The 72089-nt window shown below is 36.8% G+C and overlaps 3 protein-coding genes across 21 annotated transcripts in view; 1 reads left to right on the top strand and 2 right to left on the bottom strand.

Moving 5' to 3' along the window:
- Nucleotides 1–2121, bottom strand: part of C3H1orf116 (chromosome 3 C1orf116 homolog) — a 24923-nt gene extending 22802 nt beyond the window's left edge. For 3 of the 6 annotated variants that reach the window (XM_087959605.1, XM_087959607.1, XM_026676768.2), the window contains exon 1: nucleotides 872–2121. The gene's annotated coding sequence lies outside the window, so the exon portion shown is untranslated. Of the gene's footprint in view, nucleotides 1–728; nucleotides 826–871 lie in introns of those variants that run through there. The other 3 variants (XM_087959608.1, XM_026676771.2, XM_087959606.1) reach the window with 3 other exon arrangements.
- Nucleotides 2122–20830: 18709 nt separating this feature from the next.
- On the bottom strand, nucleotides 20831–26528 carry YOD1 (YOD1 deubiquitinase). Its single transcript, XM_026676767.2, has 3 exons — nucleotides 26403–26528; nucleotides 25423–26288; nucleotides 20831–24211 (listed from the first exon to the last, which is right to left on the bottom strand). The coding sequence occupies exons 2-3, from the start codon at nucleotides 25628–25630 to the stop codon at nucleotides 23505–23507; spliced, it is 915 nt and encodes a 304-aa protein (XP_026532552.1). The 5' UTR covers nucleotides 25631–26288; nucleotides 26403–26528; the 3' UTR covers nucleotides 20831–23504.
- A 132-nt stretch (nucleotides 26529–26660) lies between these two features.
- PFKFB2 (6-phosphofructo-2-kinase/fructose-2,6-biphosphatase 2) lies at nucleotides 26661–70028 on the top strand. 14 transcript variants are annotated; one of them, XM_087959614.1, is made up of 18 exons: nucleotides 26661–26817; nucleotides 27271–27416; nucleotides 30306–30435; nucleotides 31057–31182; nucleotides 32682–32778; nucleotides 38500–38566; nucleotides 39228–39302; nucleotides 40317–40373; nucleotides 42758–42882; nucleotides 44125–44332; nucleotides 45433–45579; nucleotides 45969–46073; nucleotides 46665–46794; nucleotides 49068–49130; nucleotides 51378–51448; nucleotides 56527–56712; nucleotides 57775–57797; nucleotides 58665–58758. In XM_087959614.1, exons 3-18 carry the CDS (start codon nucleotides 30381–30383, stop codon nucleotides 58687–58689), a joined length of 1560 nt encoding a protein of 519 aa, XP_087815740.1. In that variant the 5' UTR covers nucleotides 26661–26817; nucleotides 27271–27416; nucleotides 30306–30380; the 3' UTR covers nucleotides 58690–58758. The 14 variants fall into 14 exon arrangements, with proteins under 14 accessions (XP_087815740.1, XP_087815742.1, XP_087815741.1 ...); XM_026676761.2 differs by lacking the exon at nucleotides 30306–30435 and having other exon boundaries at nucleotides 26666–26817; nucleotides 27219–27416; XM_087959611.1 differs by lacking the exons at nucleotides 30306–30435; nucleotides 58665–58758 and adding an exon at nucleotides 66286–70028 and having other exon boundaries at nucleotides 26683–26817.
- Nucleotides 70029–72089: the final 2061 nt, after the last annotated feature.

Raw genomic sequence — 72089 nt, 5'->3', positions numbered from 1 at the left:
ATATATATTTTTAAAGATGCTGAATAGTTAAAAATATAATTTACAAAATACTCAGATAAATGGTAAATTCTGTGTAACTCTGCCTACTTGTACCATTTTCTTCTCACTACAATACTTACTGAATAAACCTCTGCCTATCTGTGAAACAGAATGAGTGCTAAAGACAGACTCTTGAATGCATCTACTTAATTGCATTTCAATGTCATGTTTGTGGAAAAAGAAAAAGACAGAATTCCAACATGTATGGACAAGTCATTTGACCCTATATGCACAAAAGAGAAATCTCTAATAACCACCAATTACAGCTGCATATCTGCACGTTCCAACTATCTTAATACCTAATTAAAATCATTTACAGTTCCTTTTGTTTCACTACATTCAACTAATAAATTGTAAATTTCCATCCATGTTAAAATAAATTCAGTCAAATATATTATAATTACAGTTGAGGTAAAGTAGCCTTTGTTTTCTATTGCTGATAGAAGAAATAGCTATCTTATAGCAAAAACATTTCTACTCAGTTCCATCTTTCAATGGTTTTAAACTAATACCTGTTCTTAATATAGAAGCAGATTCTCATTGTTTTGTAATTTTGCATAGTAAACATAAGAAATTCTTTGTTATTCCAAAAATGTAGTTCTAGAAACTGGAATCTGCTTGATGCAGTAAGAACTTGATCCTATCAGCAATTTTTTTGTAAAGAAAAGTTTGTCCTGGATACGACTTACTTTCATAAGGAGAAATTAGCCTTTCCACCATCACTGAGTAGCAACTCAAAGGTATGTGAGAATAAAGCCAAGAAAGAACAAATAAATACAATAACACACCGTATCCTTTTAAGCAAACATAGTTTAGTTAGAGTTTAACTCACCTTCGCTAGGAAATGAAAACAATTCCACGTACTCTGCTCTGCACCAACACATCAAACAGGCTATACTACCTCCTCTGTTCTGTTCTTGACCTCCCACTGACTTACCTAGACAGGTAAATTCCTCCTATCTTTCTTCTCTCTCCACCCTGAAGGTGACTCCTCCCCTAAGCTCTTCATTCCAGCTGTTTCCTAAAGAAAAGGGGAGGAGGGATTACAGAGTTCTTGGCTAACCACATGCTTTTTTTCTTCTATTCTAAACAGTAGCACCCAGAAATGAAGCAAAACAGATGACTATCTTTTTAAAAACTGAATGTTATTAAAGTAAAATGCTTTTGTAGTTAAAATGCTGCTTAGGGCTGAGTTCCCTAGCAAGTGCAGGAAGTAGGTGATTTTTAAAAAAGTTTTGGGAGCAAAAGTAGAACAAAAAGGAAAACCATGCAAGGTTGAAAGTATACTGTCACGATTAAATCCACTAAAGTCAAAGTATGTTATATTCATAATTTAACTTCCTTTGATATTACAGGTAGTCCACATGAGTATAACTGAGCCCAAAATGTATGTTGTTAATTGAAAAATTTGTTAAGTGAGTTTGTCCCATTTTACAATTTTTCTTGCCACATTTGTTAAGTGAACCACTGCAGTTGTTAAATTAGTAACATAGTTGTTAAATGAATCTGAATTCTCCATTGACTTTGTCAGAAGGCCGCAAAATGACTCCTGAACACTGCAACTGTCATAAATATGAGTCAGTTGTCAAGCATCTGAATGTGAATCACATGACCATGAGGATGCTGCAATGGTCAGAAGTGTGAAAAATGGTCATAAGCAGGGGGACTTCCAGTTTGAAGGGCTTCGGTGACAGACAGAAATCCGCGATCATGAGCAGTTTCTGTCTGGGCTCGCCGCTGGAGCGCCCCGAGCCAGCTGGTTTCAGGGCTAAGCCACTCCGTAGAGGTGGTGAAGAGGGGGGAGACCGCCAGCAGGGTCGAGGAGAGCCGCATCTCTCCTCCTCAGCTGGCCATTACTCCCTTTCCCGAAGGTGGTTGCAGCGGTGGTCAGAAATGGCCACCACAAAGAAGAACTCGACCAGAAAAGAATGTGCAGGAGGAAGATAAGAAGTGAAAGTTTTGGCTGACTGGGTTAAATTGTAAAAGCAACAACCAAGGTACCCTGGAATTTAAACTTACAAAAAATAACATCGCTCCCAAAGAAGAGTCGGAAGCAGTGAAGGAAAGTGAAAAGGAAAAGGCTTGGCTTTTTTCCCCTTCTCTCTCCTTCCCTATACTGACAACTAAGAGACTTAAATAAGAAATCGGAAAAATCCGCTTTGACATCAATAAACAAAATGCCAAAGGGATAATAAAGATTTCTGGACATTAAAACTTTTCTTTTTCATAAGCAGGAAGGGAGAGAAAAAGAATAAGGGCAGGATCTGAAAGAGGGAGGAGACTGCCTGGAATTAAAAAGAATCTACAGTAAAACTTCAACAAGACTTCTAAAAGATACATTTTAACTGAAATTTTGTAACTAAATAGTAACCCCAGGAAGAGAAAGTGGAAAAAAAAAGAGCAAAAAAGAAACAACTTGCGTGTATTTGGATTATTTGGTGATCTTTGGACTCTTGGTTATTATATTTAAATGACTAAAATCAATTGGGTGGTTGTTTAAAATTTTATACAATGGCACCACTTCTGGATGAATTGAAAATGGAACTTAAAAAGTACAAAGAAGATGCACAAGAAGGGGAGGGTTCTTTTGGCTTTGTTTTTCAATTCTTAGAAATTGAGATTTGGAACTATGAGAAACAACAAGAAACGATTGCAAAACAAGAAGACTGGGACAAAGAAAAAGCCATCTTTAATGAACAAGTAATTTTATGTGGGGAAGAAAAAGGAAAGGGGGGAAAGAGAATGGAGAATTTAAGACTTAAAAAAAACAACCAAAGAAAAGAAAAGTAATTTGAAAAATAAGTATAATACTGGAAAGCAACAGAAAAGGGGAATACAGAAGAGAGAAATAGAGGTAGAGAGACAAGGGGGTAAAAAGGGGAGAGAGAAGAAGAGAGGGAAGAAGGGAAAGAAAAGAAGTTACAAAGGACCAGAGCAAGATATAGAGAAACAGGACCTATTTAGAGATAATGGGTGAAAATCTAACTGAAAAAAGGATTCTGTAAAGGTACATAAGATTATATTGTTATATCAGTAATAGAAATAACTTTAGAAAATTGGAAACAATGTATGATTAAAATGAGGGATAAAATAGTTAGTGTAACTTAGTGAAATGTTTGTGAATAAAATAAGTGAAATAAAATAAAAGAGAAAATTGAATTAGGAAGGAACGGGAACATTTTAATTAATGTTTTATAAAATATAAGTGAAGGTGGGGGGAATTAACTATGGAAAGCTTATAATTGTTCCCATAGAAGTATGATATTTAATTGAAAAGTAATGTTAAAGATGTTAAGACTTTAATGAATATTAATATTAATGATAGAATTGAATTGGAATGGAATGTTGTTTATATATATATGTGTATATATATATATATATATATATATATATATATATATATATATATATATATATATATATATATATATATATATATATATGGTGTTAACGCTTGGTTCGGGTATTTTCCCACGTCATTGTAGTTCTTTTAAAGTTGTAAAAAAAAAAAAAAAATTAACCAAGAAGAAAATTATAACCAGCCACATAAGCAAAGAGATCCAACACACGATTATACCCAGAGAGAAATCTTCCAGATGCCCCAAACTATACGGCCTCCCAAAAATACACAAAGAAGGCATACCTCTCAGACCCATAGTCAGCTCCAGAGGAGCACCACTACAAAACCTAGCCAAATACCTAGCAAAGCAGCTACAGCCCCATGCTGAAACAGCAGCTTCACATGTACAAAATTCATACCACTTCTTGGAAATGATCAAAGATCTACACGTGGAACAAGAAGATCTGCTTGTAAGTTTTGACGTGGTTTCCCTATTCACTCAAGTCGATAAAAGAGACCCTTGAAATCATCAAAAATAAATACCAACCAGCCAAACACCTCGTGGAACTAACAGAACACTGTTAACCAACACATATTTCATATACAAAGGACAAAGATACAAACAAATAGAAGGAGCCCCCATGGGATCACCACTGTCACCTGTCATTGCTAACCTGTTCATGGAAGAATTCGAATCCAGAGCCCTGGCCAATGCCATCCTCAAACCCAAACTATGGTTAAGATACATCGATGACACATTCATGATTTGGCCCCATGGACAAGAAAACCTAAACAATTTCCTAACACACCTAAACAGCGCACACCCCAAAATCAAGTTCACCATGGAAACAGAAACAAACAAACAACTACCATTCCTAGATGTACTAATCTACAAAAAAACAGATGGCACACTAGGACACACCATATACCAGAAGAAAACACACACCAACCGCTACCTCAACCCCCAATCCCACCACCACCCAGCACAGATAAACTCCGTGGCTAAAACACTAATTACCAGAACCAAACGCCTGGCAGACAAGACACACATTAAGGCTGAACTATGCACCCTGACTAAAGTACTGACAGCCAAGCGGCTTCCACAAAAGCAAAATCACCAGCTTGATCCACAAAAACACACTGAAACATAATAGAGACCCAGAAGATGAACAGACCTATGGAACAGCTGTCCTGCCCTACATAAGAGGTACTACAGACAAAATTAGTAAGGTACTACACAGGCATCACATCAAGACTGCCTTCAAAACAGACAGGAAAATAGCAGCCATCCTTAGAAACCCCAAAGATAAAATTGACCTGGAAAACCAAGGCATATACGAAATCCCTGTGCATCATGCCCGGCCACATACATTGGACAGACCAATAGAAGAATAAGTACCCGCCTGGATGAACACAAAAATGCAGTCAAAAAGCTGGAACACACTTCCTCACTAGTCCAACACATGGAAGCCACAGGTCATAGCATCAACTTCAATGGCACCAAAACCCTGGCCACTATGGAAAACCCTAGCCACAGAGTCATCAGAGAAGCCATAGAGATTGAAAAAAGACCAGAAAGCATGAACAGAAGAGATGATTCCACCAGGCTGTCAATCATTTGGAAGCCTGCACTCACAAACAAAAAAATCTCCACACCACAAGCCAGGCAAACACCTGGGCACAAACAGATCCCCCTGATACCTCCAGCTCAAACACACCCCAACCAGGCACCCAGATGAAACCCAGCTTCCTAACTAATGATAGCCGTCCATTTACCCGAAGCCAAGCTGCACTAAAGGCCTCCAATAAAGTAACACAATGCTGCCAGCCAATCAAGATACAAAAAGAGCCAAAAAACAGACAGAAGATATCAGAGACACCCATCAAGCAGAACACAGCAAACTCCGAGACCAATAAACACAGACCAAGACTCCCAACCAATCAGGATGAAGAAAAAACCATTCTGGCACAGCAATAGGCTGCCCCAAATTTAAATCTGAAACCACTGTAAAAGTCTGACCCACAGACGGACACAATACAGAAGCCTGATGATGGCAGATGAGATTCTGCTGAAACGTTGCTACAACTTTAAAAGAACAACTACAATGACATGGGAAAATACCCGAACCAAGCAGAATCCGAATGGAAATTATGTATTATATTGAATGTTACAACTTTAGGGAAAAGATATAAAGGCGTCATACTCCAATCGGTAACTACAGGAGAAATTTTGTTTAATGAGAAAAGATAATAGGTAATTGAAACAGGACAGACAAAAAATATAAATACAATGATTTGAATTGAGATGAGATAATTAAAATAAAATTGAGAAAATTAAAAGAGGGGAGAAGCTATGCAGAAAATGTAAAATAGTAATAAGATATGGAATAGAATATAAAAATGAGCATGAACCTGAATTTGTGTCTGTACGAAGAAATGTAACCCGGGATTACGCTACTTTAAAAAAAGATGTTTTATTTGTATTTTTTTCTCTTTGTGAAAACTCAAATAAAATTTACAAAAAAAAAATGGTCATAAGCAGGGGTGGGATCCAACCAGTGTAACTACCAGTTCAGTGATTTACATTTTGCCGGTTCTATATCTGCTGCTCTTCACAGCTACCAGTTCTACAGAGCCGGACAGAACTGGTAGAATCCCACCCCTGGTCATAAGCCACTATTTTCAGTGTCGTTGTAACTTTGAATGGTCACTAAATGAACTGTGGTAAATTGAGGACTACCTATCATTGATCTACTAGGAATAATTGTACATAGATCTAATCCTATTTACCTGGCATAAGAAGATGGAAACATTGCAAGTATTTGTATTCATATCTATGGCCTTTTTCATAAAAAATATTCAAATCCAATCAGTAAATAATAAACACAGAGATGTGGTGTTTTATTCTTTATTGTTTACAAGTTACTTATTTATTAAGGACTTCTCCACCTATTTCAGAAATAGATCACCTGTAATCTCCACATTTTGGACATATTGAATGAAGTGGACTCAAATTGAAAATCAAAAAGTGAGTGGCAACTGTGGCCAGGTGGGCTTTTGCATAGGTTCATCCTGTGTGCCAGTTGTACCCTATCTTTGACTGGGAGGCCCTTCAGATTGTTACTCACATCATGGTAACCACCCAATTAAATTACTGCAATATGCTCTACATGGGATTGCCCTGGAAGAATACTGAGAAGCTAGTTTGTTCAAAATACAGCAATATGAGCAGTAATAGGTGTCTTTGGGTAACAGATGCTTTTCGATGTGTCCATATATCACTACTGCCACATGGCGTGCATTGGTTGCAAATCAGCTTCTGAATGCAATTCAAAGTACAGGTTATTACCTACAAAGCCCTGCATGCCTTAGAGCCTGGATAACTGATAATATTTGTCCCCAGTTTTTTCTACTCACCCTGTACATTCCAGCAGAATGTGTAAGCACCAGGATGCTTTTATTAAATGTGGTTATCATGTGGGATTGAGGAAACATGCTTTCTCTGTCACAGTCCCACCTCTGGAACATCATTGACCCAAAAAGGACTGCACCTTCTCTCCTAGAGTTCTGGAAAGTTCTTTAAACTTGGCTTTGGTTCCAGTCCTGGGATTGTTGGGTCTCTGGGACCCCTATTAAGATAGCTTTCAGATTTATTGGTTTTTACTGTGTGGTGTGTATAAAGAAAATATTTTAAAAGTGTTGTTTTCATTTTTTCCCCCTGATAACACAGAAGTTTATGAAATTAGAGCTGGTTTAGAATGGACTTTTGTTGTATATGTTATTCCCTAGATGATGCCATATGGTGCCATATATAGTGCCATATAAATGTGATTGGTTAACAGTAATTTCTGAATTCTGTCTTTGGTCTATATAACAGACTTTAAGCCTAAAGCACTAGATAAGTCTTTTGTATATATCCAGCAGACCATGATCCAGACCAGGGGTGGGATTCAATTTTTTTAACAACCGGTTCTGTGGGTGTGGCTTTGGTGATGGGCATGGCTTGGGTCATGTGACTGGGTGGACATGGCTTGGTGGTCATGTTATTGGCTGGATGTGGCCAACTCAATATCACTCACATCGTGGCACGCATCTCCTCGCCTGGCCTCTCAAGACTGTGGGGATGCTGCAACAGTCGTAAGTGTGAGAAATGGTCATAAGTCACTTTTTTCAGTGCCATTGTAACTTTGTTTTTTTTTTTGGAAAAATACTTTATTAGTTTTACCTTAAAAAGAACAACATAACTACAAATTTTGTACAACAAAAAGACAAATAGGCCTTGGCATAGGCCAAGAGGGAGAGAGAAGAAAGCCTAAGAGAGGGGAAAGGGAAGAGTAAGGGAGGGGAAGGATAGAGTAGGGAAAACAGTTAAAATAAAACCATATTTTGTGACTGTCTGTAAGATCCTTTCTTCTTCAAAAGTATCATCGGCGGTGCTTTTCTTTATCTCTGCTTCGGAGGCCCTCGGCCATAATTTTCCTAGAGGTGATCTATCTTTTGTTTTAGCCAATTATACAAAGGATTCCAATTGTTGTAATAGGATGAGGATTCTTTATTTTTTAGTGCTTGGGTTAGTTTGTCCATTTCAGCGCATTGTAAAATTTTCTGAATAACCATATGTTCAGTGGGAATGGAAGATAAGTTCCAGCACTGGGCAAATGCCAGTCTGGCTGCGGTTAAGATATGAATTATAATATACTTCGATTTTTTGGGTATTTGTTTATCGAAAATTCCTAGAAGGAAGGACTCTGGTTTGTACTCTATTTGTTCTTTGGTTATTTCCTCTAGCCAGCGCCTAATTTTTTGCCAGTACTTCTGGGTTTCCTTGCACGACCACCACAAATGGAAGAAGGTACCTTCTATGCTTTGGCATTTCCAACAATTGGGGCTCATGTTGGGGTGCATCTTCGCCAATCTCGAAGGGGGCAGGTGCCATCTATAAAACATTTTATATGCGTTTTCTTTATAAGCTGCTGATTTCGTGATCTTACTGTTCCTGTTCCAGATCCTTTCCCATTCTGCTAGAGTAATGCTCCGTCCCACGTTTCTGCTCCACGCAATCATATTTCCTTTGACAATTTCTTGTTCAAATTCAGTTTCTAATAAATGTTTGTAAAATTTAGATATATTTTTTTTGCTCGGTCCTAATAGAATTTTGTCTAAAGTCTGTAATTTATTGTAGATTCCAAATTCCTTAATATCTTGTTTATATCTACTATGAATTTGAAGGTACACCCACTGATAAATTTTAATTCCTCGCTCTTGTAATTCTTGTCGGGTTTTCAGTTTTCCTTGTGGGTCTAATAAATTTTCATACTTAATCATTTTAGTTATATCCAAATTATTAGGGTGTACTATCGCTTCCATTGGAGATAGCCAAATCGGTATTTTTAGATAGTTTTTTACGTACTTTTTTCCAATTGGTTAATAGAGAGTCCCTGATAAGATGCCTATGGAAATATGATTGCCTGGGTTTCCCAGTTTCCCACAGAAAGGCATGCCATCCTTTCTGCATATCGTGGCCTTCTAATATTAGTGTTCTTTTGTTAGTTAAATTCACCCATTCCTTTATCCATAGTAGGGTGGCTGCCTTGTAATATACTTCCCAGTTTGGCAGGCCTAACCCTCCTCTGCTTTTCAAATCTTGTAGGGCTTTTACATTAATCCTAGCTTTTTTCCCCTGCCAAATAAATTTCAATGTTATCTTGTTTAATTCCATAAAAATTTTTTATTTAATTTGATTGGAATTGTCTGGAATAGATATAGAAATTTTGGCAGAATATTCATCTTAATCAGAGCAATCCTGCCCAATAAGGAAAGTTGTAATGTACTCCAGGAATCTAAATCTTTCTTGGATTGTTGGAGAAGTTTGTCATAGTTGTTTTCTTTTAATGATTTGCTTTGTGGAGTAAGCCAAATTCCTAAGTATTTAATTTTTTTTGTCACCTGTATTCCCATTATTGTCTCTAGTTCTTTATTCTGGTTTTAAATAGAATATTGAAAGTAATTTTTTTCATTCAGCAATAGTATTTTTTGCAGGAAAGTTACGCAGCTAGAAGGTAGGACTACTTTACAAAGTTGATTCCTTATCCATTTACGTTTTCTTCTTTCAATCTATCAACTGAAGATCAATGGATTAATAAGAAAGTTCCTTTCTCTCCACTTGTAATAAGATACTATCCTGCCCTTTTTACCAAATGTAAAAATTATATTTCTTTCTTAAAATGTGTTATGAGCATCAGCAGGCACCACCTACATTTGGCATGTTGTTCTTCTGCATAGTTTGCTAGTGATATCTTCAAAGGGAAACCTATAGCGTTGACTCCAGTATGTTCCTGTTCATTAAGCTGTTCTTTCTAGGATGTGGTTTGGATTCATATGTGAATTCATCAGATTCACTATTCTGGGTGACTAATGAACTATGCCTTAAAGATTAGGGGTTGGCAGTTGATATTTTTGCTGTATATTTCCTCTTCACTAAAAGATTCAGAATAGTCACAAATGCATTCAGTCCCAAAATAAATCATATGTAGAGATTCAACTTCAGACAACAGGAAATACAAACCATAGTGTCATGCTTCTAGCTGGTATCTAATAGGTTTTATTAACATTATGTAGTGAGTTACAATTGCTGCCTGAGTAATGTACTTTTTTAAAAAAGAATAACTGTTAGAAAACTATTAGAATATTTATATCTATTTTATTGAATTTATAAAATTAATAAAGATTGGAATTTTATTAAGTTCTACTACTAAATGTTCTACTACTGATGTTGTGATATTCCACTAGGATTCCAATAGATTTATTCCAATTTGCAATATCATAGAACAAAGATCAAGCTATCCGTATTATCTGGCAAGTGAACTTTCTTTACTCATTTCACTATGATTCCTTAGTTTTATTCCGTATAAGGGCCTACATGTGATTCTCAAAATAAAATTGAATGGGATTGCTACAAATTTTTGAGTATTATACTTGAAATGTTATGTTGACCATGAAGTTTTTGGGATTTATTTTCCTTATTCATTCCGGTCCTTCTACTTCCAGATATGTTCACTGAAGTAATATTGTCTTGGCACACAGATGTCATTATTGCATATGTTTAGCATTCCATTTTCTTAATTATTAACTAAAAATGGCCTTGATTGGTGGGGGAAGGGGAAGCTGACATTTTTTGGCATCAAACCAATACATTACTGAAGTCAATAGGTTACCAAGCATGAATAAAGAGCATTCAAATATTTGAAACAATGCACCTTTCTCCTGGGCAAGGTACTGTGCCATTAACCATTTTTTTTCTATTCCATAAGAAAGTCATATCTTCTCCAAACTTATGCAATTTACATAACTTTAGACATTTTGTAATTCAAACAATGTATTTAGGTCAGAGCCCTGTTTTGTAAAACACATGCACATCGATGTTAAAATAAAACTTAAAATTTTACTTCAGCTTCCACTTTTTCCCATTCTCTGTCCTTTGGGATAATTAGCCAGAAGGGAATTAATGTTTATACATTTACCTTCACTGGAGAGGAAGGTATTACAAGAAAGATAACACACACACAATGGGACATAACACATAGAAAGGAATGCACTAGCACTGTTTGCCTAGCAGAGGAGTCTTCAAACTTGACAGCTTTAAGACTTGTGGACTTCAACTCACAACATTCCTCCTCCAGTCATGTTAGCTCAGGAACTCTGGGAGTTGAAGTCCACAAGTCTTAAACTTGCCAAGTTTGAAGACCCTTGGCCTAGCATATTCCTGGTTCTCAGCCCCTGTAACTTTGGATCATTTCCCTCTCCCAGCATGTCATCTGGGAGAAATAAAAAAGTTTGATTAGAGAAATATCCATAACATTTATTTTTATCCCGCCTTTATTATTTTAATAGCACTTTGCAATATGATTTATATACTGCTTCACAGTGCTTTACAGCCCTAAGCGGTTTACAGAGTCAGCATATTGCCCCTAACAATCTGGGCCCTCATTTTACCAACCTCAGAAAGATGGAAGGCTGAATCAAACTTGAGCTTTTGAGAATCGAACTGCTGGCACTTGGCAGTCAGAAGTAGCCTGCAGTACTGCATTCTAACCACTGCACCACCACAGCTCATAAATGTTATAGATATTTTGCACAAGTTGAATGTCTCATGAGCACAAATGCCTTCCATTCAAATGCCCACCACTCATACAAGTGGAACCTCGTATGCGAGCACAAGCACCCTTCACTTGTACACAAAGCTCCATTTGTGCAAGTGCTCAAAGAGCTATGCATACACATGTCCGTGCAAAGAGCTATCTGTGCCACTCACATGCCCCCCCACCCCCCCGTTGGGCCAACAAGCTGGAAAAGTTGGGGACTGTTGCACTATTACATCTAAACTCTTAAAGACTAACTCCCTTTAACATACTGATGATTTGGATTTAGGAACAAGCTGCTTTCAGCTGTTCTAAGATTTTTAAGTTATATAAAAAATATTTTTACCAGTTAAAACACATGCAGTTAAAAGGCTAAAATGCAACTGAATTCTAGTTAAATGCAATCTGACTGGATGTCAACTATAGAAAAATATAGGATAAGGTGGGACATCCGGTTTGAGCTCCTTCAGCGACAGACCGAAATCTGCGATCGTGTGAGCTTTCGATCCATGCTCACCGCCGGAGCGCCCCAAGTCAGCTGGTTTCAGGGCTAAGCCACCCCGTAGAGGTGGTGAAGAGGGGGGAGACTGCCAGCAGGGTCGAGGAGAGCTGCATCTCTCCTCCCCAGCTGGCCATTACTCCCTTTCCTGAAGGCGGTTGCAGCGGGGTCAGAAATGGCCACCTCAAAGAAGAACTCGACGACTGGAAAAGAAAGTGCAGGAGGAAGATAAGAAGAGAAAGTTTTGGTTGACCGGGTTAAATCGAAAAAGCAAAAACATAAGGTACCCTGGAATTTAAACTATAAATATAACATTGTTCCCAAAGATTTTGAAGCGGCGAAGGAGGAAAGGGAAAGGATTTGGTTTTTTTTCTTCCATTCCTTATACTGACAGCTAAGAGACTTAAGTAAGAAATTGACAAAAATCCACTTTGACATTAATAGGCATTTAAGATGAAAATAAAGTGTCAAAGGGATAATAAAGATTTTTGGATATTTAAAAACTTTTAAAAGCAGGAAAGGAGAGAAAAGAATAAAAGGGCAAGATCTGGAAAAATGGAGGAGACTGCCTGGAACTAAAAGGAATTTACAGTGAAACTTTAACAAGATTCCTAAAAGATACACTCCAACTGAAACTTTGTAACAAAATAATAGAACCCCAGGAAGAGAAAGTGAAAAAAGCAAGAAGAAACAGCTTTGGATTATTTGGATTACTTGGTGGTTTTTGGATTTTTGGCTATTGCATTTAAATAACTAAAATCAATCGGGTGGTTGTTTAAAAGTGTTTAAAATGGCATCACTTCTAGAAGAATTGAAAATGGAACTTAAAAAACAAAGAAGATGCACAAGAAGGGAGAGGTTCTTTTGGCTTCGTATTTCAATTTCTAGAAATGGAGATCTGGAGCTATGAGAAACAAAAGAAATGCTTGTAGAACAAGAAGATCTGGTCAAAGAAGAAGCCATCTTTAATGATCAAGTAATTTTATGTGGGGGGAAAAAAGAAAGAGGGAAGAGAATGAAAAGTTTAAGATTTGAAAAAACAACAACAACAAAAGAATAATTTGAAAAATAATTACAATATTAGAAAGCAACAGAAGAGGGGATTACAGAAGAGAGAATTAGAAGTAGAGAGACAAGGGGGTAAAAAGGGGAGGGAGAAGAAGATGGGGAAGAAGGAAAGGAAAAGAAGTTATAAAAGACAGAAACAAGATATAGAGAAACAGGGAAAAGGTATAAAGATTGAAAGTATAAGCCTGTTCAGAGATAATGGGTGAAAATTTAATTGAAAAAGGGATTCTGCAAAGGTGCATAAGATTGTATTGTTATATTAGAAATAGAAATAATTTTAGAAAATATGATGACTAAAATGATGGACAAAATATTTATTGTAATATAGTGGAATGTTTGTTAATAAATAAATGAAAGAAAGTGAGAGAATGAAATTACAAAAGGATTGGAACATTTTAATTATTATTAATGACTTATAAAATTATAAGTGAAGAGAAATATGGAGGGGAAAGAATTATGGAAAATTTATAAGTGTTCACAAGGAAGTATGATATTCAACTGAAAAGAAAAAGATGTTAAGATTTTAATGAACATTAACGATAGAATTGAATTGGAATGGAATGAGTGTATATATATAATGTATATATATTGTGACTGGAAGGATCGATCCTGCTGGGAGTTTTGACTCTGATGACTCTGAAGATGGAAGGCTGGAGCCTGCTGTGAATGTGGAGTCTGAATTATTAGAGGACACAGATGTGAGCCAGGAGGATGAGAGATTGTCGCAGAGACAATCCTCCCCAGAACCTTCGACTTCGCTCATGCCAGCAACTGATCCACAAAATGAGTCAGAGGTTTCGAGTGGGGAAACTGACAGATTGTGGCTTGACGCCAGAACTAGGAGAAGACTGAAACGTCAATCTGAAGGGAGGCGTCAAGCCAGACATTGATTAGAGAAACTGACACGCCCATCCAGGTGATTTAAGGAGGCGTGCTGATTCTCAAACTTTGCTTGGAAGCAAAGTGTTTGATGAGTCGAAAGGATACGTGTGGAGCGGCCTTTGTAGTTTATGGACATTCTGAATTACCAGACAGATTCCGGGAAGTCTGCCAAGGACTGGAATATAGTACTGTTAACCCTTTTTTAGTCTGGTTTTGTTTTGTTTGAATATTTTGAACTGTGGAACTCTGTATTCTCATTTGTGAATATAGGTGAGACATAACATTTTTGCTTCCAAGCCTAACAAACCATCTTCAAACCAAGATGGACCAAACCCAACTGCAGAGTTTGGTGGAGCAGCAACAGCAACAGATAAATCAACTGATACAGAGTAACCAGTTACTCCAAAATCAGGTGACACAATTAGTGAACCATATTTCAAGTTTGCAAAGTCCTGCTGCTGCTCCTTCAGCCCCTCCCTTGAGGAAAAGCCCGGTATCCATGCCGGAGAAATTTTCAGGGCAAACGGACATGTTCCTGGCATTTATGGGGCAGTGCCAATTATTTATAACCTTGAGGCCTGAAGACTTCCCAAATGACCAGGCTAAGGTAGGATTTATGATTAGCCTTTTATCTGGGCAGGCTGCCAAATGGGCTACTCCCTTGTTAATTCAAGATAGCCCTTTGTTGGATAATTTTCAAGGTTTTCTGCAGCAAATGAGGGTTATGTTTGAAAACCCAATTAAAACTGAAACTGTGGCTAGACGGTTATGGGACATTTATCAGGGGAAACGTCCCCTGCAGGAATACATTGCAGAATTTCGTTTACTTTGTATGGACTCTAACTGGAACGAACCGGCCCACATGGATGCATTTCAGGAGGGCTTGGCTGATACCATCAAGGATGAGTTAGTACATGCAGAGCGGGCTTCAACTCTGGATGCACTTGTGATACAGTGCTTACGTATTGAAGCCCGTTTACAACAGCGAGGAAGCAGACGGCCCATTGTGGAACCACATTCTCGTTCTCATTCACAAACCACGCCACCGCAAGTTTTTCGAACCACAGTTAAGATGGAGGAGCCGATGGAGTTGGGAGCACTCCGCCCTCACTTAATGGCGCGAGAACGTTCGAGGTTTCAGGAAGGCTTGTGCCTTTATTGCGGGGGTCTGGGACATTTTGCTAATTCCTGCCAACGGAGAGGGACTCGCAGACCCGTGCCTGAAACCACTCCTGGCCCGTCGGGAAAAGGGGTAGGCCCGACCTCGGGGGAAACCCTAGGTCGGGTATGTTCTACACCCCCACCCCAAATTGCTGAAGTGAATCCTGGCCCTCCTCGGCATTTACTTTTGAACACTCGAATCTTTTTACAGTCACAGAAGGAGGGAATCCCTGCAGTGGCATTGGTGGACTAAGGGGCTACAACCAGTTTTATGGACAGGGCTTTTGCTACGCACTTTGGGATTCCATTGGTTGCTGTAGATCCACCCATTAAGGTGGAAACAGTGGATGGGCGTGAGCTCAAGGCTGGGCCCATTTGTTTCGCCACCCAACCAGTGCGCATGGTTATTGGGCAGGGTGTGCAAACTACGGCCGGGGGCACATCCGGCCCGTTGGTCTGTCCAATGCGGCCCACCCTGAAAAAAATAACTGCCATTGGTCTGTCCAATCCGCCCGCCCCTGAAAAAAAATCGCTGGGTGTGGCGTATTGCCCTGTGTCGCGTGGCCCCCAAAGCTGCAAAACAGTGCGGAGCGATCTAGGGGTAGGAAAGAAAAGAAATTTGCAAAGGCCTCGGCTGGGAGTTCGAAATCACCTTCAAGTGCGACCTCTCCGAAGGTGAGTCCCGCCGATCCCCCTTTTTTCCCGGGGCTTCCAGGCTTAAACTTTGCAAAGGCAAAGCTTGCAGGCTGGAGTGTCTTCCCGCCGAGGAGCGGGAAAGGTTCCACCCGGGCGGGGGGCGGGCTGCTTGGAGCCACCTAAAGCTAGGCCGCTGCTGGTGGAGCCTTGCCCTGCCTTGGTGTCCCGTTCCCGGCTCGGCGGTCCTGCTCGGGCGGCACTTTAAAAGCCTGCTCCCAGCACCCAAGCAACTTCCCAGCAACTTTTAACTCACGGGCACTCGCGCCTCACCCGAGCCGCACAGCAGCCCACTCCAAGCAGCCCGCCCTGCCCGCCGGGCGGAACCCTTCCGCTCCTCGGGCGGGAAGATGCTCCCGCCTGCAAACTTTGCCTTTGCAAAGCCCTGGAAGCCCCGAACCCGAGCAACTTCCCAGCAACTTTCGGCTTCCTTTTAACTCGCGGGCGCTCGCGCCTGGCCCCAAGCCGCGCGGCAGAGGGGAAGCCCGGTGGGCGGGCGGGCGGACTGCTTGGAGGAGGCTCCGGGCTTCCCCTCCGCCAGGCATGAGCGCCTGCGAGTTAAAAGGAAGCCGAAGTTGCTGGGAAGTTGCTTGGGTTTCCGGGCTTCCAGGCTTAAACTTTGCAAAGGCAAAGTTTGCAGGCTGGGCGTCTTCCCGCCGAGGAGCAGGAAGGGCTGCTTAAACTTTGCTCAGGCGGCACTTTAAAGCCTGCTCCCAGCACCCGAGCAACTTCCCAGCAACTTTCGGCTTCCTTTAACTGCGGGCGCCGCGCCTGGCCCCGAGCCGCGCAACAGAGGGGAAGCCCAGCGGGCGGGCGAGCTGCTTGGAGGAGGTGACCTGGCGGTGCTCCGGCAGCAGCAACAGGCAGTTTCGCCCGGGCTCCGCTCAGGTGTCTGGCTGGGGCTGTGAGGTTGCTACCGCCAGCGCAGCTCCGTGCGGCTCAGTCCCGCGTTGCCTTGGGAAGGAAAAGGCAAAACCAGGAGCCACTGAGCCTGAGCCTCCGGTGCCGCTGCTCCCGTTGCAAAGCACCGCCGCGGCTCTTCCTTTTTGCCTTTCCCTTCCCGAGGCAACGCGGACTGGAGCCAGGAGCGCGCCGGCGGTAGCAACTCCTGACTCAGGGGCCTCCGAGGGAGGGGAAGGAGGAGAAGGGGGAAGGGTGGGGGCGATTCCCCAAAAATCTTGTGCTGACCCGGCCCGTCTGTCAAATTTTAAAAGTCAATGCGGCCCCCGAGCCAAAAAGTTTGCCCACCCCTGTTATTGGGGATCATGAGGAAGCGATAAACTTCTACATCACTTCGGACCTTCATCTCCCCTTGGTACTTGGTGTGTCCTGGTTGCGTTTGCATGATCCGTTGGTGGCTTGGGCGCAGAACGCCATTTCCTTTCCAAGTCTCCAATGTGTGGATCATTTGAGACATATCTGCGCTGGCCAGGATATCGCCGCTTCTGCTGTTCCCATACCTTCGGAGCTATCGGACTTCTCCGACGTGTTCAGCGAGGAGGCGGACCAGTTACCACCGCATCGTGCTTATGATTGTCCCGTGGACCTGATACTGGATGCTCCACTGCCCAAGGGTCGGTTATACTCCATGTCGGAGCCCGAGTTGGTTGCACTTCAAGAGTTTTTAGATAAAAACTTGGCCCGGGGATTTATTCGACCCTCGTCGTCCCCACTTTCGGCTCCTGTTCTTTTTGTTAAAAAGAAGTCGGGAGAGCTCCGTTTATGTTGTGATTACCGCCGGTTGAACGCCATCACAGTGAGGAATAGTTATCCTTTTTTTTAAAGATGGGAACCACATCAGCTCTTTTCCAGTCCTCTGGTAGTTCCCCGGTGCTATGGGATTTTTGAAAGATATGGTGCAGTGGTTCTGAGATGACCTCTGCCAGCTCCTTTAAAACTCTGAGATGTAATCCATCAGGCACCGGTGATTTGTTTTCATCAAGATCAGACAGGTGTTCTCTTATTATTTTTTTGCTTATTTTAACTCTTATTTCTGGTCTGTCTTTTACAGTTATGTTTTTGGTGGGTTGAGCTAGTTTCTTTTTGCGTGAAGACCGATGCAAAGAATGAGTTAAGCAGTTCTGCTTTCTCTTGCCTGTTACTTCCTTGCCATCTTCTCTCTTTAGTGGACTGACCGTTTCCTTGATTTTTTTCTTGTTATTTATATGTTGGAAGAAACTTTTTTTTATTATCTTTGACTTTTGTTGCGTCTTTGTTCGTTCTGAACCTTTGCTATCTTAACTTCATCTTTGCAGATTCTGGCTATCTGCTGATATTCTGCCTTAGTTGTATGTCCTTCTTTCCATTTTTTGTACTTGTCCTTTTTTAATTTCAATTTGCCAAAGAGATCTTTGTGCAACCATGCTGGTTTCTTCTTGGATTTCTTGTTTTTCTTTCTCATTGGTATTGTGCTGGTCTGGGCTTCTATGATCATACTTTTTAGAGTTTCCCAAGATTCTTGAGTTGTTTTCCCCTTTAGGATTTTCATCCATGGAATCTTTCCCAAGTTCTGACTTTATTGAAATCAGCTCTTTTAAAATCCAAGACTCTGGTGTCATTATGTTCTGTTGCTTGTGTTTCTGTTATGTTGAATTCTAGTATGACATGATCACTCTCACTCAAGGTTCCTACAGTTTCAACTCTATCACTTCTTCTCTGTTTGTAAGAATTAAGTCCAGTATGGCTGTCCCTCTAGTTTCACCCTCTACCTTTTGGACAACAAAGTTGTCAGCTATGTTGGTTAGGAACTTATTTGATTCTCACTTGGTGCAGAATTAGTTTTCCAATTGATATCAGGATAATTGAAGTCTCCCATTACTATTGTTGTGTGTTTCCTGCATATGTTTGTTAGTTGGCTGGCAAAAAGGACATCTATTTTTTCTGCTTGATTGGGTGGCCTATAATATACGCCTATGGCCATGTCATTCTTTTTTTCTTTTATATTGACCCATATGCATTCTAGGTGGTTTTCATCTTTGGTTTCATGCATTTCTGTACCAATATAGTGGTCCTTTACATACAGTGCAACTCCACCTCTTTTATGGGGGAGTTTTCCACATTTTCAGACTAACAGATCCCACATACTTAATTAGATGAAAATTAGCTCCACAAGAGTTGTCCCATTGAAATAAATGAGAACTTAAGGGTATGAGTAACATTACCCTAATATTTTAATGAATACATACTAAAAGTAGCTAATTCTCAATCTAATATTTAGTTATTTTTCAAAACCACTTTTCCAAAATTAATTATTCTTAAATATTGTTTTAATTTTGCACAGGGGTCATTCATTCCAGCATATTATGCAAGGTATCTATCTACCTACCTACCTATCATATTTCTTAACCACCCATCGCCCTCATAAAGGGGCTGAATGCATAAGAGCCAGACTCAGTCCTTTTCACTGGAGATACTCAATGGGAAGAAACTCTGCCTGAGATGCTAATGGAATACAACAGTTGCTTAGAATAGCAGTGTTAATATAAAGCAGTTTCATAGAGTTCAAACTGATTTAAATCCATAGACAATTCAAAAACAGTCATTTAATTAAAAAAAACCCACACCGGAATTGTTTGCTAATAATTTGCAATACATTTTGCAATAGCTTGTGTAAAGTATGTATATGTATCAGCATCAATTTTTATTAAAGATAGAAAGCAGAAATACAAGTGAATACAAAGTGGGGCACGCATGCATAATGTTACATGTTAGTGTTGCTATAATTAAACTCGAGAGCATGTTAAACAGAACATATTCAGTATGTATTTCCATGAAATACTATTGTAATATATGGTACCACTGTAAAATATTAGATGTTTTAAAAATGCCAGTTTACAAAATAATGCACTCATTTAATTCCTTCATAAAGCACACTAAACTGATAAACCATGATTGACAACCTTTTAAAGTGCTGCATTTGATACACTGATCTCATCTAAAAATATACAAAAGGCCATATGCTAAAACATACATTTTCACATTTCTGAATGTTAATGCTGGTGCTATTACCAGATATGCAAATTTTGGAACACATCTTCAACATTTAATCCAATCAAGTAATACTATAGAATTACTCTATAGTAGTTATCATTTAAATGTTGTTTTCAAATTGCACTCTATTCTCAATTTCTGAGAATTTTAAAGTTAGTGATACTTTTAAGGATATTAAACTGTAACTATATAAATTGGCACCAGAACAAAAAATGGATACATTCTTCTACTCCTGGATTGAAGGAGTTCATTTAAATTGATTTCTATATCCATAAGAAGGTGTAAGTAATAGTCTTTAAAGATAATGCAGACATAGGTTCCTTTATAAAATAAATGATATAATAGGAAATTTCATCTCCCAGTTGATTTAGATGTGAGGAACTAGAATTTTTCTACAACAAAAATATTAATTTTAACACTGATAGAAAAGTTAAAAAGTGGCATAAGAGATTGTTTGGATTATGACATGTTTCAGCAATCATCCAATTTAGTTTTGTAGCCATTATAATAGGAAAGAAAACCATAATGTTTAACTATTACAACCCATTACTGCAAATTATGTTTACCAGCTTAAGACTTTCTTTTATAGCTATGAAAAATAAAAAAATAATCCAAATCTGGTACCAAAATATGATACCATCTTCATACTTACGATATTTAAATAAAATGAAATAATATTCTGTAGTGTCCAAATTTACAAGCTTTCAGGTAACCACCATTTAGATGAAACATGTCAGATTACATTTAGTTTTTCTAAATCCACCAAGGATTTATTTTATATAAACATTGAATTCTTGAATGCATTTCCATGCAACTAATGATCTTTATGTGTGCATCTGTAGAGAAACATATTTATGGTAATAGTTCAATAAAAAGTAACGTACTGTATTTTAAATATTAAAAGTTATAATACTGATGGTAAAATAGGAATACTTAAATTTTACTTAATAAGATACAGTGAGCTAGTGTGATTTAAACCCATGTCTTCAGACAAACCTTAAAGCAAAAATGCAAAGTACATACTCTTAAAATTAAAAATATTTAATAGAACACAATATACAAAATAAGCTTCCCTTAGCACCTTTGCTTAAATGGAATATAAACAAATCAGTTTCTCGTCACCTTTGATAGGTGCATGTAATCAATTCTACAGCAAATGAAATGAGATTAATACAGAATCTAGGTTTAAATGTAATCTCAGCTAGTCTGTGAACAAATATGATTCCTCCTCCCAAACCACGAGGTTTAAAGGCCTTAGCGTATTACTATATTCAAGTCTCGGAATATATCTTTTCTTCCTCTAAGTCTTATTAATTTTAATCATGTTTTCCAAGTATATGTAGATATATGGTTACAGATTAAACGCTTAATATATTACGCATCCATGTTTTATATAATTACACCCTATTTTACAAACCATATTTGGCAATTGAGCCATAAAAAATTCTTGAATAGGGTTATAGTTGTGTGTGTGCATATCTGATAGAAACAATCTCCAGTGTCTACTTATATCCAAATATATATATACAGGATTTGAAGATCAACTAATCTGATTTTAGACTTTAAAGAGATCAGTACCAATATTAATTGTAAAATGGTTTTATTTCCTATACTTTTGATTCTCATTATTTAAAGCAGAACTTTAAATAAATTACCGTACTATAATATTCTTGTCTAACAGTCTTTTGGGCCAATAAAAGCATGCAGCTTAGCGAGGTTGGTAACATTTTCCTATACTGTAACAAGTATAATTGCAGTTGTTTCATTTAAGGCTTTTGGCAAAAATACCACTTTATTAGTCTTAACTGAGTTATCCTTAATATCTCTAAACTAGCTAGTGTAGTTGTAACAGACTTTCCTGGAAGTCCACTACTTTTGTAAATTCATTTTGTAAATTGGAGAAACCTTCCCTGGCAGCCATTTTGCAAATATATTCTTGGTTCTCAAGATTCCAAATATATCCCTAATCCCCACAAAGTTGCAGATCCTTGCAATAAAGCATAACTTCGTCAAGATTTGTTATCCAACCTATGCTTGCTTGAAATTTTATAGATCATGTTACATTAAAAATAAATGCAAAAGTCAATTAACCATGCATATATTTGGGACCTAAAAAGGTACAAGTATATCCTTTGGTGCCAAGAAATATTAAATGTTTAGATCCAAATTACTCATTTCCTAATGCCTATTTCATTGATGGCAACTAAATTGCTAAACCACTTCTATTTTCTGATAATTTGAATTATTTCTAAGTCAGCATGCATTAAACCAGTTCTGATCACACTTCATTACAATCTCACATTTTAATTTCCTTTTCTCTCAAATGCTAAACCCTTTCCTTATAATTTGTAAATTATTTTAATTCAGATAATCCCCAATACATTTTCTACTGCCTACAAAACCCCTCCGATTAAGTATAGCTTTTCTACCACATGCAAACCGTATTATTCATAAAACATGTATTAGCAAATAGCATTTGTGTGTAGGTATGCAACATACACACACACTTATAAGGCTTACAATAGTGAATGAGTTAAGAGCTACAACAGTGAAAGGATGTGTGTACTTAAGTTGTGAAACAAATCAGGTGTTAGATCAGAGTGCAATGGTTTCCAACAGCCAACACTTTGTGATTTTGGATGCAGCTCACTAAGTTTTGCTTTTAACATCCAGCCCAGTTGGCAATTACCTTCTCCTTTCCTCTACCTCCAATGTATCCACATCTGAAGGTTTTCTCTATGATATACTACTTTCAAGGAGAATAATTTGAGTTATCAGGGACACTGCTATACTTAGAAAAGTGGACAATTTGGAAACATACCTCTGCCCCTAAGGTTTGACATTAAATTTAACAATCTGATGTCATGAAACACCCTCCCCTTGAAATATTATAGCTGCAATATATTATTTATCCATATGAATACACTAATTCATATTGCTGAGTTTCTTATAATTTTGAAGGCCCTATAATTTATACATATTAACACCCCAACAGATCATACCTTTTAAAAATATAATTAATGTATACTGGTATATTAGGCACTATGGAATTATCCAAACTTATTAGTAACTTTACTTTCTAAGACTGCTGAAAATGTAACTAGCATTCCTTATTTTTACACAGTTTTCCAAATCAGCAATTTCAAATAAGATAGCTTTGGGATTACTGCTTTAAGTTACAAAAACATACACATTTCACATGAACAAAACTGAGACGCAAATAATTTTGCCAGATATGAATGGAACCAGCTTAACTATTTCATAGATTCCAGAATCAAAAATCCAGTAATGGAGCTGAGATTTTTATTTCATCAGTGATTCTAAAGTCCTTGATGCAGGCCTAGCTAGCTACAGCAATGTATATATTCAGTTGTGTTAGAGGAATTTCTTCAGCAGCTGCTCAAGACTTTTTTTCAAGAGTTGATACACTTGTTGGTATCAGTTGCTATTTTGCTATCTCTAGTTCTTAGTTGTGCAAAGAATACTCCAAGATCCTTGGAAAATATGACACCACTGCATGCACTCTTGTAAACATTTTACACTATCAACTGCAACCCTGTGCATATCAGCCATAATTAAACTTAGGGCTTTCAAACTTTGAATGAATCTGTAACATTACATATAGCTTATTTAAAAATTGGGAGGCTTGTTCTGGATCAGTGAGGTAGTAAACATGACCAACCTCACAGAAAATTCACACTTCTCCAAAATTGGTGTGTCCCGTCTCCTTGGCATGTTCTCTGGCTTCCACTTGCCCTGTTAATCCTTTCTGACAAACCATACATCTCAGTGTAAAGCGATTTACATCAGTAAACTGTCTTTTTCTTCTGGCTTCATCTGCTAATTCCAAAGCCTGTGCAAGGACAACGTCATCAGTTGTGGAAAAAATTGTCTGGGGAGGAATGTCTGAGTTGGGGATTTTACGCTCAAGTGGATCATAGTGAATACCATCATAAATTAAAAGCACCCGTTTAGCATAGCCAACATCTTCCCCAAAACGATCAATTCTGACTGTCTGGGTATCAACTACACAAATTTCACATTGATAGAATTTAGACAAAATAGAAACCTCAATTGCACCTCCCCATGTATCTTCTCTTCTGATCCAGTCACAGTATTCCTGATTACTTTTTCCTAGGACTGCCTCACTATAGGATTCCAAGTCACTTGCTACAATTTGGGCAATGAGATTTCTCATTTCGGGGGCACAGCCTGGTTCATAAACCCCACCTTCTACTACATAATATATGCTGGTAAAAAGACATGAGTTGTCAGCTGGAACAACCTTTCGGGCAAGCACAGGTACAGCTTCTCTAACTGAATTAGAAACAGTCCGCTTTGTAACTATAGATGAATCAGTCTTGGGCTTGGTTGCATCTTCTTCAACTATTAGAGTATCACCTGTCGAGATAAAATAGAACAAAGCAATAACATTATATTATGATTCTACCATGGTTCTTTCAGGTACATCTCCTTCAGTATGTCATATGGCTATAATATTCCTTTTGCTGCAGTGATTACTGTAATGATATGAAGTATTTCACTCCTCATTGAAGTTATCCATGTATGACTATCATAGAATCATAGGGTTGGAAGAGATCTTGGAGATTGACTAGTCTAACCCCTGCCCAAGATAGGAGTTCCCATACTTGGAACTAGATGTAATTCAGGTGCGATCATTAACATTAACGATAGTTGGAGGCAAGCAATAGAAAATGTCTTTATAAGGATTCCAGGAGAAAAAAATCTAATGGGTAAATTCTTATATATTTCTTCTGTAGCCAATAGATGTATTGTGAATATATCTTACATAATTTTATAACACAAATTTCTATTTTATAACGCAAAAATTCTATTTTCATCTCAATATTTTCCATATTAAAAATTTCACATTTATTAGAAAGATGCAGAAGACTACAAGTTATAGCAATCCTCTTGTTTTCCAAAGACAGGGAAGCTCTGCTTCACACAAGAGCAAAATTGTGAAATATAATTGATGGGTGCTACCAAATGTAGACAAGTATAAGATGTCAAAACATTTGTGTCACAGCTTTGCAATTTCCTGTTCTGACAAAGAGAAAATATGCAATCTTAAAGATAAATTTTCTTCTTGAGGAGCACATCTTTAAATATATCTGTAAAAAAGAGGATTACTTCCAAGCAGGATATCTATTTTTTTTCTAGGAGAAAAGATATTTGATTTCAATTCTTACCAGCCATGATCCTGCATTCAATACCTATCAACTGCATCCTAGCATAAACAACGAAACCAGATTTCTACAGGCTAAAAGCAGCTTCTCTTCTATGTATTCAACATTTTTCTTCCTTTTTTATTAAAAATTCACCATTCATGTCCTTCATTCAGAAAACACCGAATGAAATGACCTGGACTGAAAAGATTTCATCCCAGGATTGTTGTCTTTTTAAGTGGCGAGCTGATTCCTGGTTCGAATCCCAAAAAGCACAACAGTCGCCGAGCAGGACTGGAAGCCATTTTCAGATCTCCCCACTAACTGTAGAGAGGCACCTCTTGATGGGAATGGGGATGGGGGGGACCCAACTTTCAGCGGGAACGGCCTAAGGGCCCAGCCAGGCAAGACCCTTCCGCTTACCCGAATGAATGCCCAGCTCTCCGAGGCGCTGCTCTCCATCACTGAGGTCGAGGCACGAAGGGGGGAAGCCGAGCAGCAGGCGCTGGGCCTGGGTGGGGACACCGGTGAGGGCAGCGATCACGGCCTGGAGTTCGTGTAGATGGGAATGTGCCGTCAGGCCGGGAAGCGGAAAGGACCCACTCCGCGCTTTACAACGGAGCCGCAACATGATCGCCGCCCGATCCGTAGTAGTCTTGCCGAGGGCGGCCGGGCTTCATTTAACAGCACCCCGCCTCCCCGCAGCAAAAATGGCTGCAACTCCCGGCATCCAGGCAACCCCCGTAGCCCTTCCCTTTGGGCTTCCTTATTGGTCGCTTCTACATCTTCCTGGCATGCACAATTGCCCGATAGGCCAATCAGAATCGCGGAAGGACTCTCACCGCAGGATCAGGATAAACATCCGTCCGTGCCGCTTTTTGTCAGTACGCTTGCGCAGAAAACTGACGTTAGTGCTGACAGATGTGACGCAATCCAAGCTCCGTCTTTGCCCGCCCACTTTCTTGAAGCTTTACCTTTCAGTCACTGCAGCTATTGCTGAAGCGCCTCTTTGCGCATGCGTAAAACTAAAACGTCCTTTAATGACTCATAACTTCTGGCGGCTGTAGGGACGTGTCGGTACATTTGTCTTGGCAAGAGTACGGAAGTAATTCATAATTGCCTTCATCCGGAGTGTTTTCTTAACTTCCCCAGCCTTGGGTTTTCTGGTGGTCTCCTTTCCAAGAGCAACGGAATAATTCCGCTTTGACTTTCGTTCTAAGCATTCAGAACACATGAATTCGTGTCCCCCATTTGCCTACTGTCTCCACGGATTGCTTTTTGAGTTCAAACTAGGAAGCGAATATTATCGAAGGACGTTAGTGTCGCATAGTGAAGAAACGCCAATACGTGACATGCACATATACATACATACATGCATACATGTATACAACACATATACATACCTGTGTGTTTAAACCTTGTGCGAGGGGTAGGGAATTGGCTTCTTCTGCATAGTGTTTCCCTTGAAAAGATACATTTGCAATCTGCATTCACGCAGCCTCGAATACAGGTATAAATCCGGTCCCCACTGAAATAGAAATATTTCCCTCTTTTCGGAGTTCTTTTGCGTCACTTGTCTTGGCGCATCCGGCATTGTTCTGCTTGGCCTTCACGCCGCTTGGCATAACCGCATCTCCGAAGAATTGCCACCCTCTGCCCGCCCACCGCCTGGGAGGGGACAAAGTCACCTGCGCCCGGGTACCTGGCCGTGGCTTGGCTGCGCTCCGGGAAGGTTCTCTTGCGGACTGGATCGGCTCCGCTCGCCCGCCCAGGACTCTGGCCTTGCTGTCCCCGGCGCGGGCGTGCTGAATTTCGCAGGTATGCCTGCAAAGACCGCAAGGGAGAAAGGACCGGAGCCGGGGACCGAAGGGTGGGCGGCGATCTTGCTCAGTAGTTGCGTGGCATCGTGCCGAGTTTGATGGGGAGACTCCCACTCCAAGAGAATAAGGTTCAAAACGAAGATGTAGGGCATCGTTATTTCTTCCCTTTGAGGACTACGTTCTTCGTATTTAATTTTTTTTCATCATATTTATATTCATGCAAGATTATATTTTGCCGTGTGGGAAAATTATAATTAATAGAAAATTATCTCTTGTGTTGACCTTGACCAAGAACTTTTGTGTAGGTTCTTTTTTTTCCGGGGGCGGGGGGGGGGGGCAAATCCCAGCAAGAAGGAACCTCATAGAGTAGACTATGCCTATTATTTCTTTTCTCTCTAGAAAATAATTCACACTTCACAACCTCCTCCCCACCCCCCATATGTGTCCTTAGAAGGAATTTGGTGATCCAAAACTGAGGAATTGTGTGCCTTGCAGCAATGTCAACAGATGCTGTTGCCATCCCAGAGAATATAAATGGTAACAGTTACAGCCAAGAAAGCAAGCCTTCAAATCTGCGGGTTTCGGAGAAGAAGTGTTGTGAGTATTTGTGATTGCTTTGTGATATTTTTTGGAAAGAAAAAAGATTCACTTAGGATCATTTTGATCAAAGTCTCAAACAGAGGGGTGATTTCTTTTTTGAAACAAAACTATTGATATCTGAGACTATGCTACTTGTCATATTTAAATCCTGGTTCAATGTCCAAAACCTTTGATCTCGATGCTTTCCATTTTACAAAATGTTTATTCAGAATAAAGGTTTGCTGTCTTAAAATTGGGAGATCCTGGTTTGAATCCACATATAGATTGGGGCTCCCATTGAACGATGTTCAAGATAATCATTCATTTAAAATCATGGGGTTAATCTAAGAATGAAAAACATCATAAGTGAGATAAGATTCATGTAGGCTGCTGGGTGGAGAGCCAGTTTGGTGGTTAAGGCACCAGGCTAAAAACCAGGAGACCATGAGTTGTAGTCCTGCCTTAGATCTAGAATGAAGCCAACCGGATGACTTTCAGACAGTCATTCTCATTGAACCTTAGGGAGCAGGTGATGGCAAACCACATCTGGAAAAATAAACTTGCCAAGAAAATTGCAGGGACTAATGCAGGCAGTCATCAGAAGTCAAAAACTGACCGAAAGCAGCACACATTTACAGGCTACTTGGGTATGCTATGAAAGAAGGAGATGTTACTAGATTAATGGTAAATTTACTAGTACCATTTTGAAGAATAGCAAAGTGGAAACAGAATGGAAAATATTTACTTTTGAAGCTGCATGTCTGTGGAAGTAGTTTCTCCCCACTTTGAAGAGTTGTGCTCCTTTAGAATGTTTGACAAGGCTTAAGTGTCCTGGAGATTTTTAATGGTTGTGATAAATGCACAATATTTTGATGAAAAAAATATGAATAGCCTCAGCTTTAGGATATTTTAATGTAGATTTTTCAGGATTTTAATATATTTCAATTGCAAAAAAATTCCATTGGAAAAAGCTAGGGAAGAAGTAATGTGCTGGATACAAATAAATCATGCTGATTTATTAAACGGTTTATCAAATCCAGCTAATGTCAGGCAGGATGTCTTCAGTTAACTATCTTGTAAACCAGCCACATTGCAATTAGTCTTGCAATTAGATGAAATGCTCACATCTGTTATTGGTAGATTTTTTTCAGTGTTTTGGGGTGTTTGTACTTTATATGTCAGTTGTTGGAAATAGTTTTACTGGTTAGTATCCATTTATTTTTGCTAGGAGAGCAATAGTTTAACTAAGTTACATTTTGGATGCTCTTCTTCAAAGAATTTAAATGCCACTGGCTTTTTTTTATTTCAAGAATCCTATCTTATTTGACATTTGAGTAGCAAAACAATATGGAGAATGACTGCCTGATTTCTTTTACTTGGGCTGTGTTTGATCTTTTCTCCTTGATGCCAACACTTCCAATTGTGAAAATATATGTTCCATTCCTCCAGCACCAGTGAAATAAATGCTTTCCTCTTACCCTCCAAAAAAGCAGTTTTTTGCTTCTTTCCTATTTTCTGATTACAAAGGAAATAGATTAGGATAAGGACCTCTATTCTTCTTCTGCTCCTTTTACCTTCTTTCCTTTCCCCATTCATCAGCTTCCAAATCTATTTTCCAAATCTATAATTTGTCTTTCATTTTGATTTTTAAGGGAAGAGACTTATTTCTTTTCTGGAATATAGTGTAATTCTTAATTACTAAATGCTTGTATTGTGTCCTGTTGCACAATCTCCGTCATGCTGCACGTCACTGAGAATATCATATCTGCTGGTGAATATCATATCTTTTTTGTAAGATTTGGCTTTTATTGTTACTCTTTTAGTATTTTGAAGGCTGAAATTAGAAACATTTCATTTTTCAACAAAGCATCCATTTCAGCTAAGCTGTATTCCTCTTTTTCAATTGGTTACTTGTGGCTAGATAGTTTCCTATTGTCTTTAATATTTTAGAACTGTAGCACTAAAACTAAATTTGGTTTATCTAAATCCTCCAAATAAGCCTTCAATAAACCTATTGTTTCTGACAGTTCTTTGTTCATTTTATTAGCCTGCTGTTGGGTTTTTTTTACACCAGGGATGGGGAAGTTACTTTGCTGAACATGAGTGAAAGGAAGACAAATTTCCCAACAAGATTTCCTTTCTTGAAATTTTCATTCTGGCTTTTATGAAGCTCACAATCTAATGTATCTAATTTTTTTTTACAGTCCAATGTCTATTTACAAAAGAATGTATAAAATGAACAAGCTTACAGGCAGTGGCTTATTTTTGAGAGGCCAGATGAACTTTAGAAACCAGTAAAGCAGCTTTAGATTTTAGTCAGAAATGGATTTAACCATATTATCTCTGTAAAATGTCAGCACCCATGTGATTTAGTTCCCCCTGAACTTCAGTAAGAATGGGCAATTCAGCTTTTGACTTAGTCTCAGCAAATTATCAGTTTAAATTTCTAGCAAGCTTGTTGGGCTGCAAAAAGAGGTGATTTGATAATAGAAAGATTAAAAAAAAGAGATGTTAGTGAATGTCTGACCCTATGCAATAATATGTATAGGTATCTATACATGTCATACAGTTTTGCCTTATATTACTCAGTGGAGCCTGCAATGTTTGGAAGAATATCCATACTATGTGTCTGTTGCATATCTGTAATCATGCTCTCTTGATCCCTACTCTACTGGACATAACAAAGTACATACTGAAAGTTGCAAGTATCTTTTACATACGCACATACCATCACATTATTCATTTTGGGTTAAGCAACATTATGCAAAACACACTAAAGGGTAAGAAATAAAAATCAAGACAATGTAAACATTTTTCCACCAACACCAACTATTGTCTCTTTCCATGTGTTTATGAATGTGTAAACCAAATTTTTAAAAAAGGCCCCCTGTGGATTTATTCCACTAGCCATTTCCAACTGTAGGATCTGGTGCTCATCTCTGTTTCAAAGGCCGTTGAGCCAGTGCTGTCTGAAGATTTTCCATGGTCATGTGGCCAGCATCACCTCACGGAGCATTGTTACCTTCCCACCAAAGTGGTAACTACTTATCTATTCGCATTTTCATGCTTTTGAACTGCTGGTTTGGCAAGAGCTGGAGTGAGCACAGGAGCTCACAATACTTAGGTCTTGAACTGGGACTGTCGGCTTTCCAACTGACAAGCCAAGCCCAGTGTCTGTACCACAGCCATCACACCACCCTATAAACCAATTGCATATCTTTTATTTTTTTCATTTATTAAACACATCTTTATGGCCACCCTCTCGCAAAACATGACTCAACACTGTCTTAATGTAATCTATATATTTCTCTAAGGGACCTGTAATAAAAGTTAGTTTAATATCAGCCTAAGGGAAATAAAATATTAGTTCAGTTTTCCATGTTTATATTTTCAGGAAATATACATTTTTCTTTAATTGGAAAATATTTCAAGGAAAAATATTATATCCAATTTGAAGCCCTTTGTTATTGGCCATTTTTATTTGCCGCATTAATTATCAACTATTGGAGACCATAATGCCACAGTTCATTGATTGATTCTGGGAAAGGAACATAATATCCTGAAGTATGGACAGAAAATTGAATGTGAAAATTTTCAAGAATGTTTTTTTTATTTTTCAACTTTTAGAAACTATTGATTTGTTTCTCCCTTTTTATAGCATGGGCCTCTTATATGACTAACTCACCAACTCTGATTGTAATGATTGGTCTTCCTGCAAGAGGCAAGACTTATGTATCTAAGAAATTAACTCGCTACCTCAACTGGATTGGAGTGCCTACAAAAGGTTCCTGAAGATTATTGTTTTTATTACTCTTGTCATTTATAATATATTGATTGAATTAATTAAAAAATCTGGTTCTATCTTTAGTATACAACTGGATAAGCTATACATCTATAGGAAGCTGACAAAGCAGCTAGTCCAAAATTTAGAGAAATCAAGATTAATTTGCTTCTTTTTCATATTCCAACAAACACAATATGAATTATGTTCAGATAATGCAGCATTAGTTATTTTAGCAGATGAAATGTTAATCTTGTTCACCAAATATAGTTCTAGAAACAAAGGGAGGAGAGGATATAAATAATTAGCAATTAGAATACCAAATTAATTCTTATTTTATAGTCATTGGCCTTTAGTTTAAGATGAATAATGCACATTTCATTGACTGCAGAGTACCGCTGCAGAACATAGTAAGCCTTTTCAGATTTTGTTGCTTAATTGGAACCCTACAGGTTCAAATTGACAGGATAGATAGGTTTTACATATAAAATGAGCTAAAATTTAAAGCACACTTTTAATCAGAATTACATTTTAAAATATAACACATTTTATGAATCAAGCTAAACATTTTTATTTTCTCCCCTTGAAATCAAACAACTTTAAATACTGAATTTTCCAGCATCATGCCCTTTACAGTGAGGGTTGAATAATCACTCTGTCCATTTTGTTAATGTGGAACTGAAATTGAGATGGTCTCAAGAATTCATACTACTGGTAGTCCTCGACTTACAACCACAATTGAGCCTCAATCTTTTTTTCTAAGTGAGACAGTTGTTAAGTGAGTTTTGCCCCATTTTATGATCTTTCTTGCTGCATTGTTAAGTGAATCATTGAGGCTGCTAAGTTAACAGCATGGCTGTTAAGTGAATCTGCTTCCCATTGGCTTTGCTTGGGATCACGTGACCATAAACAGTTGCCAAACATCTGAGTGTTGATCACGTGACCACGGGGATATTGCAGCAGTCATAAGTGTGAAAAATAACCATAAGTCACTTTTTTCAGTGCCATTGTAACTTTTAACGGTTACTAAATGAGCTGTTGTAAATTGAGGATTTGTATGTTATGGCTAAGGACCCACAATGAATTCTTGAGAAAATGAATTCAGGTTTCCAATTCCAACGTTAATGTTCTTTCCACTGAACAGATTAAGAGCATTTCTACATTGTTATTGGCAAAGCTATACTCTTATTTTTAGGTTCATTTGAGATGCACTGAAATTAAATATTCTGTGAAATATTCTACAAAGTTATGCTTGCACAAATTAAGTAATATGGTAACTTTTTACTGTAAATTAAATTAATGACACCTAAATGGGAATAATTATACTTATAGTGCAGACATTTGCTTAATGCATATAGTTTTTTTAAAAATATATGTATTTTATTGGTACAATATAGTACATTGAACAAGTTGTGTAATGAATATATTTGCTCAATGAGATAATACTTACTATGGAACTTTACTAACTAAATTACTAACTAAATTTCATGATTTTTAAAAAGTTTTTAATTTAGGGGTTTATCGTCGTGAAGCAGTTAAATCATATAAATCATATGATTTCTTCAGACATGATAATGAAGAAGCCATGAGGATTAGAAAGTAAGTTAACATTAACTACATATTAAGTGTTTTCTAAATAATAAATATGCTTGAACTCATATTGTTAATTATAGAATTCACTAAGATAATCTCAAAACTTGATGAAAGTGCTCACTTTCCTAATGATAGCTCTACTGAATATTGTAAGTAAATGGGGACAAGTTTGCGCAATTATTTTAATTTCTAAATCTTTGAATTTTTTGAAAAAAAATGAAGCAAAGGATTTAAAAGAAAAAAGACTCCTAAAATAAGGGATAAAAGAAAAATATTTCAACAAAAGAGAAGAAAATTTCAAACATTGCTGAAATCATTGATTTAAAAAAGTCTTACCATTCCTATGTAAAATATATTTCTTTACTCTGCTCCAAATTTAGTGCTTCCAACTAACAGTAAACTTTCCTAGTACCATTTTTTTATACTTAGTTATAGATGTGTTATTTTGTTAGCATGAAATTTCAAGTTTGAAAAGCTTATGTTATGAAACAAATTTTCAGAATAATTTTTTAAAATTTATTTTCAATTATTTCTATGCTGTGCATTTGAGTAATTCTAGGTGGCTTATACTAATAGGTCAAAAATAGTTTGATTTAAGTACAGTATTTTGCATTTGATGAATAACAGATTTGAATTGTTTGAGTGAAGGCTTTATAGCTAGGCTTAGAAACATAAGTATTAAATTATATTGCTTCCTTCTCTCCCTTCTTTTTGAGAAAAGCACCTCCTTATAGAGACAATGGAATATTCTGAACCCAGAGGAGAATAAAATATGTAGAAAAAGTAGACAATTTGAAAAATATAGCTTCAGTGAATCAATACTTAGGATTCGGTATTTTGGATTCAGTATTTAGAGGCTATTCTTTTTTAGATTAATTCAGGGTTCTCTAAATGTAGATCATGATCTGAAGAACTGACAGTCAAAAGCAAAGTTGGGAAGAGTCACAAATTTTATTTAAAGCTAAGCAGGTTTGTGTACTATCCAAAACTCACAGCACCAAAACTGACACTCACTCTCTGTGTACAGAGGAAGCAATGAGCAAGCCTGGTGTACCACAGATGTTGCATTAGCTACCAAAAGACTTCTGAGCACAATTGAAAGGCAGAATCCCCTTATTTCAGGTGGAATCATTTTAATTGTCCCAAATGGGCTTCTTGATAGCATCTCTTATATGAGATGGTGTGGTTGGGGAGAAATAATATATGTTTCAGGATAATGGAACAGCCTACTTGTGGAGATCCAAATGGCATCTTCCCTGCCAGGGGAAGTTAAAGATGTGGAGCTTTTAATGGATGAGGAAGCGGGGTTAGGAGGTGTGGGTTTGCTTTATTGTCTTTATGAACTATGGAGTGTTTTAAAAACTACTGTAAGTTTATGTAGAGTTGGTATATTAAAATGTTATTAATAAATCAGATACCAACCTGAACAGTATTATTTATTATTTAGTTTTATGATTTATTATTTAGTTTCATGATTTATTATTTAGAATCAGGAAATATATTTATCATTTTAGGAGATTACAGTCCAGGTATTTCTTAACTTACAATTGTTCATTTAACGGTAGATTGAAGTTATGATGGCTTTGGAAAAAGTGACTTTTGGAAAAAACCAAAACTTTTCCTCAAAGTTATGATAGTTGTGCCCCCCCCCCCCCCACATTCACATGATTGCAATTTGAGTACTTACCAACTGGCTCGCATTTATAACTGTTGCAGCATCTTAGGGTCAAGTGATTGTGATTTGTGATCTTCCCAGTAGACTTCCAATAAGCAAGGTCAATTGGGAAAGCCAGATTTGCTTAATGATTGTGTGATTCACTTAGCAACCAAGTGTTTCATTTAACAGCTGCAGTAAAAATGGTTATCAAATTGGATCCAGTCCAGTCATATGATGACTCTGTTAACTACTGCGTCACTCAGTGACCAAAATTCTGGCCCCAGTTGTGGATATATGTTGAAGAATATTTGTATTGCAAAGGTTGAGAACCTCTGGGTTAAATTTGAGCCTTACTCAGAAAAACCTGGCTCTTAGTTGTCCCAAAGGTATTTTTTTTCAAGAGGCAACTGGACTTTCTGGTTTTTCTTTGAAGACATTTCGCTTCTCATCAATGAGAACATCTTCAAAAACAAACAAACCATGGAACAACCATGACCTGGAGGACTGAGAATCTCCATAGACTGGAAGTTGTTTTGGGAGTAGCTTTTCAACTTAACAAGCAACCATACTTCAACAACATGATAGCAACACAAATAAAGTTACAGATTGTATTCTTCATTTTAGTGTTTCCTCCAGATATAGCTCTGGGGAAGTCCTCCAGCCTCACAGTTCAGAGATGAATAGGTTCCATTGCTAACAGGGCCAAGAAAAAAAAGTGGGGAGGTGCATCTGACATAGCACTTAATATTTCAAATACTTCAATGAATCAATATTTTTTTTATTTATGGCAGAACTTGAGAACTTGAGACTTATATCTCACTTAAAATATAAGGAAAGTTTGTTGTTGATTTCAAAACAAACAAAAAATAATGGAGACATTGTCTTAGACTGCAGAAAGAAGAAAGTGGGATGGGAAGAGTTCAAAGGAATGTTTTCTTCCCGGGCCTTTCACATTCTTAAAAGCTCTGTACTTGCTGGTAACTTTTAGATACAGAAATCTGCAAGCATTGCAATATATCCAATTACTGTACAGCACAGACCAGCAGAAACTTGGGTGTGTTACAAAACATCCTGTTTCAGCAAAGAGAGAAAGCAAGTGGAGTGTGGTAATATGGAAAGCCATAATGAAAAGGTTTGTGCAGTTCCAAGCCAAGTGGGACCGCTAGATCTGATTCAAACTACTACCATAAATCAACATCTCCTAATCAGTTTAGGCCAGAAATGATGAGCTCGTGTATTTCTAGAGGCTGGTGGCTTGCTGCAGAAAAAGAATGGTTGATTTAAACTGAATTAAACTGAAATGTTTATCACAGCACAACCTTCCATGGACCATCCTCTACTCTTGTTGTGTATTATGATGATATAGTTATGTCATGTTAGGGAATGATTTAAACTTGCTTTGTCTGAAGAAATCTTAATTTGACTTTAATTCTTTGGAGGCAGTGTTAAACCTAACACATAGGACATTGGAAGTTTTCTAGTCCAACCCCCTGCTCTAGCAGGAGAACCTATACATCTTGAACAAATTGATGTCCTATCTCTTCTTAAAAACCTGTAGTGATGGAGCATCCACAACTTCTGCAGGAAATCCATCCTACTAAATCAATTGTTCTCACTGCCAGAAAATGTGACAGTTTCTGTTTGTGTGTGTGTGAGAGAGAGAGGGAGTGGGAGAGATGGCATGGCATGGCACGGCATAGCGTAGTTGGCATTTCAAAGTGCAAAATTCAGGTGGTAATAAATTATTGTCTTCAGCTGAAAAATAGGCAGCCTCAAATGCTTTGGGCTTTAGCCTGCGGACCAGAGGTGGTATTCAGTAGGTTCTGACCAGTTCTGGAGAACAGATAGCAGAAATTCTGAGTAGTTCGGAGAACCGACAAATACCACCTCTGACTAGAGATTTTACAGTATCTTTCCCTTGCCACACCCACCAAGCCATGCCCACACAACTAGTAGTAAAAAAAATTGAATCCCACCACTGCTGCAGACCAAAGTCCTTGCTCCTCCTCCTTGAACATCTGACTCTCATCCAGTTGTCAGCCATAGCTGTTCTTCAATTGTGTCACGAGATTTGGCCTCTTGTCTTCAAAAGTGAAGAGCCATCCAAGGGCAAAATAATGGAGTTTCCCACTTACTTTTATCTCTTTGGAGGAAACTGGGAAGCAAAGAGGAAATGAATGATGTCAAGGGATGTGATTTCTAAGGAGTGGTCTTCCTATTTCAAAGTCCTACCCTTGTTGTCAGCATAACTGATTAATACCTATTTTATTTATTTAATTTGTATCCCACCTTTATTATTTTTACAAATAACCTAAGGCAGTGAACATATCCAACACACTTTCCTCATCCCATTTTCTTTACAACCACAACCCTGTGAGTAAGTTGGGTGGAGAGAGAGTGACTGGCCCAAGATCTCCCAGCTGGCTTTGCGTCTAAAGCAAGACTAGAACGCAAGGTCTCCCAGTTTCTAGCCTAGTGCCTTAATCAGTAACCAAACTGGCTCTCCTTAATATCTTTATTAGATGCAACCATAATGTTAGAGAAAGACTTCTTCAATATTCATTCATCACATCTTATAAAAGCTGCTACTCCTAAACATAATATCTGGCATATTTCACATTCACCTGCTGATGCTGATAGATTGTGTAGATTTTTAAAACTTGCATATATGCATATGATATTTTGGTTCATCCTATCTCTCAACCTCTTTCTTGCTTATTCATTGCTATGCATTTTTAATATTAAGCATAGCTTAATTTGTTTCCCCCCCTCACAATTTATATTCTCTTCGCTGACTATGTAAAGCTATTCAACACCACAGACAATACTGCTACCTTTCAAAAAGACCTCGACTATGTATCAGAATGGTCAAACAAATGGCAACTTCAAATCTCAACAAATAAATGCTCTGTCTTACATATTGGCAAAAAAATCAGAAAAGAAAATACAGGCTGAATAGTCAAAACCCTGTTGATGATCCAAACTCTGTCAAGGATCTTGGAGTACTCATCTCTAATGATCTAAGTGCTAGAGCCCACTGTAACTACATAGCCAAAAAGGCGTTAAGACTTGTTAACCTAATCTTACGTTGCTTTTTCTCTGTTAATATTACACTACTAACTAGAGCATACAAAACATTTGCTAGACCAATACTCGAATACAGCTCATCAGTCTGGAACCCACATTACGTATCTGATATTAACACAGTTGAGAAAGTCCAGAAATATTTCACAAGAAGAGTTCTCCACTCCTCTACTCATTGCAGAATACCTTATGCCACCATGCTTGAAATTCTAGACCTAGAAAACCTAGAACTATGCCGCCTTCAGTCCGATGTAAGTATAGTATATAAAATCATACATTGCAATGTCCTACCTGTCAATGAATACTTCAGCTTCAACCATAACAGAGCAAGAGCAAACAATAGATACAAACTCAAAGTTAATCGCACCAAACTTGATTGCAGGAAATATGACTTCAGCAACAGAGTGGTCAATGTCTGGAATACTCTACCTGACTCTGTGGTTTCTTCCCCAAACCCAAAAACTTTAACCTTAGACTGTCTACTATTGACCTCACCCCTTTCTGAAGAGGTCTGTAGGGGGTGTCGATAAGCGCACCAACGTGCCTACTGTCCCTGTTCTATTGTTTCTTTTATTTTTCTTATATGTATCCATGTATTCATAACTATGTTTTTACTTATACCTATTATCTTGTAAGCAATTGAAAAACCAAATAAAATAAAGAAAAAATAAATAAAATATACAATACTTTGTTACTTTAGATTACCAATTGCTTGCTTTCACCACTAGATGGCATAAATTATTTTCTTTACTGTTCATGGTTAAGGTTTCTTCATGTCCATGATGAAGTCTTTAAATTGTGAATTAGACAGTTTAGAAATTTCACTGACCCTATTTGTGTTTTGACAGGGTTACCTGAATCTTAACTTCAATAGTGTTGTGCGTGAGCAAGATGAAATTATAACAATGAAACTAACTGATTACTTTGGATGGTTTGAGTACTCATTACTCCCTCCCTCCTTCCCTTCCTTCCCTCATTTTTTGCAGACAGTGTGCCTTGGTGGCCCTTGAAGATGTGCAAGTTTATTTCATGGAAGAGTCTGGCCAGATTGCTGTAAGTGCACACCTGATTATTGGGAGGTAATGCTGCAAGGATGGGGAATCTGGCTTTCCAGATACTGTTAAATTATAACTCCCAGCACCCTCAACTTTGGCCTCTCTGGATGATTTATAATTCAGCAACATCTGAAGGATCCAGAAGAGTTTCTTAGAGCACTAAACCTATTTTTTTAAAGAAGTGTTGGCCAGGCATCAACCATGGCTTTGCCGGGGTGGTAAGACCTGGAATAGACCAGGTATGCCAGATGCTGAAGCCAGACTTAATTGTGGAATTCTCTCTCCTTGCAGGCATGCAGAGAGTCCTCAACTTATGAGTGCAGTTGGAACCAGAACTTCTATCACTAATCAATCCAATTATTATATGACTTGCACCTGATTTTATGGCCTTTTCTGTGCAGTTGTTAAGTGAATCACCACATTGGTTTTGTAAATCCAGCTTCCCATATTGACTTTGCTTGTCAGAAATCCCCTCTGAAGATCCCAAATGCCAATCATACACACTCTCAGGATGCTGCAAATGTCATAAATACATGCTGGTAGCCATGTGTCTAAATTTTGATCTTTTAACCATGAAGATCTGGGATGGTCATAAGTGCAGGGAGCAATTATAAGTCACTTCCAACATGATCCATCTCTCTTTTCTGCTTTTTGTTCAGGTCTTTGATGCAACCAATACAACACGAGAAAGACGGGATATGATTTTAGCTTTTGCCAAAGAAAATTCTTATAAGGTAATTATTTTGTTGCAAAACGTCTATGGAGATTCTCAGTCATCCAGGTCACGGTTGTCCCAAAAGTGCTTTTTTCCAAAAAGCTTTGGACTTTGTTTTTTCCTTGAAGATGTTTCACTTCTCATCCAAGAAGCTTTTTCAGAGATGAAGGGGAAAAAATCCAGTTGCATTTTGGAAGAAAACTCTTTTGGGACATTTTGTTGCAACTTTGCTGTAGTATAAAGTCAGAGACAAATGCAAATGGCTATCATGAGATTCCAGGATGCTGCAAATGGATATTTATCTTTTGCTTTCCAAATGAAAAGGTACTTTTGCCATAGGCAATCAAGCCCATTTGTGGATTTCTGAAATCAATCTTTTTTCTATTGAGCTTATTTTATGTCCAGCATTCAGTCATATTTGATAAAGTAGCTAAGACACATTCCAGCAGAAAATTGACCAGTCTTTTCCAAAACACATGCTGTGCTATGCCTGTGAGTCAGCAAGCAACCCTAATTTGATCATATAGGATTTTTTGGAAATGTTCCAAATATATTGCTGTGGATTTTTAATGGTTAATTATTGGTCAGTTGAATATGCAGATAATGAAATGAAGCATTTTGGGATCCAATAATTGTTTGGATTTTTATCACATTTTAAAAAGACCCATTTGGTCACACCATACTACTTGAAAATCCTCACTTTCTAGTCTGGTTCAGTTTCACAAATCCTTGGAAGCAACCAGTTTATACAATCTGTCCCTTTTCTTGCAGTCTGCAAGATGGAAGAGAGGGGAAAGAGGATGAGAGAGAAATGAAAGAAAAGAGAAAGAGAGAGAGACACACACAGAAAAAGAAGATAGTATTATAAAGATAGGACACCCACTCACTGTTTTCTTTGACCTCCCACATCTTGGTAGGCAATGCATCCATGAAAAATTATTTCTGCAGAAAGACAGTTCTTGAAAAAAATAATTCTTATCCTGTCTCCAGAATTTTTGTATTTTATAAAATAAAATCATTTTTTCTTTTGTAGGTTTTTTTTGTGGAATCTGTCTGTGATGATCCAGAAGTCATTGCAGCCAATATATTGGTTAGTGTTTTGCATTCTCTAGCTTTGTTTTGCTCAATCATTCCTGCCGAAGAAATAATTAGCATAATTGGACCATGTTTAAGCTTAGGCTCTATAGCTGTGATAGTGAACCTATGGCATGCATGCCAGAAGTGGCACGCAGAGCCCTCTCTGTGGGTACGCGAGCCATCGCCCCAGCTGTGCTCCGCAGCGCATGTGTGTGTGCCTCCCGCTGACCAGGTGGTCTTTGGGACATGCATGCATGCGCAGGGTGGTGTACATGCACAGGGGCAATGTGCAGGGGTGGGGGATGTGCATGCAGGGGTGGGATCCATGCGCAGGGGTGACGTGCATGGGCAGGGGCAGGGCACATGCATGGGGGACGCACGCACATTGCATTTTGGGGGTTTGCACATACATACATGCATTTGTGTGCACACACGCGCTTTGGGCACTTGGTGCTAAAAAGGTTAGCCATCACTGCTCTATAGTCAAAGTTAGAAGTCAAACCAGTCAGAAATCATATTTTCAAAGTAGAAAGAATACAGTATGTGCAATACCATAAAGAATTCAAAATAGGAAGATAAATTACAGCTGGTAAATGCTTGAACTGGGCACTGAGTATTGGTCTGCTAATTCTGTGAGCTCTGTCCCACTCTGCACAAACCTTTCTCCTTTATAGAATTTAGTTTTGCCAAGACTATATTGCCCTACAGTGACTGCAACATATTAGAAATAGAGTGCTAGAGTCTTTTGTGTTTGTTTGTGCAATAATAGATTGTATAAACTGAGTACTGGCTCTGGGTGACATATAGATTAAAATAGACAGTGTCTAAAAGCAAAAGCAAAAAGTAACATAAAAGTAAACAAAGTAAATGGACATATCTTAGAGCTTGAGAAAAAAAACAGATTTTCAGATACATATAAAGACTTGTAGAGTTGGAGCCACCCCAATTTTTATGGGGATTGGTATTTCAAAAGGCAGGTGTCATGGTGGAAATCATGCGCAATCTTGGTTCCATCAGGTAACATTGTTCTGTTGGATCTAATGAGAAGAGAGGTGGTCTTTAGATACTCAGGCCATATGCCATAAAGGGCTGGATAGATGATAATTACTCACTGCAGTAGTACAATCACAGGATGATCTAAGCATGCATAGGCCATAGGGATGGGATGTAGGCCATAAAATCTTGACATATTGTTTTTCTTTTTTTGGCAGGGGGAGGATTTGCTCTACTGTGTGATAATATAACTACCATATATCCTGGTTTGATTATACTAATTCCAGAAACATTAGGGTATCTAGAGTTGCCTGATTTGTATATTATAGATAGTAGGTAGATGGTGCTTGTCTGAGGAGTTATAAGTATTGCTTATTAATTGTTTTTCTTAGGTTTTCTTGGAATGTTTTACACAAAACAAGCTAAGATTTCTTCTCTCACTGTAAGACAAGGGTATCAAATTCACGTCATCACAGCGGCATCATGTGACGTATCATGGCTTTTCCCCTCTTTGCTAAACTGGGCATGGGCATGGCCAACACATGATGCATCTGGCCCTCGGGCCACGAGTTTGACAGCCCTGCTGTAAGAGTTAGTTTATCAGTGGAAAAGTGCCTGTGTCAAACCCAACAACCAATAATTACCATTCTTTTCATTATCTACAATGTCTTGTGTCATTTCTCTCTGAGTGTTCTATCCCTATTGCACCCAAAAATATACATGCCTGCCTATCTCAGGATAAAGATCCAACTATCTGGTGCACCAGATTGTAGGCTACATATATTCCTGTTACAATAAAAGTTTAGAGTGTTTTATTACTTTTGCTATTTTTGTTGCAACAGATTAACATATATTCTTCTGTAAACTGTCTAATAGGAAAGATACTGTATGCATAAATGCTAGAATATTTTGTATTAAAACTATCTGTTTTTGTTGTGTTAGGGTTTAAAATAGTGTTGACTCAGTTAAATAGACAAAATTAAAGTAGGTAATGCTTTCCCAAGTATTGGTGCAATACTTTTTAAACTATATTCATTAGATGAATTTATAAAATAAATAGATTATAAGATTTTAAAAAAGTCTCTTAAAATTATTCAGGCATCAGAATCTGCAAAACCTTATGTCTAGTTACATGAAACAAATGAACATTTGGAAGCTGGTTATTAATCTTGGAAGGCATACCTGTGCATTAGAATCAGTGCATTTTAAAAAAAAAACATTTCTGTATATCTATTCCCAGATGGTCAAAACTATACATTGTTAGAAGGTAATATTTATTAAAAGTGGTTTATTAAAAGTAGAGTTTAAGATTGTTATCACTGCTGTTTATCTCTTTATGTATATATAAAGTTTTTGTATAGATAGAGTTTACCTTTCAAAGAGCTGGTTTTTTGGTTGCACCAGGATGTTAAAGTCTCCAGTCCAGATTATCCAGAAAGAAACCGAGAAAATGTGATGGAAGATTTTCTGAAGAGAATAGAATGTTATAAAGTCACCTATCAACCCCTTGATCCAGTTGATTATGACAAGTAAGATGCACAGCAAAGGAATCATGGGAATTCTTGATCATAGACTTGGATCCAGGACACACCAACGGAAGACCAGGCAGAGGTGACTTTTCTGAAGACCTTCCCTGAAAAGCCTCTTCCTGAATAGGTTTGGGCTGTGACAGAAGAAGATAAGGTCTTCCTTATAAACTTGATGACATTCAAATGGAGGATTATTCTGGGATCACAATACTCTGCCCAGTTTTTCAGTTACAGTTATTTCGTTCTAAACTCCCTGTGCCTTAATCTGCCCTAAAAGAACGCTTCACCATTCCAAACTTCAGGAGAGACTGGTCAGTGAGGTTGTCAGGGAAAAAAGAGTTGAAAAGTCACCTTCTACCATACCTCATTCCATTGATACTTCTCTGGATCGTGGTTACTGCATGTGTTTGGAGTAAAAAGGGCGTGGAAGAACAGATGGGAGGATATTATGATTTCTGGAAGGATATTCTAGAAAATAGTGGAGAATTCAGAGATTTTATGCATGCAAGGTTTATTCTTTCTTACTTATTAAGAAGAGAAATAATTTCTAGTATAAGAATCAGGTTTTGTGACGTCTATTTTGGTTTGGGACTGGTGCAAGAATCACTTCTCCTTTTTAGCAATATTTAGAAATAGTTTAAAAAACATTTACATATTTGTAATAATTAGTATACTTTAAAAAGTATCTCAATAGTCAGAGATACCTTTTATATGTCTGAAAATACTTGCTAAAATATAATGTTTTTCCCCCTCATGATTTCATAGAAATACGCTTTTATCTTTCCTCTTTCTGATATCTTTCTATTACTACCTTGCCACTTCTCATACACAGTTATTGCTTTGGAGTAGTGGTGAGTGTGGGGGGGAGGGGTAAAAGAGAGGGGGGAGGGGGGGAGAATCAATCTGCATTTTAGATTTGATCTCTAAAAGGTGCTTTGGACTAGTGGAGGAGTGAAAAATGCAGCTATATCTTTTCCTACAATCCCATTACATTCTCTAGCTGTTGTGCAAGTCCAATGCTATATTCATCCTCCACCATCTCTGAAACATCTTTTGGAGACAGAATCCTAAGTACTACCCTGATCTAATATATAATTAAAAACTGGTTCTCATCTATTTTATGCATCAGCCTTTCACCTTTCTTTTTGTGGTGCGCCCTCCCTTAGTTACAAAAACAGACATTGAATAATTGTGTGATGTCTTGCTATCTAATGATTTCTGGTATATATTTTTTAATTGCAGAGACCTTTCTTTCATTAAAGTTATCAATGTTGGGCAGCGCTTTCTGGTCAACCGGGTCCAAGACTACATCCAAAGTAAAATTGTCTATTATCTCATGAATATTCACATTCAGCCACGCACAATTTATCTCTGTAGACATGGAGAAAGTGAATGCAACCTTATTAGAAAGATAGGTGGAGATTCAGGCCTGTCAACACGTGGGAAGCAGGTATGATCTAATTCACAGGAAGTTTGCATATTTTGTTGGGCACTGCTGTGTTTCAGATTCAAGGCAAAAAGGCAGTCAGAGCACACATTTTAGTTGTCAGCAACTCCTTAAATGTAACATGTTTTCTACAGTCACATTGCTTTAATGAATTACAAACAGGAGCTACAGGAATTTGCATACTAACAGCTAAATTAAGACAGATTATTTGCCCACATTTACTTTCAGTTCAGCTGAAGACCAGAAATACATACTCAAAACAACAAACATTACATTCTAAATTTACTAGTTTTTGCTGGAAGAATAGTTCAATTTATTATACTAAATAATATTCTGAGAATACCCATAAACATTATCACCTTACATAATTAAAAAACATTAAAAAAGATATAAATGTGTTTTAAATAAATTGAATGGAATAAAAAATAGAAGATTTCTTTAGCATTTATACCTCAAATTTCTTCTGTGATATCCTCCATCCTTAGTTATTTTATTGTAAAAGATTGTGATTACTCAAAGTAACCCGCTCCTTTACCGGTAAACCTCTAGTATAAATCAGAATTCATAATAATCACAAAAACTTTGCAACTTGGATAGGACCATTTATAATAGAAACATGCTTACATGTAATTGTTTAACCCATTGCTTGATATGTTATTTTAAGATAATGGATTGCAGTCAAGTTACCTTTCCTTGGTGGAAGGTTTCTTTCATGCCCTGTTGCAGTCCACTGTACTTCTCTAAAATTGGCCTGTAACATGGGAGAATTCTTCAGAATGATACACTGATAAAAGCTTATTTTGGATCAAAAAACTTTATATTACAGTTGGAATTGTAGCACAGCAGTTGGAAACAAAAAAGGAATATGACCATTATATACAATACAAGAAAAATGACAAATTTTGTATTGAGCTTTGTGATTATAAAAATTTAGCTGTGTATGACTTGGGGAGAAAAGTTGCTTTCTAAAGCTTCCAAATTGCTGTTTCCAATACCACCTTAAATTTTTTTCCTGATAATGTAAGCAGCACCAAAGATAAGTTACTATCCTTATCTTCATAATATGCAAGGAAAAATCTTAATCTTACTGTATTGTTTTACAGTTTGCTGAGGCATTGAAAATGTTTATCAAAGAGCAAGAGATTATGGATCTGAAAGTTTGGACAAGCCAGTTGAAAAGAACAATCCAAACAGCAGAAGCCCTAGGCGTGCCATATGAGCAATGGAAGATACTGAATGAAATCGATGCAGTGAGTAGAATGGCAGAAAAGTTAAAAGGATAATGGTGATGTAGTTTCAAGTAACCTTCGTTGCCATAAAGATAAGCTACATACAATTTCATCTATCTGTCTCTCTGTCTACCTTAACCTCTCTCTCTTTCTCTCCATCCATCATTTCATAAATTAAATTTAAAAATAAATCCCTATTCAATATGGCTGCAGTCGAGAAGCATTCAAAATGGCTGCAGTCGAGAAGCACTTTTTATCAATACATCAAGTTCAATACTGTCAAGGTCCTGTTTCCAAGTAATAGATGGTATAATATATCTGCTGTCATGTTTGGAGAAATGTAAATCTTAGAAAAGACAAACTGCTTAGGTTCAATTAAATTCATTTGCATTCCATACTTAATTTTCTAGGGAGTATGTGAAGAAATGACATATGAAGAGATTCAAAGAAAATATCCAGAAGAGTTTGCACTTCGAGATCAAGAGAAGTACCTTTACCGCTATCCTGGAGGAGAAGTGTGTTTTTTTAATCATTGCTATATTAAACTAAGTATTACCACTTTCATTTGATAGAGTTGGAAGTGTATTCACTGTGTTGCAATAGTCCTTAAAGTTAAAAAAGAACTATAATATAGAACTCTCCTGGAGCCGATTGACAAATCGCATAATAAACAAGCTTTATCATTTTAGGGCAGAAACACAACAAGTCTTAGTGTGATATAATTGCTCCCAGATTCTTATTCATATCCTCAAAGTCTTAACAGTCTAAATGCAGTGTTAGATTTTGAAATCCAAAATGCTATCAGAGCCTTCTGAAGCATCTAAATTATGCAATTATACCCACTGACAAATTTTCAGGTGTTATAATGATGCCAATAAAGAATAAGGAAGTTCTTGATTTAGAAATCTTGCCTCCCCTCCCCAAATCAAAATAATTCATGTAAGCTATGTTAAATTTTCCAAGAAAGATCCATGATGTAATATATGTAATATAGTAGATAAAATATAATAGTCAGCTAGGTAGAAAAAGTATTTGGATACTTTAAAAAGACATTTATTGGAAACTTCCATCTTTTTGATTAATATTTTTCTTGGGGGCTTTTTTAGTCTTACCAAGATTTGGTCCAACGCTTGGAACCTGTAATTATGGAACTGGAACGTCAAGAGAATGTCCTAGTTATTTCTCACCAGGCAGTTATGAGATGTCTATTGGCCTATTTTCTTGACAAGAGTGCAGGTAAAAAAAAACTTTTCTTGTTATAGCAAATGGAAATAAGGCAGTGATGATCTAGAATAGAGGTGAGCAGTTTATATGTAGTTGTTCTGACCCAACCTGGTTCCAAGAGCAAACACAAGACAAAGGCAGCAGCCCCCACCTTTTAAGATTTCATTCACAAATTCTGTTTCTTCACAGATAAAAGGCTGCTTCCAACTAATTAGCTCCGACAAGAAAGAGCCTTGCCAAGTTGTTTTTCAAGGCTGCCAAAAACCCACAGATAAGAAATAGTTTACAAGAGTTTTCAAATACTAACTATAATGTCCATGAGGCTGAGTCTCAGAGTGTCTTTGCCTTCTGCAGAGAACGCTTCTTCAAACCTGGCTTTTATCCTCTTGAGGGAGGGGCCATTACCTTGCAGCCTTACTCCCGAGTTGCCCATGCTGCTGTAACTGCTCTCTCCTACAAGCAATCCTGCATGCATGCACACTTGGCACTGGCTCCTCGGGAACCTCCTTATCACTGCTGCCAGCCCCCACAGTCTCTGAAGGCAGCAATCAACTCCCTAATGGTCCTGGCCCCTCATCTGAGTCCTCGCTCTCCTCCACCGTCCACACCTGCTGCCGGCTAACCACAACAGTAGTTCCTTCTCTAAGCTTTAGATTCCCAGTTCACTTTATTGAAGTTGATCATCATAGCTTGCCATGAAACTTCAGCTTGTAGTTCTTTTCTTTTGTATTTTTCTATAGCAACTCTTTGTTTTTCGAAGCTGATTTTTTTTAATGTCATATTTTCTGAACTGCTTCCTTTTTTAACATTGTCTTACCTACTTTTACCTCACAGGCCTAACCACCACTGCTATGCTGCCTTAATCTAGTAAAACCAAACTGTATATAGTCTTCAACTACCAAGAGTTTATCTTCCTTAATAGGAAACAATTTATAAACTACATAAGACAATAAATGCATAATTAGTAACCACATCAGTTTAATAAATAACAACATTGATAGCAGCCATGAGAATAGATTTCATTCAGAACGGCAATGTGCAAGGAGAGGAGATTTTTCCATTTTACCTGCTTTAGTCCAGATGAAACTCAGGTTTCACATTCACACATACTCTTCCTTTTTTTTCTACTGAGTTTATAAAGCTGCCATAGTTACTAAAATAGATTCAGTTTCAGATTGTTGATTATTTTCCAGACTAGATATCACTGTCCTGCCTAAAATTATTGACATTATGGGCACTTTCAAAATATACATACTGTATACACATTCAGTGGCTTTTACTGATATTGGAGCCAGTAATCTTTATGTGTGAAGGTGAAGATGTGATTATGTAATGAATGTGCAGTTATGGCAAATGTCAAATTATTATTTGACCAAGCTTTATTGCAATCTTGTTTTGTTTTTTATATTGATTATTTCTCTATGTTCTTTAAATGTTACTCAGTATTACTGGGTTAATATACTTGCTACATTAACCATCCACAGTCTACTATAGTCGAGATATCTTGGATTAACATTTCCAGAATTCTTAGCTATCCTGATAAGTGGCTTGAGTGTAGTGCATGTCTGTGTGTCTATGTATGTGTGTCAAAATTTGCATGATATATGGCATAATCCAGAGTCTAGCCCCTTTTGAATGTGTATCAATATTGCATGCATAATTGAGAATGTCAAATTTATTATCATGATGCAGCTTTTCACACACACACACACACACACACTCCATGCAACTGGAGGATGTCCAGATGAGGAAAACCATGTTGTTGTATAGAAGATCCAGGTATTATAATATATCATCTTAAAAAATACTACTTCTTGGCCAAAGTTGTCTAGATCAGGCCTGATCAATGCTTCCATATGAGACTTCTAGGGAATATCATAATTGTAAGTGTTATCAGGAAATTTAAAAGTATTTTCAGAAAGCAACAGCAAACCACTTCCATATTGCCACCAGCAAAGCTATCAAGATCTGTCCATTGACTTGAAAGAAATTTTCTTTAGATAATTTCAGAGAATTACTATTATGTAATAGGTTTATGGAAATTAGATTGAGTTCCATATTGAAATTTTTAAATTTCTGTACAGCAGAATATTTAGAATAGTCAAATTTTGTGAGAATATAGTTGTATTGCCTCTATTCTGTACCTCAATTCTAATTCTAACATTCTCTGTGTGTCACTCTTCAGAGCCTGCAGGTTGGTTCATAGTTCCTGCTGAATCAATGTATACTGCCTGTTTTGCATTACTATTCAGCACATCTGTTTAACTTTTATTACTTTATCCTAGATGAATTGCCTTATTTAAGATGTCCTCTTCATACCATCTTTAAGCTTACACCAGTTGCTTATGGCAAGTATTTATTTGTTTATGTTGGAACATATGAGAGAAAAGCAGTAATGCAAATATCTATTTATCTTATCATTTGTTTCATTAGATTAGGTATCTTCTATTTCTTGAATTGATGAAGTGTAATTAGTACAGTTATATATTACTTTTTGGTACATGTTTGACTTTTACCCATTGTTCTGGCCAAGGCTTCCTGGGATCGTAATTAAGCACACGTTTAGTCCAAACAATTCTTGTTTTATTTCAACGCTGGGAATTATGCTCATTCCCAGCCCATAATGAGTCCCAACCAGTCCCTTGACCCACCTTTATCTCCTTTGAATTTCTGCCAACAACTAAAGTGCCAAATTAACTGTAAAAAACCAACCCAAGTAAAAAGTCCACACAGAGCTTCAAGATTTAATCCGAACAGAGCGAACGACTTTGCTTCCTGCAAAGGTACACAGCAAAATACTGTGGACATAATATATTTAGATTTCAGCAAGGCATTCAATAAAGTAGACCACAACCTACTTCTTAGTAAGCTATAAAAAAGTGGAATAGATAGTACCACCACTAGATGGATTCGCAACTGGCTGGCAAACCGTACTCAACGAGTAGTCCTTAATGGGTCTAAGTCTACATGGAGGGAAGTGAGCAGTGGGGTGCCACAAGGTTCCGTCTTAGGCACAGTACTCTTCAATATCTTCATTAACGCCTTAGATGAGGGAATAGAAGGGGAACTTACCAAATTTGCAGATGATACTAAGCTGGCAGGAATAGCTAACACCCAAGAAGATAGGCTCAAGATCCAGATGGATCTTGACAGACTAGAACACTGGGCCATATCTAATAAAATGAAATTCAGTGTAGAGAAAAGTAAAGTCCTACACTTAGGCAAGAAAAACCAAAAGTACACATATAGACTGGGTGAAACCAGGCTTAATAGCAGTAACTGTGAGAGGGATTTTGGAGTCTTAGTGGACAACCAGCTAAATATGAGCCAGCAGTGTGCAGCAGCCGCCAAAAAAGCTAATGCCATCCTAAATTGTATTAACAGAGGGATACAGTCAAGATCAAGGGAAGTACTAATACCACTCTATAAAGCCTTAGTAAGACCACACCTAGAGTACTGCATCCAGTTTTGTTCACCACATTATAAAAAAGATGTTGAGACTCTAGAAAAAGTACAAAGAAGAGCAACCAGGATGATTGGGGGACTGGAGGCTAAAACATACAACGAACGGTTGCAGGAACTGGGCTTGGCTAGTCTAGTAAAGAGAAGGACCAGGGGAGACATGATAGCGGTCTTCCAATATTTGAGGGGCTGCCACAGGGAGGAAGGGGTCAAGCTATTCTCTAAAGCTCCTGTAGGCCAGACAAAGAATAATGGATGGAAACTGAACAAGGAGAGATTTAACCTGGAAACAAGGAGAAATTTTCTGACAGTGAGAACAATCAACCAATGGAACAGCTTGCCCTCAGAAGTTTTGGGAGCACCATCAGTTGAGACTTTCAAGAAGAGATTGGACTGCCATTTGTCAGAAATGGTGTAGGGTCTCCCGCTTGGGCGGGGGGTTGGACTAGATGACCTACAAGGTCCCTTCCAACTCTGATTATCTGTACCTGTATCTAAGGTTTCTCTATCTTTGCACTTGCTTTATATCTTAGGGGAGGGGCAATTATTCCCAAGTCACCCCTTTTGTCTTAGCTGCTCTTGCCTTCTAGCAGCTCTGTGCACAGGCACACTGGGAACAGGCTCCCCTTGTTCCTCTGCCTCGCTGCTGCCAGACTCTGGAAGCTCCAGAGTCAGCACACAACTCCCAGATGGTCCTGGCCCCATCTCTGCATCGGACACAGGGCCCTTGTTTGAGTCCTCCCCAGAGTCTTGGACTGGTCGCCGTTCTTCTCCACTGTCCGATTCCGCTAGCGTCTGCACAGGCTGCTGGCAAACCACAACAGTCATCTCAGTTTCCCTTTATAAATCATGGTACACTTCCTGATAAAACATGTTAAATTAAATTAATGATAAGCTAAATTAAATGTGACTTGTTGGGGAATAACTGATTAAATAATTACAGTGAGATCTATGTCTTCCATTTATATGTCTAATTCTTGCCTACTTTGGCATAGTCCTTTTTGGAGTCTGTTGGACTCAAGTATTTCAGATCTCTTCCTTGATATATATTGCTTTTCATTTCTTGATGATATTACAGTACTTCAATTCCCAAAATGGTGCCTAAAATTCCCTATATTTTCAATTTTATAAAGGCTGCAAATTAGAAATGATTTCTCTGAATGTTGAAGCTGTAGACACCCACCGGGACAAGCCATCCACAGTGGTATGTACTAAAAAACATTCGGCTATAACTCCTCTATCTTCTCATCTTTTATATATTTCATTTCTGACTTAATCATAGTCAATCTTAGGTAATTCTCAAGAAAGGAAAGAGTGAAAAGAGTATTTATAATGTGTTTTTCATTTCTTTTGTTCTCCCCAAATATAGAACGAAACCATAAAATAAATTCATAAAATTTATTTTACACTGAATATTTGGTGACAGTTTGTGGACAGCCACATTGGACATACCAAATACTCCACAAAATGCAGACTTAAAAAACAAGAAAGGATTATTAGGAGAGTCAGCTTAGCTAAACACTACTCACAAGGGCCAAATTAGAAAAACAGATTCAAAGAATATTAGCATCATGAAACAGTATAAGATAATTTTCAGAATTACTAGAACGGCAATAGAAATCCATAAATACCTGAATTCTTTAAATAGGGAAGAAGTCTGTGTAACAATCAGTGACTGATCAAGGCCATTGCTTCATATTGAACATGAGCAGATCAAGATACAACATCTATATCCAAGTTTAATTTCAGATCCACTCTGAAGAACTGTGTAACATCATTGGTAAAAGTTATATAAAAGTATTGTAAATGCTTCATTTCTGAGAAGGGACTGCCAAGACTTTGTTCTGTTTGCAAATATTGGCTTGGGCAGAGCTTCCAAATGGTTCTTTGTGATGAAGGCCCATATGAAGCACCTTTAATGATGCTGTGTGAAACAGTGGACCTATGAACCATGTTGTTTCACTTTACAAAATGCTGCTGCATTTGTACAGAAGTGTCTCTTGACTCTTCTATTGATCTATTGCAAGCAGCAGAAGAAGCTTTTGTACAAAGTCAACACACGTTAAAAAAAACCTTTTTGAGTTACCAAATTTGCAGATAAGACCTTGTGGAAATGAAAAGTGCCCTATCAATGGGAATAGACAAATGCTTTGTCAATAAAAAGAACAGTTACTTCTTCCAACCTTAGCAAATATGTCATTTCACTTGCATGGTAAGTTACAATATGCTTCATTTGTTTTTGTTGTGATTGTGTTTTCCAAAAATCAAGCTGTGGTTTCATTTTTTTGGCTCTAGGTTCTTTGCCAGATTGCACCTGGCAACACCGTCTAATTTTGTATTAATTACATTCCTGCATGCCAGATCTCTTATCTGTTAATTTAAAGAGAAAGATGCAATTGCTTTGACTCTCCCATCAAATGTAACATAACTTTTAATATTTATTTTCTTCTATATTAAGTATAAAAACAATATTGACATTCTGTTTAAACATAGTTTCCTATTGTCTGGTTAGGCCTTTAAGAACCCATACATAGGCCCCATCCCAACAATGTTGTGTGGCTTGTTCAACAAACCAAGATTTTGTGGCTTAGTGCAATGTATAAAGATATGGGGAGGAATATGTAATTTGGTGGTGAGAGAAAATCATTCTGCAGATTCTTGGAAATACTTTTATTGAAATGAACACCACTAATTTTTAAACTTGCAAATATGCATTTATATTAATTCATGCAAACTGGTATTTCACATATGTGCTTTGAATCTTTTTCAATTAATTGGTAATGTTCTACATAGCAGCATTTATCTATCCTTGGCAGATTGTCACAAAACAAAATTAGTGCTAGCTTGTTCTTGAATGGAACAGCAGCGAAATACATGGGTTGAAAACTAGATCAGCAACTTAAAGGGGGGGGAAATCCAAACAAAGGAAGAGCAATCCACTCCCATATTGTTGCCAGGAAAACAATATCCATATATTCTCCAGTGGTCAAGGTCAACTGAAAGGAGATAATTCCAATTTAATACTACTTAGTTAGATATCTACTTTCCAATATATTTTTATTTCTACATTTCAAAGCTTTAAGCTGTGTCATATAATGCTGTTGATAAAAAAGGATAGCCTCACATTTTTTTCATGATCTAGGAGAAAACTGTTGACTTGGGAGTTAAATTGCAAAAATGTGAAGACCACAACAATAATAATTTCTATTTTTAAAAGCTGACTGAAGTTTCCTAGTCATTTAGTCACAAGATATATATCCATGGAAAATATTTGTGTCCTTATGCAAAGAACCTTTGGGAAATTTTTCCCATCTGTACTGTCATAGGGTGTGGAGGACTTAGTCATGCATCCTACCCACTCAGGAATCTAGTGGACCACAGGAAGCAATAAAATCTCACTTCAATCTTCTGAACTATAAATTATTTCTTTATAGGCTGCAACAGTAGATACTGTACAAATTCTTATGCAACACCAATATATATATTTCCTGTATTAGAAAAACAATTCTAAAATATGAACTTAAAAGTCCCCAGTACATGAGAATAGCCAATCTGCTGAGCAGAAGTGGGCACTGGATAACAATCTTTTATCAGAAATAATGTACAAAACAGTGGTATTGATGAGAAAGATTTAAACTGACAAACTGGAAAAGGAAAATTCTCCTTTCTATCTGTAATCCTCATGTACTTTTACTATTGTATCTCCCAGGCTACAGAATAGCTGTTAATGGTGCTTAAGAGAAGGAGAGAAAGAAATCTGTCTATGTATCCTTGAATTTCACCCCAATTCTTTGCATGCTACTGATATTATTTTATGTATGTCTAGCATGAAATTCATTACTTATATATCCTGTGCTCTATTTCTAATTCCTAATCAATTTTCTCAACTGCTAACTTGCTGTGAGTTAATCTGTAGAAAATGACACTTTTCCCCAGGTTTTCATAGGAAAAGTAATATCTGAACATAACTTATAAGAAAAAAAAAACTTTGTTCACTATTTTAAAAACAAGCACTTGCACCCAAACTACAACATTTAAAAACTGCTAAAATGACAAAATCCTACTAAAATAGTTAAATGTCATGGTACATTTGGTGTAATAAAGGGCCTGAAAATTACTACTCAAAAGATAGTATGCAAAAGGGAGTTTCAACAGTTTATTTATCAAAAGGCCCTGTCCACCATACTGTTAAAGCTCTTTGCTTTGAAATGTAGACAAGACCTTCAGCACTGATCAAGTATAAGCAGTTTAATGCTAATAAAGTGGAACTTTCCCAATAACCTGGATCAAAATCATATAGTGTTTTAAATAGCAAAACATACAACGTAAATTTTCCCTGAAAACACAGTTGTGGCCAATACAGGTGGTATAATAGAGATATCACATATTTCAACTGTACCTTAAAATGGTCACTGTGTACCAATGTCAGAATGATCACAGTAGTAAGGCTACTGTAGCATAGTTTACTGAAACAAGGTTCTTCTGGTGTCAAAGTTGTCTTAGTTATGCAAATCAAAATTTGTGTTTTAAAACAAAAGCTAAAATTACAGAATTTATGTGAAATAATTATTTTCTACTTACTGAGACTCATACAAGCAGCAGTTAATATGTAAGTAGTTTTTTTGTCATGCTTAATTTTTTTCCACTGCAGTTATTTATCCGAAACAAATTTTCCTAGTCATTTTTTCTATGTTAAAAAAGATGAATTTCTTGTTGAACATTATGTTTTATTCATTTGGAAATTAATTAATTAATTAATTAATCTTTTAAAAAACAAGATCTTCTCTCAGTTTGCAATAATTGCAATGAAGACATATGCAACATAGGATACTTTTTTTTTTTTTTTTAACACACTGTTGCAGAACTTTTATAATTAAGAGCAGGAAAAATTAGTTCCTTATTCCAGTATGATTTCCCCCTTGGTTTACTGAAGAGTTGAGCAACTGTCGCTTCTTTAAAATTCAGCTGCTGAAGACTCTAGAGACTGTAGCAGTGACATTATCAGGAAAGGAAGGAAGGAATTTGTAAAGGTTATGTTGGCAGAACACGAACCATTCTCAGCCAGACAAATTAGTTATGTAAACAAGGAAAAATGAACCCAGCAAAAAAAAAAAAAAAAGCAAGAAATCCATTAACTGAAAAGTAGAGGAAAAGGTCTATTAGGTATGCAGTACACCTTTTTCTGTTTGTTTTCAATGTGCTTTCATGGCAGACAGTTTTGTGCTTTTATTAATCTGGGCCTTGTGTTAGAGGCTTCAAGACTGGCTCGCCCCAGAATTTGTGTTTTTGTGTGTTTGTGTGTGTGTGTCTGTCTGTCTGCCTGTCTGTCTGTGTCTGTGTGCCTGTGTGTATAGTTTTAAGTACTATATTAGCTGCTGACCAGTAGGAGGCACTAAATGGTTGGACAAAACTGGACAGTAGCTAATACGACTTCTCAAGATCTAATATTTAAACACAGGGTTGACATATAATTGAGACTAAGTTTGATCTGCCTTCTACGGGAATCAATATCTGGGTATACATTACTTTTGAAATAAATTAGCTGACCTAGCTCTATTGAGCCTGATGGGCTTTTGAGTGTGGGGATGTTATTTCTGGAAAGTTGTTATTTCTGGAAAGTTGATATTTACTGTTGGACCTACCATAATATGAAATTTGACAGGATTGTACCTATTCATCCAAGTATGCTTGAGAGGAGTGTAAATAAATGTTAAAGCTTAAGTATTTTTTATGTTTTTATTTGAATCATCATATGTTTTGGTAGTGTGGCCTGATGTGGTTCAGGAGTTGATAGATTGCAGATCTTTAGTGAAATATATAGTAAAATCCATTTGGCTCCAGAGGTATGAATTAAATTAGATTGTCTCCAATGATGACTTAATGTACCAAATTTTTGCCTATTCCCTTTTCCTCCAAAAGTCATTTGCTGCTATTCCATACTGTTACATGGCTTCCCAAGTCTGTCAGACCACCTTTCTGGGCTGGGCCTGGGGAATGCAGTGGATAAAAGGGTGGGCTCAGCAAAACTCCACGTATCTTACCTCACTCTGAAGCAGAGTCTTTTTCTACTTGTATACCAACTCTTGGATACTACTTATATTCACATTTCTTAGATGTCGTAGGAAGCATGATTTTAATTATTACATTGTGTGCTCTAGGGCAGAGGTTATGTGGGGGGAGAGACATCTGGATGGATAGCCTGGCACCAGAAACAGTCAGTGGCATTGTTTTTGCTTTGTGGGTTATTTTCTCATTCTTATGGTATCCTCCATTTTTAATCAGAATAACCTTCCAAAGAGCCAAACCCCTGTAAGGATGAGAAGGAACAGCTTTACACCACTAGCCAGTCCGGACACAGTAAAACGGCCTCGCAATTACAGTGTTGGGAGTCAGCCTCTCAACCCGGCAGGATCCCTGCTGTTCCAGGAGGCTCAAGATCAACAAAAGCTTCAAGAGAGTGTTCAGGCGGTAATATCCTAAATCTCTACTCCAATTTGTACCACTGCCAAAACACAAAATAAAAAGAAAGGCAGTTAAAGAGTACCTGCAATTGTGGGGTTTCACAACAAAGAATCGTTTCTTATCTTTTAAAGGCTACTAAAAGTTGGAACAACTGGGTAAAAAATATGCAAAAAATTAGGCAATTTTCAGTCCAAATCTCTTGAAGTCTACAAAATTAAGGAAAGCTGAACTGAAGCTGCTATGATAAGCCAGGGTCCGGTAAACAACCATTTTGTTGTTTTTGCTGTTACTGTTTATCTATCTATCTATCTATCTATCTATCTATCTATCTATCTATCTATCTATCTATCTATCTATCTATCTATCTCTACCCATCCGCCCACCCATCCATCTATCTACCCGTCTGCATGCATGCACATGTACACACACACATCTATCTATCTATCTATCTATCTATCTATCTATCTATCTATCTATCTAAGACATATTGCCAAGATCCCTTTCTAGCTGCATCTGTACATCAGATGGATGTTCTTCTGAAGCCTTTTTATAGTGTAGCTTAATAAAACGTGATTTTGTAAGAGAAAGTAGACTTTTAAAGATTGGTACAAAGGAATGCATGGGGTTGGTACTATTTTATTTGAAAAAAGACTATTTCCCTTTTTTAAAGTTTTTAGCCTTGAGGATTACACTTGAGTATTACTCTTATGTAACAATTTAAATTTGACACTAAAAATAATAATGACTATTTATGACTATTATTACTTTATTTTCTCCACTTTTCTCCTTCATTTTTAACATCAAAAAGAAAAGAAGTGTTAAAGTGAATCTTTGGGGTGCATAGGGTTAGTACATAATAGAAACGTAGACAGTCTTCTGCACAGAATTTATGAAATACACTGTATGTTGCACATACAGCGTTTTACAGCATTTTGGGGGGAAGGGGATGGTTTTAATTCTCTTTCCATATGCTATCTTCCTTTTTTTTTTTCCCTTCCTTTTTTTGCTTATTCTGACTTCCCAGAACTGAAGCTTGAGCTTTTCCTATGCTGTTTTCTTTCTTTGCAGCTTCAGATGGAAAGTCCTTGCATGTGAGTATCCTTAAGAACAGCTTACATGTCTCATATGTTTTTGATTAACATACATTTTCCAAGAGAAGAAGAGAACTTTAGAAGAAAACTGTACATTAATACAAAGTACTGTATCAAATCACCTTAGTGAAAATTAAAATCCATTTTGGCTGGGTGAAATATTGTATGGTCATAAGTTTAACATTTATTTCACATGAATAAGATTAATCAAATACAACTAAAAGGGATCAGATGTAACTATCTTTGTTGAAGTCTACTCTGAGCACAAGTATAAGCCATGTTACCATAAGTTTTCCTGGTCAGCTAACGTGAATCAGTGCAGTGCTGTCCTATGTACACATGGCTCCTGAAGAACAGCTGCTAGTTTTCAAGTTAAATGTGTTGGCAGGTGCCGATTAAAAACAATGAAAATAATGCAGAAATAGTTTTAAAATTAAAAATTAGAAATAAATAGTTCTAAATTACAATTAGAAATCCTACCTGTTTTTGAAATGCCATGTGGGCCTTCTTAAAAAGCAACTAGTATGTTAGACTTGTTATCTCAGTTGGGAATGTATTCTAATGCTCCAATGCAGTTATCCTAGAATTACAGATTTCCACCATGAGCATTTCCATTGGATGTTTTCAAGTACATACATGATATCTTGATAGCTTTGTCCTCCTTTTAAAGAAGTGTACTTGACTTGATACAACTGATTGAATGCTTCATTTCTTTTGATATGACATACCTTTAAAATGCTAACTAGGTGAGTGCACTATGTACATTGCCAGAAAAGAAATGGAAAGGTTGGAAAATTATGTGCAGTTTATTTTTCATGCTATAATGAGAGAGGTTGTGTCAATGGTTTGTTATTCCCCTTTCTATAGGGAGAAATCAGATGCTGTCATCTGAAAACCTCTGGTCTCTGTCTCGACTCCCAAGTGAGACTGACGGTGAAAGAAGCAGTTATTCCAAACCTGTGTACAGAGTCGCCAGTCGCTTATGATTCATGCTTTGTTTTGCAATGATGCTTCCCTTCACTTCCTTTTGCTGACAAATTTGTCTTCATATGCTAGCTTTCATGTGCTGTTCCATGAAATTGTGTACATATGCAAATGTGACTTTTTGTTGATGTTGTGTTTGCTTCGTTTGTGATGCTTTGTTTTGTCAAATGAAGCTTTCATTTTGTATATATTACTGAAAGTAAAAACTGCCTGATAAACATCTGACACAAATGTTTTGAGTTTTGCAGATAGATAACATTTAATTTATGATAGTCGTATGATCTTTGCAAATGCAGTTCACTCACCTTGAAATGCAGAAGTATTGTTAATGATTTATCCTTGTTGAGAAATATTCATTGGCATATGGTTTGGATTTTGGTACTAGTCCCATGCTTTGCCTTACATAAAAATATGCTAAAGCTAATTTGAAAATCATTTCCTGTGCAATTTACTTTTATTATTCCCATGGAATGTGTTTGTTCACATTATTTTCTTGGGAATATTTTCATAAATTTCCCTGTCCAGTGTTTACATTTTTGTATAATCAGAAACTTAATGTTTTTATTTATTTATTTAGTTTTATAAATATCACTGTTCTTGATTTGTTTATCCCCAGCCTCTCAATTTGTTGCAGTTTCTGTGAAAAGGAGAAAGAAATGGTCTAAAGACAATTAATTGAAGTACCCTACAGATATAGATAACTAACTTGAATTAATTTAAAAAACAGATTAATGAAGGAACTGGAAGGTAGGATAACATGCAGGGAAAAAATAACAAGAATGTAATTCCCTTCAGGATAGTTATATCAAGTATGCATATATCCTATGAAAAGAAATTTTAAATTAAATAATAATGTACAATGTAGCATTAGAGTCTGAAGTAGAGAATAGGTTTCCCAAATAGTTCACTACATTTGAATTCTGCCTATCAAGATCTTCCCTTAGAATAAAAAGTGAAAAAGAAACCTACAATTAAAGGGAAATTCTTCTTTTAATAAAAGAACATCTTATTAAACCAATTAAACAGAATTTCACTATTGCATTATATTAATATGCATTTGCTTTTATTGAAATTACTTTTGACTGCACTAGTAGAAAAAAAAAACCTGTGGGTTATTGGGAATAAGGAATAGTCAAAACTGATCCTTTAACTTATTTCTAACTTCTTCAGAAATAAAAAAAAGTTCATTTTAATTTCATTGTGTTGGGAACATCCATCAAATTTCTAATTGCCTTGCTCTGGTGTGTGTTCAACATCATAGAAACAAATTGTGGAAAATCTTCCAAAATGAAGTTTCATTGGAGCATATATAAAGCACCTCTTATATAATTGTTAAAGAGGCTGTGTTATTTGCAATACTGATAAGGTTGCTTTCAGGGTTGCTCCCAGCTACCTCCACATGATGCTTTTTCTCCTTAAGCTGCATTTTCTGCCTGGCAGAGGCACCTAGGAGCAATTGTTCAAGATTTCTGGTTGATATGGTTGCTTTGGGGTTTTGAAAAGAGGTGTTTTTATGCATTCCCACAGCTCACTGATATTCTGACCAGCTACAGTATGGTTTTGTGAGCTGATTCTGCTTTTGTATAGTTACAGTGCTAGCCCTGTGGTTAATGATTTGCTTCCGAAAACTGATAAGAAGGCAGCATTAATTGTTTATATACTATGTCAAGAATATTAGTCTACTTTCAGAACGCTGAACAGATTCTCAAACAGGTGCTCACAGTGCCTCCTGCTATGGTTGTAGAATAGATAGTGAAATTTTATTTATATGTTAATAATATTAATAACATAAATACCATATATATAGCACTTATCTCATGAGAAGTTACTGTAGGTGGTGTATAACAGTCAATAAAAAATAATACATATACACACACACACACACACACACACACATTTAAAAATAGAAAAATCAGCATTAGAAATGGAGATGATTAAAACTAAAGATATATACAAACCCCAAGCAGAGAGAGAGTAATCCACCTCAACAGTGGAGCGATCTAACAAGTGTCTGGTTCCTTGGGATGCTCAGGCATAAACAGATCTTGAGGAACTTCTGGAACACAAAAAGGGATGTTCAAGGAAGAGAATGTTCCATAAGGCAAGTGCCAAAATACTAAATATAATGTAATGCAAGCCAATTCTTAGATACCATAAGCTTCAATAACTTAAAATCTAATTTGTAATGTTGTATGCCCCAAAGTGTTAGGAATTTTGATGGCATTCTAAAATATAATCAAATAAGATGAAAGTGGTTTAAGGATTGGTTATACTGTCATATACACTTCCTTTAGAAATTATCCAGTAAAATTTTAGTCTTTGTCCTGAAGGTTTAGGATGGAGATCCTTTGTTATAGAATGCTTAATTTAAAAATGGATTTGCTCAGAAATATATAGAAATGATTGTCTTGCTAAGCTGCTAAATGTAATAATATTGTTCACTTTGGCATGTTTTAGCCCAAGATAAATATGTCAATTTCAATATATGTACCCAGTTTTGCTGTTAGAAAATAAACGATCAGTTACTTGAATCATTTTAAATCCTAATAAAAAAGAAATTAGTCAGATGGAATAGCTTAAAAAAAAACCTAAGACCTCAAGATAGGGTTTATTAATACCACCACCGATTAAACTGCTGTTGTCTGTTGTTAATTCATTCTTGTATTACCCAAGTTTTCATATAGAAATTTCATGTGGAAAGGAAAATAAGAATGGATGCTAGAACATTGTGAATAAAATATTAGATGATTTTCTGTGACACAATTATAGAAACAGTCTGGAGATACAGTATGATATTACTTGACTGATTTGATTTTTACATTTGAAAAGAGAGGGCCTTTATAAATGCTGAGATCAGTCTAGACAATAGCCTTAAGCTTTAGCCAATCAGAGAAGGTCCCAAATGTCTCCAACCAGATTTAGATTTTTTGAAAATCAGATTGTCTGTCTTACCTTTCTGTCTCCCTTTCTTCTTTTCTGTCCCAGTTCTCTTCTAAATAGGAAACATCATAAACAGGACATTTAAAAATCTATGGTGATTTCAATCTCTTATTTGAATTCCAGTAGTTCAAAAGACAGAACAAAATAGCACTGTTTTATGATCAGGTTGAGTCACTGAATTGTTCTTTAGTATGTTTAATTAAAATACATTGGACTTCAAGAAGTTCATTTCAAGAAAGAGTTTCCTAGCATTTATACAATCTTTATTCTCTTTTTATCCTTTGAACTAGTCAAAGTGGAATTATAAATTTCTAGGAGAGATTTTTATTCTCCTAGGAATTTATGATTCCACTTCAAATACAGTAGTTCAGTGAAATATGAACTTGGAGCTTGGAATCCATGGAGAATCACTTAAAGATTTTTAATCATGTTTTTTCATTTGTCACTTTATAAAAACATTTCAATGGATTTCTCAGGACAAATGATTGTGGTTCAAATTAGAGGGCAAGGTGTCTTGCTTTTTTGGCTCTCTAATGATAAGACTTGAAAAAAACTACAGGAAACACCTTAAAACGTATGCATTTTTATTGATTTATTTATTCACCAAGAAGCAATATTTCCATATAGTTTATTATTTTTCAACTATTACAATTATATAGTTATTTTCTATCAAACATACTGTATAAATATGAATGTCTCTCATATTGCCAAGGACACATATAGGAAAACGATGAGAGAACTTTCTGGAGATCTTCCACCTACATGAGTTAACTTGTAGGTCACAAAAGTTTAAGAAAAACATTCCATGCTTACTAGACCCTTGGAAAATATTTACAAGGGGCACTTTCTAAGTGTGGGGCTGTGAACAGAGCAACTCTCCTCAAAGCATTAAGGCATAAACAACATTTTATTTTTATTATTTTATTTATTTGGCGTATAAACAACATTTTGAAAGGCTTGGTATTGTTGCTATGAAGGTTCTTTATGTGTGTCCATTTCTGCTGAGACTGTCACTGGATCATAAGGTACCTCCAAACTTAGTCCTTGAAGCATTGACATTCTCTATCATATTAAAGTTGTGAGTAGTAACACTGTTGAAATTTTTACCTGTGAAGCATCACTTTTGGTGAAGTAAAGTGGCATTCATTATAAAATGAACTATCTGTACATACGATGTTCAGACAACATAAGAATGGCCTTAAAATAGCCTTACTAAGCTTTTGAGAAGATACAATGATTCGAGTATCACCCACCTCTCTGGGTGGTTTTATACAGCTTGTCCCAAAAGTGCTTTTTGAAAAGGCAACTGGACTTTGTTTTTCCTTGAAGACATTTCGCTTCTCATTCAAGAAGCTTCTTCAATTCTGACTGAATGGTGGAGCATGCTCAGAAAGAGTGCTAACTCTCATTAACACTCTTTCTGAGAGTCATTGAGACTACTTGAAGGGAGGGAAAGGAGTCCTTTCAGTAGTTCCAGGAAGGTTCCACACCCCTGTTTCTACTATTCAGGTGACCCTGAGGGGTCCAAGTAGTCTCAATGACTCTCAGAAACACCTCCAAGTAGTCTCACTGACTCTCAGAAAGAGTAATAACAACCAGATGACTGCAAGGTATATAAATCCTTCCATCCTCCACCAATCAATCAGAACTGAAGAAGCTTCTTGGATGAGAAACAAAATGTCTTAAAGGAAAAACAAAGTCCATGTGCCTCTTGAAAAAGTAGCTTTGGGATAATCATATCCTCGATGACTGGGAATCTTCATAGACTATAGTTTTATACAGCTTGATTTATTATTTAGAAATCCAAATGCTAACAATAGTAACCGTAGCTAAAATAAAGCACAAGATAATTGTGAAGTCCTTTAAACCAGTTTGTGTTGTGTGCCTTTATAACAATAGCCATATTTAGACTCATGTGCAGAAGCTGTTATTTATATTACAATAGCTGTGTTTCAGTTTTCTAAATACTAATTTGCTCACAAAAAGACTGTATTGTTCAATTAATCTATGAAAGTTGTATTCTTGTGTAGTTAAATAGCTGTTTCTATTGAGAATTGTCATTTTAATGGATATCTATTAAAACTAAGCTTTGAAATTGCAGATATTTCAAATATAAAGAAAGAAGAATGTAAAGTATGCAAATTCATGGACATCTAGAATGAATATGCAGTATTTTTTTTAAAAAAAGTAGTCTACTTTTAATAAGTCCTTCATACATGCTTCTATTTCATATCTGAAGCCCCATTTACTCCATAAATTAAAAGAGATTTATGCAGGACTTGAAGTTAAAAGCAAAATACAATATGGCTTATGGTCAAATGTGTTTCAATTTAGGGAATTTTAGGCACAATTCAAGTACTTGTGCATTGGAAAGGAACTTTACACTGCTGCATAACTCTCTGATAGATAACAGAGTTTTTTATAGCTGATATTTTCATAAAAAACCTAATATGGTAATGACATATCTTAAATATGTATATATAAGCTGTAGATTTTCTTGTGGGCTAGGTAAATAAAATAGTTGAATTATTGTATGTATTGCTTTTATTTAACATCATTTAATGCCATTATGCTCAACTTGGTGACAATACACAGACAACCTTGGCTGAGCTCCTAAAAAGCTCAGCAGGATAATACTAATTCTACATGTATGGTTGGATTTTTCATGAAAACATGAAGAAAAACACACCCTCCTCCCAATCCTAGAAAACCTGTTTCCACTCCCTCTTATGAAGTGTTGTCTCCAGGATATCGTTCAGAGTTGAATCAAAGGAGATTACTATTAAATCCAATGCATAAAAATCATTAATTCTTGCAATAGTAGAAACATAATAGTACTTTTTGATTTGTGTACAGTTTGAAAGGACAACAGGCTGCTTTACAAAATATAGGTGGAGTCCATGGACACACACATTTGCAGATCCTCGCATGTATATGCCCAAGTATAACTAAAGGCATTCCAGAGCCCCATATTTCAATGTCTTCTCAAGCAGCATTTAAAAGAAAATTACACTTATCCCATGATAATGGGGTTGGGCTGGGAGAGAATAACTGACCCAAAGTTACCCAGTTGATTTTTGTGCTTATTGTGGAACTAGAATTCCTAGTCTCCTTGTTTCTAGCCTTGTGTTTTAAACAAGCACCAGACCAAATTTTTAGGTTTTTTTAATTGAATTTATTTCTAGGCCTAGCCAGTTCAGATTTATCTTCATTTTTAAAAGCCTGAAAATTAAATAACTATGTTTGTGGCAATTTTGTTGAGAAACTTTATATAAAAATATTCCCAAATGAACAATTAAAATATAAATTCTTATTTATATCCTGAACTACTAACCCTGGGGTTAGTTTTTTATATTCCTAAATTTATTACACCTTTGGAAAGATTTTTAAAATTTTGTTTTCAAAAATGTGTGCCATCTACACATTTCTTAGCTTTAAGCCTATAAGACATAATAATTAATTTAGGGAGCAGGTATTTTCTACTATAAATGCACAGAAAGAATTAATGATCAAATCAAAGATGTCAGTCAAACATCTCAGTAAGTATTAGGAATCATATCTTAACAGTATAGCATCCTTAAGTACAATGAGCCTATGTCTGTCTAGGATTCTGGCCTTATTGGGTCTTGATATACTTTGTGGTACATGATAAATAACTGATAACCATTAAATATTTAAAAAATAAAAAAATCCAATGTTGTGATAGTGGTTTGAAATCTGTGTGAAGCTTAAATAGAATTATTGTGTGGAAAGATAATTATATTTCAATGGATACAGGGATTTTACAAGAATAAATCAATCTGTTTTAAATTCTGTTGGAACAGTTCTGTTCATTCTCAAGCTAGAAAAATGGTTGTCAGGGTCCATCAAAGATTTTGTTACCTGGCACAAAGAATAGATGGTGTCCTTTTCTTATTCATTGTGCAAAACCAACTGATTACAAAATACCCTTCATGAAAACTGCAAGATTGTTTGGAGACTACAAGCAACCTATCAACTAACTTCTATTTCCTCTTCCACAACAACTTGTGGAAGTAGGAGCAAGAGCATGAGATAACAATCATGTTCCAGCTAATTAACGGATGACCTTGATGGTTGCAAGTTGCTTTTACATGCCACTGCAGTAATAGGATCTATTAAAGTCGTACATTAAAAAATCATATTCTGTGTTACACCAAGTTAGTTATAATGAACATTTTAAGGAAAACAGAGATGTTTCAAGTCCCAGATAATTGCAGACCAGGCTACATTAGAATAAAATGGCATGATGGGGAAAATGTTTATAAAAGATATAGTAGATATCAAGAGATAGAAGAAATACATAGATAGTTAAATATATAAGGATGAAAACGTTCAGGTCCAACCTCTTTAAAAAGACAAAAACAGTTTTTAATGTTTTGGGACCTTTGTTTTAAATTTAACAATGTAACGTAATATAATGTAATGCCATATGTACTTATTGTAAATTTACATTTTAAAAAATGAGGAACCTGGTTCATATTGATATTGTTTCAGATAAAAGTCTTTATTCTTTTAATTGTTATGTTTGGTTTCTCCTTTCTAGAAAAAAGCTGGCTTAGCAATGTAGAAGTATTCCATTTGTGTCATAGAAAAACTTCATGGATGTCTCTGAAAAAAAATCACCTTCGACTGGAACTACTTGAAAGATTATTTAATGAAGCTGCTACTGCTGCCTCAGGGGCTTTAAGGCATGGTGGATTGTCTCATTTTTTGAACTTCTCTAGTGTCTCTGGAAATGGAGTACTGAACATTTCCTTCATGATGTATATTAAATGATCTGCGTTTGAACTTAGAACAAGCTTGCTTTAAAGCTCTTAAGGCCTAATAATGCACTTATTCGTTGTCTATAGGTCACATCTTTCTGGAACTTAAAAAGCATCAATATTAAAATTATAAACCAATTTCATACCTGTTTAAATGTTATGGCTACCAAATTAAAATCATAAGAAATACCATTCTTGTAAAACCTTTATAGAAAAGCCATAACATCTAAGCTACATTTAAATAGGTTGAGATTTGTTGTATAGATGTGACTCATAAAAATTAAGATTTTTTTGCCTCTCCAAAACACAAATCTTATTTTGTTTCTTTCTTCATAAATATTGTATGTGGATTGCACTATGTAACTTAACAAAGTTCTTCCTTATAGAAAAATAACTGCATAAGAATCTACTTTTCAAACATGTTGTAGCTAATTCAAAAAGTATTTTAACTTGAATTTATAGTGTTATAAGTGCAGTAACAGTGATAGTAGACATTATTTTACAATAAAAGATCTATACAGAACATTTTGCTGAATAGGTAATAGCAAGCATGTCCATTTGAATCTCCTTAAATGTTTAGGAGAGTTTAATGTGTCTTACTTGGTTCTGCAGGAAATATGAGGGTTTTTCTTTCTTTCAAGGGCATTTAATCTTGAATTCTTGTCTTCAATAGTTCTTGAGTGGCTAGCTCTCAGGTACTCATCCTCATTGTGGGATATGATAAATGTTAAGTTTTTAAATGCTGATTCCAGGGTAGAAACATCTTAGCCAAAATGATAGCAATAAGGTCTCCAATAGCAAAGACAAAATATATTAGACTTTGCTATTTCCTTTCTCATTTCAGGAGAAAAGTCAAAAGTTAATAAATATTAAAAGTAGAATCATTGCTTGCTAACCAGTTTGAAACAACTATCAATTTTACTATGGGTAATTTTAAGTAAACTGTACCATTGATGTAAAGGTGGTAAGCAATTCTTAGTAACAATTATTTCTTTTAATGCAGGGATCACCAGCCTACAGGGATCACCAGCCCACTAATGAGCCCTAGCTTATTTGCAACCAGGCTGCGTGAGTGGTGGACCGGTGTGCGAGCACATGCGTGCACAGCTCAACTTGCGTAAGTTGAGCTGCATGTTCATGCACATTCCCATCTGCCTCTTGCTTGCACAAGTTGAGCTGTACACACATGTGCATGCCGGTCCGCTGTTCATGCGGCCTGGTTCCCCTCTCCCCCTCCACCAGGCTGCCAAGCAGCAAAGATTGGGGACCACTGTTTTAATGTATAATAAAAGTAGCAGAAGTATATCACTTAGGCCAATCATAGGGTTTTTCCAAAAGTGCCATCTATATGAACTAATTGAAAAAGTTAATGCTTCAAAACTCCAAGCTGAGAAGATTTGGATTTCTAAAAAGTCAAGTAAAGATCTGCTTGCCATATTTTAAAGATGTTTAATTGCAGCTCTGTTCTTCATGATTCTTATTTTTTTGTTAAAAGAAATATTATAGCCAACATGTCTTCAGTGGAGGAAGTCAAAATATGCAAGATGGATGCTGTGGTATCATCATCAAAGCTACATGCTTTGATGGTAGCACAGTGGTTAAAATGCAGTACTGCAGGCTAATTCTGCTGACTGCCAACTGCCAGCAGTTCAGCAGTTCGAGTCTCACCAGCTCAAGGTTGACTTGGCCTTCCATCCTTGGAAGTTGGTAAAATGAGATCCAAATTGTTGGAGGCAATATGCTGACTTTGTAAACTGTTTAGAGAGGGCTGTAAAGCACTGTGAAGCAGTATATAAGTTTAAGTGCTACTGTTACATTCTTTTTGTACCTATAGCAGTAAATAGTGAACCTGTGCCTTCCATTTTGCTGATGTTGACTTCCCCAGTGGCCAAACTGGCATGACATTAAATGTCTGTTTGCTTTTGCATTTACAAATACCTAAGTCTACAATTTGCATTTTAAAAACTTATATGAAATGCTAAGATACATTTGATATACGAGTTGCGTTCTGTGTTTGATGCACAATGATTAACAATTGATCTTGGAAAGATCTTTAAAGCATAACTTCTATCCTCCTGTTTTGGTTTCTAACATGTAAAGTTTGCCTTTATTTCTAATAGAAGGCATCTTGTAATTCGTATACATTGGGCATGCAAAAGTAGCACAGAACTCAATGTGTATTTTTCTCTCTGTATCCTGAAAAGAGATAGAATATCAGGTAAGCTAAAGCAGTATGTCTGAAAGATTTATATAACTGGATACATGCTGTATCTTCTTGTTGTTCATTAAGTAAAGTTTAAAAAAATACAATAGTGGCAGTGTTTTGAATTACTTGTGCAAATGAAATAGATGATTTCTAAGCAGAGCAAAATATGAATAAAGGAGATAAATTCCCCTCTAAAGGTGAGGCGGTAACGTTACCTTTGACAATGCTTACTTTTCCCTTTTCTTCTCTTTTAAATTTAAAAACTCTTAACTGTCATACTAGAGATTTTTTCCATATTAAAAAAAAAAACTTAAACGATTATCTCCAAATACATATATGGAGCTTTCTTTCACCTTTATTTTCAGACAGAAACACATAATCATAAATAAGTCATGGGTCATCTGCAATCAGATGATCATTGTTAGAAGGGAGTAAATGGAGGAAGAACTCTCACTCTACTGTCCTTGTTTTCTTTTTATCTTTTAAAGAAATTAAAAAGGGGAGAAAGATCATACACACCTTCAATTTATCCAGGAAATGGTGCATTCCATGTGAAAAAGACAGGGACTAGTGACTCCTCTGAATGCCAGAATTTTGATTTGATTGGCATTGGCTTATGCAGGCAATTCTAGCTTTTATTAAGGGTAAATACCCTAAACATAGGATTTTAACCTATTAGTATTACAATTTCACTGTAAAGATTAAAATTAGAGTACCCTACAAAATAAAATAAAAAATACCATGGCATTTCATTTAGTGCACCAGTACCATACTGCGGCATTATTTTATCTAAATTCATAGTATGGGTTAATTTAAAAACATCTACACATTATGTACCTCACTAATGCACAACAAACACAATATTTTTCACACGTAATGAAAATGTTTCTCAGAGTGAACACCTGATAATGTCAAGAGATAAATAATATATATTCTATGCTAGGACATAGTAATGTAATTTTCAGCAATTTTGCCTCCTTAATTGATAATATTTCGCTCTCTGATATTAGCATCTGTACATGAAAGAAACGTTCTGAATCTAAAGTGATCCAACCTATCAAAATGTTCACCAAGAGACTGTGATAGCTGAAATGCTTTCTAGTCAGGGAGAAATGATTTCTTTTTAAAGTGTGTATAAATTAAACTGGTGTAAGTGACATATTGTTGCCTTAACCTGAGAATGGGTTAGAAATATACGTGAAGCATACCCATTTGTAATTAATGTCTGAAGTGCAATACTGTGCTAATTGTAGTTCTTTACAATGCTACTCATGCTTAGTGCCTATATAATAAATTATGATGATGCTTAATAATCTATTATTGCTGTCCCTCATCAGTTTTTCATATAATTTACTGCTTACAAAAGCCTTTCTACTGTTCATAAAACCACCTGGAATTTCCAGCTTGGGAAGGTATGGAACCAATGTAAAAATATGGTCCTGATACCCAGTCTTTATAGGTAGTGATAGCATGATTGATGGTATCAAACATTGCTGAGGGATCAGAAGCAGAGGTGGTATTCAGCAGGTACTGACCAGTTCTGGAGAACTGGTAGCGGAAATTTTGAGTAGTTCAGAGAACCGGCAAATACCCCCTCTCACTGGCCCCACCCCCATCTATTCTCTGCCTCTTGAGTCTCAGCTGATCAGCTGGGTCTTCTTTTGCTGCCCTGCACAGGAGAATGGAGCTGGAAAGCAGATTAGCGGGGAAGGAATAGGATTTTGTAGTAACTCCCCCAGGAGTGGGTAGGGAATGGAGATTTTACTGTATCTTTCCCCTGCCATGCCCACCAAGCCACACCCATAGAACCGGTAGTAAATAATTTGAATCCCACTACTGATCAGAAGCGGTGCATTCCTACCATCTATGTTGCAACAAAAATAATCAGTCAAAGAGATCAGTGCTGTTTCTATCCAGGATCAGGAATGAAAAAGGTATACCATTATATCCCTTCTTGAGCAAGACACTGGTGTCTTCCCTGTTTAGGCATCCAAAGAAAAGTGGTGAATCAGCTGCTGAAGATAAAACAAAACTTGTTGAAACTCACTTAATTTTTTTTGAGCTTGGGGTGGGGGAGTGTGCATATGTCTATCCCACACCACACATGAGTGTGCTGAAATCATATTATCCAGTACAATAACAAATAAAAATGTCCCTAACTGCCTTTATGGAAGCTGACTGGTTTGCTGAAAATAAGTTCATCTATAGTTATACCTGTCAGCTACTTTGGAAGCCATATTGACACCGGACGCTTCCACGCTGCCATATTCTTGAGCCTGGGAAAATGGGAGGGGGGAGTTCCTTGGAGTGTATGCGGTTAGACATAATAGCATTCTTCTTCTAAGTCAAGGTCATGTTATTCTGCATCTGGGTGAGGGGAAATCTCAAGTTGGGGTGATTGGGGCATGGAATGCGATGATGGGTTGTGGGGTGGTGGTTTTGTAGTTTTTACTTATTGCAAGGAAGCCCGGAACTTTCAGATTCAGGATTCTCCAAATGTGCCAGGTTACTATTCAAATAAACAGAACTTTTGAGAAGATGTTTGTCTCGGAGTTATTTGTTGGAGTGGATGTTTTCTGGAATGTTGACAATAATACCATCACTGATGACTGATCAGAATTTTCTGATTTCCTGTTCAGAACATTTCCCCACAATTGAAATTGTAAGGAGAGAAAGGAATTAGCATATGATTGGCATATGATACTCCAGTTGTTTCCATGTCCTTGTGTTAGAATGGTCAATTAAGTCTGTGTTTCAGGATTTATGCTTCTCTGCAATAAAGATTCTAAACCCTGCCTAATTGTATCTTTGAGCCAAGCCAAGCCATGACCAGAAATAAGGGGTAGCCAGGGATGGGATCCGACCGGTATAACTACCGGTTCTGTTGCTCTGCATCGCACGCGCATTCGTGAGTCGCGCGAGTGCAATTTACGATCTGCTGAGCAGCCCGGACAGCTGAAAAGCACTGCGTGCAGGTGCGCATTGGTTGGAAAAGCCCTTTTTTCCTGCTTTTTCAACCGCAGGTTTATTGCCGATGTTGTGTGGAAGTTCCTCATACTGTCTTCTCTTAGGATGTAAGTGAAATAAAGAAGATTGTAAGATTTGAAAGATGATTATATAGTGAAAAATAGGAGGCTCACCTATCAATAATGTGAATTTCATTGAAAGTTTTATCTGTCTATCTATCTATATATCTATCTATCTAATCTTAAATTTTTCACAATTCAGTTATTTCAATGTAACTTTCTGAAGAAAAATGTTGCACATTGGAAAGTTGCAAAACTAATAATTATCCAACAAACAATCTATTCAAATTCCATTCCAATGCACAAAAGGACAAATGAAAACATATTAATGAAAAGAAATGAGGAATTTTAG

The sequence above is a fragment of the Notechis scutatus genome, chromosome 3, assembly GCF_049901735.1.
Source record: "Notechis scutatus isolate UNSWTSFEM ecotype Mainland chromosome 3, rNotScu1.2, whole genome shotgun sequence".
NCBI classification, from domain to species: domain Eukaryota; kingdom Metazoa; phylum Chordata; class Lepidosauria; order Squamata; family Elapidae; genus Notechis; species Notechis scutatus.
The sequence above is the reverse complement of the archived record's forward strand: the minus strand, read 5'-3'. Positions and strand labels throughout refer to the sequence as shown.

What these genes read in the sequence shown, in the direction of transcription:
- YOD1 (XM_026676767.2), bottom strand. Translation starts at nt 25,630, where the DNA reads ATGTTGCGGCTCCGTTGTAAAGCGCGGAGTGGGTCCTTTCCGCTTCCC. An exon ending in AGAGCTGGGCATTCATTCGG is followed by an intron (nt 24,212 to 25,422) that starts GTAAGCGGAAGG and finishes TTATCTCGACAG; the next exon opens with GTGATACTCTAATAGTTGAA.
- PFKFB2 (XM_026676761.2), top strand. Translation starts at nt 27,317, where the DNA reads ATGTCAACAGATGCTGTTGCCATCCCAGAGAATATAAATGGTAACAGT. An exon ending in GATTGGAGTGCCTACAAAAG is followed by an intron (nt 31,183 to 32,681) that starts GTTCCTGAAGAT and finishes ATTTTTAAAAAG; the next exon opens with TTTTTAATTTAGGGGTTTAT. An exon ending in CAGATGGAAAGTCCTTGCAT is followed by an intron (nt 57,798 to 58,664) that starts GTGAGTATCCTT and finishes CCCTTTCTATAG; the next exon opens with GGAGAAATCAGATGCTGTCA.